We start from the raw sequence: 60,948 nt of genomic DNA, 5'->3' as shown, positions 1-60,948 counted from the left end.
AACGGGAAGCCTGCTTGATCAGACTCATGTTGGGGTTTCTAGTTTAATGATGATTATTTGAGACAAAGTCTTGCTGGGCCTCAAATTTACAATCCTCCTGCATCCACCTCCCTAGTACCAGGCTTGCAGGTGTGAGCCTCCACAACTGTCAATCATGATTATCTTAATAACAGGGATTGCATCATTTAGGCAACACTGAGAAATGCTTCCTTGAAGCTGCTACGTTCTGTGCTAGAGCTGAGGCTTTCAAGGGGGCCTAAAGGTGGCCCCAGCATGAATGCAGGAGTGCTCAACTCTGAGACCTAGTCCAGGAGACCAAAGGGAACCTCTAGAGGGGAAGGCTCAGGGGTTGCTCCCTGGAGGGGGAAATGTTACTCTGCTGAGGCTGGTGTACTGCATGCCACCACGGGAACTCAGTGGAGAAGTCTCCCAACAAAGACACCGGTATGCATGCATACAGACTCAGAGCTGTAGGCTGATCCTGAATCCCTCCAGGCTACTTTGGGGTAACCTGCTGGAGCAGTCAGGCTGCTTGTTCTCTTTGCTTTCTGCTGCTGTCCCTGGGTTTCCATGGGTCATCTGTTCCATCAGGTTGATTACGGTTAGCCAAGGAAGCCTGAGGCCACCGCTGCTCTGGCCTTCTCCTGACTTTCAGCACAGTCTTCCATGGCTCATGTCTCCATTTCCTCTGACCTCAACCTCCCAGAGTCCTCCATATCGGCCAAGAGATTTTCATTTTTCATTACTTGGTTGAAAAGAATTTTTAAAACTTGAAACAGGATGAACAGCTCACAAACACCTGTAATTCCAACTCCAGAGGCATCTGCTGCCTCTGAGGGCACCTGCATCATGTACACACACATACACTTCAAAATAAAATAAATCCCTAAAACAAACAAACAAACAAACGAACGAACGAACAAATAAATAAATAAATAAATAGAGACAGAGTCTCACTTTGTAGCCCAGGCTGGCCTTGAACTCTCAATCTTCCTGCCTTGGCCTTCCTAGTGCTGAGATTTGGAGGTAGGTGCTGCCACACCAGTGAGTGGCATTGGAGAGAATGGAATCCATGGGATTCTGGGGAACCCTCACTGGGAATGGAATCCATGGCCCTTGCTCGTGGTAAGCAAGTGTTCTGCCACTGAGTTCCAGCCCTGGTTCTTTGATAGCTTTTCCTTCAAAAGACCAACGTCAGGCTTCTAATAGCTACAGGTGGCCAGTGGGACTTTAGGTACTGGGGCAAGAGCTCAGGAGCTGAGAGTGCAGGCCCAGACCAGAAGGGTTAAGACCTTACTTAGTGTTAGAAGAGGAGCCACACTACAGGTCAGCGCACTGGCTTGGCATAAGTTCCTTGTTTCTCCGAGTCTCGGTTTACAGTCTGTGAAATAGGTATTATAATAATAGGCCTTCCACATAGGATTGCTGGGAGGCTAAGATAATGTATGCTTAAGAGCACTTAGTCTGATGCCTCAGCTACGGTAAACACTTCGCAGAAGTCGGTATCAGTACTATTAAGACTATTATTTTTATGATTAATTATTACTAAGCTGCATAGTGTCCATAGTGGAGTTTGAGTTCTAAAATCCTGAGTCACTGGAGGAAGGAAGGCGTCAGAAGCAATTTAAGCTTATTTATCACCCACTGGCACCTTCCCCTTCGCTTCCGGGAAGCTCTCTGGGGATGGAGGAGGAAGGACAGCTTGCTTGGATTGGTCCCCTCCAAACGCGCATGGTGATAGGGATGCACAGGGCTTGCCCATCTTTGGCTGTAGTGAAGGTCTTGTTAGTATCCAGACGAGCATCTATTCATTGCCTGAGCTCTTTCTGTTTTTATTTTTATTTTTATTTTATTTTATTTTTTGGTTTTTCGAGACAGGGTTTCCCTGTGTAGTTTTGGTGCCTGTCCTGGATCTCACTCTGTAGACCAGGTTGGCCTGGAACTCACAGAGATCCACCTGGCTCTGCCTCCCAAGTACTGGGATCAAAGGCGTGCACCACCACTGCCCAGCTTGAGCTCTTTCTTACCTTCCTGGGTCTGAGAACTACTCAGTGCTTCCAAACACCAGGGTTTGGTTCAGTGCTGTCTGTCTCCATCTTCAAATTCTTAAAACTTTTGAACAAGGTCTCCACATTTTTATTTGGCTTCACACTTGGCCTGGTAGGTCTACACTCTTTTTTTTTTTTTTTTTTAGAGATTTATTTATTTATTATGTATATAGTGTTCTGCCTGCCAGAAGAGGGCGCCAGATCTCATTACAAATGGTTGTGAGTCACCATGTGGTTGCTGGGAATTGAACTCAGGACCTCTGGAAGAACAGCCAGTGCTCTTAACCACTGAGCCATCTCTCCAGCCCAGAGCTACACTCTTTTTGTCTGTCTGTCTCTCTCTCTTTTTTTCTGGTGTTCCTGTGTGTAGTATATGTGTGTGTGCAGGCAAGAGTGTGTGCACATACAAGTGGAGGTTAGAGGTTCACATCAGGTATGAAGAGTTAATGACCTAAAAAGCCCAGGGGAACTGAAAAGCTCTAGACAGGCCAATTGACTTGACTGATGACACCTGTGGATGTTAGGGTCCCAGGAGGAGCCACAAACCACTTTCTGTCCTGTTTACCCCTTTTTTTGTTTGTTTGAGACAATGTTTCTCTGTCCTGTAATTCTCTATGTAGACTAGGCTGGCCTCAGACTCACAGAGATCCACCTGCCTCTGCCTCCCAAGTGCTGGGATTAAAGGCGTGCAGCTGTTTGGGGGTGTCTACCACTTTGAAAGTGCAGGGGGAACTGACCTGCACATGAAACCTTTCATCCACCCCTTGTCTGCCCTATAAAGCCCCCAAGCTCCCTGTGCCTTTGTGCGAACAGTCCCCACTCCAGAGAGAGTGTGGCCCTTTAGCTGTTCTGACTAGAGGAAGAATTCTGCTTCTGAGGATGCCTGTCTGTCTGCTCTCTTTTCTTTCCACATCACCTCCATCAAGCCCAGTTTAACTAAGGGTTTTCCTCAGTTGCTCTCCACCTTGTATTTTTGAGATACGACCTCTCACTGAACCTGAGCTCATCAGTATGGTCAGGCTGCCTTGTCAGTGGGCTCCTAGGGTCCATCTGTCTCCATCTACACTGGGACTACAGATGCTATGCCCAGCTTTGATGTGGGTGCTGAGGATCTGAACAGGTCTTCCTGTTTCTACAACAGACCCTTTACTGACTGAATCATCTCACCAGCCTCCCTAGTTAAACTCTCACAGAGAAGGCATCTTCTACAGAAAACAAAAAGAACTAAGGTAAACAGATGAGATGATGGGCACAGATTTACACAGTAAGGAGCCACTGGCTGGAGTGGACGGGAGGAAGAGCCCCACCACCAAGCTTCCTTTGGTACCAAACTGTCCAGTGCACCACCCTGTCCAAGGCTCTCCACCCTAGACTCAGGCTTTTCTTAGAGACTTGGCAAGGTCCTGCGTCCCAGAGTCTGCCTGGATGAACAGGGTCATGAATCAGCAGTCTCTAGCATGGCTTCAACAGGCTAAAAGACGTGGTAGAGTAGCCACGGAATTCGACACTCAGGAACCCGATGCCTGGTCTTTGGTCTGGTCTGTCTTCTGCTCTGAGAGTCATCTAAACTGGCATCCTGCTGCTTGAGCATGATGGTGGGCAGGGATGCTCAGACACTGGGGCTATCGGGTTGTAGCCTGTTTTTTTATTTGTTTGTTTTTGTTTAGTAGTACTAGGCTTTGAATCAGGGTTTTTTTTTTTTTTTTTTTTTTTTTTTTTGGTTTTTCGAGACAGGGTTTCTCTGTGTAGCTTTGCGCCTTTCCTGAATCTCGCGCTGTAGACCAGGCTGGCCTCGAACTCACAGAGATCCGCCTGCCTCTGCCTCCTGAATCAGGGTTTTATGCATAGACACTCTTCCACTGAGCTAAACTCCCAGCTCTTCCCTGCCTCTTCTAAAACAAGGTCTCTGTGAGCGGTCCAGACTGGCCTCAAACTGGTGATCTTAATTCAGTCTTCCTGAGTGCGGAGGTGCCAGGCATGCACTATTATGCCTAGCTTCTAGCCACTGTTTTGTTTTGTTCTGTTTTGTTCTTGAGGCAAGGTCTCACGTAGCTGGCGTCTAACTCCTGATCCTCCTGCCTCTACCTCCCAAGTGCTGGGATTATAGGTGTGTGCCAACAGGCTGGACTTAGCTGCTTTCTATTCCACATATATTGGACATTTTGGAGAAACTGATCCTGAAAAATGCAGTCTTTTGGTTATCTTCTGTCAAGTGGACAAGACAGACAATCTTAAGTAAACACATGCAGTTGGTTTCCCCAGTGCTCTGTTCTCTTCCTCTGCGGGAAAACTCAGCTTGAAGTAATGATGTTATTGGTAATATGGATGTGAACTGTGTGCCCATCCTGGCTGGTGCCACAACATTTGGAATGTGGCTGGGAGTAAGATTAATCTTAATCTTATGTTGCTCCTGATAAATCATGAATGCATACCTGAAATTCCATTGGGGATCTGTTCCTAGGAGTAAGCATTATTCTTTCCTTCCTTCCTTTTTTCCCCCTCTCTTTTTGATCTTGTTTAAAATTCCAGTCCTTGGTGATGGCAATGGGGATTGTCCACTGTACTCATAACCTGACCATACTGGGCCGGGAGACAGGGCTGCTCAAAGGCCCTGCCTGGACTTTAAGGGTTGCTCCCTGATGGGTACTACAAGACAATCCAGAAATAAAAGTCTTCATCACTCTGCCTCTGACTCATCCCAGCTCTGCCTGCAGAAGTGGGAGCCCAAAAGAGATAGGGGGAATGCAGAATCCAGACCAGCCTCACCGTGATAGCTTGGGGTTACTTGCAGGGCCCTGCAGGACCTGCTGCATCAGATCTGCTCCTCCTTTCTGGATTCTTCTGGGATGGTCATGCTTTACCTTAGTGTCAACTCTGGCTGCTCACAGATTGAGCTCAGGTGGTAATGTTTGGTAGGAGGTGCCCTTACTCGCAGGAACATCTCACGGGTGCTCGAGGTTCTTAAAACTCACTCAACCCTCCTTTGCTACTCTTCTGTAAGCTTATCTGCTCTCTTGCCCAGAATCAAACGTGGCATTCTATCTGGGGCCAGGAGACGGAAACAGAAATCAGTCACACCAGAGGGTCTGTGAGCAGGACAAGCATGTTCCCTGTGATAACTAGAGCACTGCCTCGGGCGTGACCAGGCTACCCAGCCAGTCCAGTGTACAAGAATCTGCAGGCTTCCTTCCTTGCTTGCTTCCTTCCTCTGAGATCCTCCCTCACCGTCTTACCTGGGGGCAGGTAATAAAGCAGGAGGAGGAGATGGATGGACAGGGAGGGCGGGGAGACACGTGGTGCCATAAAGCCTAGCTAGAGAGGGCCTGTCCAGAGAGTGTCCAGCCAGCAAGCGCCAACAGCCAGAGTGGACCAGCAGCTCTTTGGACCCGAAGCTGAAGCTGCAGGACCAGGGCTTAGGCCATGCTCCGAGGCACGCCAGGACTAGGCCTCAGGGGCCTGAAGCGGAGTGAGGGTTCTGTGGAGGACTTGGGGCGCCCTTGCCCCGAGGCTGGCAGGAATTTTGGAGTGCTGAGGCGCAGCCTGGACGAGGCAGAGGAGGCGGCAGGCAGAAGGCGCGAGCGGCCGGCACGGTCCAAGGCTCGGCGCATGGCGGCCAACGTGCGGGAGCGCAAGCGCATCCTGGATTACAACGAGGCGTTCAACGCGCTGCGCCGGGCGCTGCAGCACGACCTGGGCGGCAAGAGGCTCTCCAAGATCGCCACGCTGCGCAGAGCCATCCACCGCATCACTGCGCTCTCCCTGGTCCTGCGCGCCAGCCCGGCGCCCCGCTGGCCCTGCGGCCACCTGGAGTGTCACGGCCAGGCTGCTCACGGCTCAGGTGCCGGGGACTCCGGCTTCAGTGCTCCTCGGTCCGCGCCGCCGCCCGCAGCGCCTGGCCTCGCGCGCAGGGACGTCACCAGCTCCTTCGTGCCGCCTGCACCGCGCTGCGCTTCGTGCTCCCCGCACGCGCACTTGGGGCGGCCCAGGGTGATGGCCGAAGGGCCCACTTTGTCCCAGGCCTCCAGCGGAAGCTGGCGCCGATGTCCCGGGGCTCCCCCTGTTGGACCGATTTCGTGGCGGTGGGGCTCCGGGATGGGCTACCAGCACTCCTGACCCGGCGGCCACCGAGAGGGACACCAGGTTGGTGGAATGATGACTGAAAAAGAGAAGACTGCAAAAGTCATCCTGGACACAGCAAAACTGAATGGATTGCGACTTGAGTGGCAGAGGAAGCTGCCTTACCAGTGGGAAGGAACCCTGGGAACCGGGGCAGCCTCCCAGCCTTGGTTGCTGAAAAAGGAGTGAGATCTTAGGTTTGGACTTGGTCAACCTTTTCTTCCTGGAAAATGGCCTTTGCTTTCCTGTGCTTCTGAGCCCTTGTTTCTCTTGCCGCATTTGGACAGTGGGACTTGTGGGGTTTTGTGGGTAGACAGCTGCTGTGATCTGAGGGCACATGCTGTGGCCCTCTTACCATGTTTGGGGGGCTGCTGATCTGAGAGGTCCGGAAAATGACCAAATAAAAAGGGAAAGTGTCTTGTCCGTCTGCTACCAGGACTCCACTGAGTTCAGTGACTTGGTGTGACAGGAAAGCCTCGGAATCTGGGGATTACTTTGGAAGGGTGGGTAGGAACTACAGCCCCCCCCCCCCCCAGGCATCCGTGCACTGGTTTATAGCAAGACCCTGGGAATGGCTGGACCCGGGGAAAGAGAAATCTAGAGAAATTCCTCCCTGTAGCCTCCCATCAGAGGCTAAGGTCATTGTCAGCCTTACCTGTGAGCCTCATTCAGGCTGCCTTGAGAAGAGTCAAGGGCAAGGTCAGGGGTTTGGGGTCAGGGACCCAGAGTGACAGGCAGAGATCTCAGCCAATAGAGCGCCAGGACTTCTGTAGCGAGGTAGACTAGATATTCAGAAGGGTTTTGAGGAGCGGGTTGGGGGAAGAGTGGTCTTAGGCCATGGCCAAGGGCGGTGCAGGAGCACCTTTCCCTGAGAATGATGGAGAACTGGCCAGCTATAGGATGGGTTCCTGCTGGGGGTGCTAACGTGGCAGGCACTGTTTGCTGGGCCGTTGCCACCTCTGGATGGAGGCTGCACAGATGGCACAGGCACAGACAGACTCAGGAGAATGCGGGTTTCTCAGCACAGTCGAGGTGAAGTTCATGGCCACAACTGAAGCTATCTGCTTTCTGTGACATCCTGTCTCCAGTCAGAGCCTTAAGGCTCCTGTTTTCAGCCAAGGTTGTGAGCCAGTCCGCAGGCTTCTGCTCTGGGTCTAGACAGGAGCAAAGTATGAGACTAGAGCTTCGGTCCTGTCCCTAAGTGGGTGGACGCTGGAAAGAAAGAACCTGGGCCTGCCTGGGATCGACCTCCCTGCTCCTTCATCTCTGATGTGGATAGTTTCCAGCGGTTGTTTATAAACTGTTACTGTTCAGTACTACAATTCTATGTTTGGGAGGCCCAGACAATGCTTTACCCGTGTTTTACCTTCAGGGACTTTTTCAATGGAAATAAGATAAATAACTAGCAAATCCTATTTTCCTAAATTCTAAGATAACAAGATTTTTCTCACCCAATCGCATTCTTCACCTAAGGACAGTGTTGGCACCCCCTATGGGTAGAACTAGGGTATGCAGCACAGAGATGAGCCATCTTGAGTGAATCGCCTAAGCTCTTTGTATAATGGGCTACAGTCAGTTGTGACATCACGAGCTGCAGTACAGAGCTAACGAGTCACATGTTTTTAAAGCACCTGGCAGAGTGTCTAGCTCCTCCGTGAACACTCACTGGAAGCTATTTAATCAATCCGTTCCCGAGGCTGCTTTAAGAGACTGTAGGGAAAGGTGTTTAGAAGCCATGGAGTCTGCAGCGCGGTTCCTTTTATCGCTTTATCAGGACTCTGTGTTGGAGTGCTGGGATGCTGATACGGATTTGCCTATCATGAAATCTTTTGGCGCATACGTATTGTATATGGACTTATGTAGATGAATGGCTGAGCGAAGATGTGTGCGTTCATGTATGTACCAACCTAACAGGAGCTGCTTCCTCTTCCCCATGCTTTAGGGGGATCCCAAGCCAGAAGAGCCTCAATTATGTGTCTACATCATTCTTCTACAAAGTGTTTCTACAACGTTTGCATGAGTTTTGAAAAAAAAAAATTTGCTTCCCAAGATCGTGGCCACTCTCCTAGATGAGTGATCCTGTAAAAGAAAGATAAATTTGAGACTATTAAAGAGATGGTGCTTATCAACTGAGACCAGATGGGTTGGTCCAAACATAGCAAAAAAAAAAAAGAGAGAGAGAGAGAGAGAAAGAGAGAGAGAGAGAGAGAGAGAGAGAGAGAGAGAGAAAAGAGTACAATGGGTATGATTTAAAATGCTTATTAAAAGAAAAGTGGCCGGCGGGGGGCAAAAAAAAAAAAAAAAAAAAAAAAGAAAAGTGCCCAAAAGGGAAAGCCCACTACAATAGTGCTGATATATATATATATATATATATATATATATATATATATATATATATACCCTGATATGCATGAAGAAATTCTTTACGCAAGATTAGTAAAAACATCACTCAGTCTCCCAAGGGGATTTTTATATCATTTTTATATTATTATTATTATTATTATTATTATTATTATTATTAGCAGTAGAAGTATTGGTACTTTTAAAAGTTTGCCTGAATTTAAAAAAAAGTTTTATTTGTATTAGTTTTAATTGTGTGTGTATGTGTATGGGGGTGGTATGTGCACATGAGTGCAGGTGCCCTCAGAATCCAGAAAAGGGTACTAGATCCTCTGAAGCTGGGGTTGAGTGTAGTTGTGAGTCACCTAATACGGGTGCTGGGAACTGAACTCTGGTCCTCTGCAAGAGCCACACATGCTCGCCAACCCCCTTACTGGTTTTTAAAATTTTATTGTGGTTTATTCATTTTAATTTTTGTGTGTTTTGCCTGTTTAGATGTCTGCACACCATGTACATGCTTGGTGCCTACAGAGGTCAGGAGATCCCCTAGAATTAAAGTTACACATGGTTGTGGGCCACCATGTGCATGCTGGGAGTTGAGCCCAGATCCCCTGTAAGAGCAATAAGTGCTCTTAACAGCTGAGCCATCTCTCCAGCCGGTTAAATCCTTAGTACTGGGATTAAAAGTGTATACCACCATGCCCAGTTCTCTCTCTCTCTCTCTCTCTCTCTCTCTCTCTCTCTTTCTCTCTCTGTGTGTGTGTGTGTGTGTGTGTTTACTTGCTTTTGTTTTGTTTTTTGGGATAGTACCTGCTTGGAAAGCCCAGGGTGGCCAGGAACTCACCATTCTCCTGCCTCAGTCCCGGAAGTGCTGAGCTCACAGGCCCGTGCCGCTAAGCCTGTCAGAGGCTGACTTCTAATGGCAGAGAATACAAAAGCTGCATTACTTTAGCATCTTCACAGCTCAGGGCTCTGCAGTCTACTTGTCCAGCTGGGGCAGGGCTCAGCACTCTCATCCCCAGGCAGGTTGGGCCGTGTGAACAAGGAATTGGTCGAAGAGTTCAAAGCTCTTCAGGTCTCAATATCTTCATATTAAAATTCTGAAACCCCATTTTTTTCGTTTGTTTATTGTTTTTTTTGAGACAGGGTTTCCCTGTGTAGCTTTGGAGCTTGTCCTGGAACTCACTCTGTAGACCAGGCTGGCCTCAAACTCATAAAGATCCACCTGTCTCTGCCTCCCGAGTGCTGGGATTAAATGCATGCACCACCACCACCCGGCTGAAACCCCAATTTTTTTTTTTTTTTTTCGAGACAGGGTTTCTCTGTGTAGCTTTGCGCCTCTCCTGGGACTCACTTGGTAGTCCAGGCTGGCCTTGAACTCACAGAGATCCGCCTGGCTCTGCCTCCCGAGTGCTGGGATTAAAGGCGTGTGCCACCACCGCCCGGCTTTTTTTTTTTTGTTTTGTTTTGTTTTTTGTTTTTGTTGTTGTTGTTGTTTTTTTCCAATTTTTATATGGAGTAAGTTAAAACAAAAAAATTGTTAAGGGTTGGGGAGACGGCTCAGTAGGTAAAGTCACATGCTGCCAAACCTGACAACCTAAGTCTGACCTCAGGGACCTCCAGAGTGGAAGAAGAGACCCAGCTCCTTCTAGCTGTCCTCTGACTTCCATATGTTTGCCATGGCACACACATGCACCCACCCCCAACACAATAAATAAATGTAAGAAGAATATTTTTTAAGAAGAGAGGGCAAGCCGGGCGGTGGTGGCGCACGCCTTTAATCCCAGCACTCGGGAGGCAGAGCCAGGTGGATCTCTGTGAGTTTGAGGCCAGCCTGGACTACCAAGTGAGTTCCAGGAAAGGCGCAAAGCTACACAGAGAAACCCTGTCTCGAAAAACCAAAAAAAAAAAAAAAAAAAAAAAAAAGAAGAAGAGAGGGCAATGGAGGGATAGGGGAAAAAAAACTACCATGTGTTAGAACCCAGGAGATGCCTTAGTTAGTGACTACTGGGGGATCTGAGCTCAGCACCTAGCATCCATGTCAACCAGGTGTGCACATCCCTGTCATCCCGGCACTGGGGAGGCAGAAAGAGGAAAATCCCGGGGCTTGCTTGCTGTCCGGCCAGGCTAGCTAATCAGCAATCTCCAGGTTCAGTGAATGACTCTGTCTCAAAAGCTAAGGTTGAGAGTGATTGAGGTTGAGAGGACACTTGATACCAGTGTCTGGCCTCTACACACACATATCCATATATGTGTATGTATATTTATGCATATAAGTATATATATATGCATATAAGTACACACACACACACACACACACACACACACACACACACACACACACACAAACAGTACTGTGTAGGCCAAGTCCACCCTAGAATGGATAGAATCCATGAGCCTCCCTGGGTCCTGGATGGGACCCTATCTGGGACTACCGCATAATGGACCAGCACACTTGTGTCACTGGCCGGGTTGGATTCATCTAGAAACATGAAAACATCTACTACCCCTGCTCACTCCCACCCTCTGAGGTCCCCACCCCCAACTCTGGTCCTTCCCTATCACTGTCACCCACTAGGTGGCACTGCAGACCCAGTATTTTACACTGGTCAACCTGATTTGGTGGCCCCCCAATACCAGTCTATCCAGGCCCCTTTCCTGCTACTGCCCAACACCACTCTGGGGGCATCTTGACTTTTTTTCCTTGCATCTCTTGCTAAGCCAAAAAAGATCTCTTTATGTCTGCTTCCCTCCAGTATGTATTTACTGGAAATATTTTTTACTAGCACATGTTTATTTGGACTAGTCACATTTCAAGCGCTTGGAGCCACAGTTGGCCGGAAGCTCTGCTCAGATTGGGCTGGGCCTGGGTTCCTTCGTCCAAGGGACAGCTCCCACATTGTAACCTGACACCTGTGCACCTTGGAAAGCTTTTTCTCTCTGAAAGGCAGTAGCTTATTTTCTGAACCTCGCAGGCTGGGCCACCCACGCAGTACATTTCCCTGCCATTCTCCTGGCTTGAGATATAAAGAGCCCCCCTGAGGTCTGAGATGGAGAAAGTGTCTCCCTAGAGGGCTGCCTTTTACAAATAACAATGGTTTTCCCTTACTTTTAAAAGTTCCTTTTTTTATGGGGTAGAATAGTATGTGTAGGAGGTGGTCATATGTGCTGGTACACATGCAAGTTTGTGCTCATGTTGTGGAGGCCAGTGGTTGACAGTGGCTATCTTCTTCGACATTAAGTCAGCAGCTCACTAATTTCTGGACCAGCAGCTCACTAGTTCACAGGCTGGGGATCCCTGTTTCTGCCTCCTGAGGGCTGGCAGTGCAGAAAGGCAGTCATTCCTGCCCACTAAGCCATCTTCCTAGCCCTTGAATAAAAAATTATCTAATATAGCTTAATTTATCAAACATAAAAATTCACCTTAAATTCTCAAACATTGCCGGGCGGTGGTGGCGCACGCCTTTAATCCCAGCACTCGGGAGGCAGAGCCAGGCGGATCTCTGTGAGTTTGAGGCCAGCCTGGTCTACAGAGTGAGTTCCAGGAAAGGCGCAAAGCCACACAGAGAAACCCTGTCTCGAAAAACCAAAAAAAAAAAAAAAAAATTCTCAAACATTTTCTAAGCTTACTAGTTCCCGGGTGTGTCTTCAGCACCCAGGTCCCACTTCGGGCAGGTCCCACACGTGACTCCTCCTCAGGACTGGCGTCCCTTCCAATCTTCCCTCCAGCCAGCTCTCTGTGGCTCCCCTTCTACCTCTGCTAGAAGCAGTATTTCTGAAATAAACTTGAAACCAACCAGAGCCATCTCCCCCGACTAACATGGCTGGTTTTGCTCCTTGCCAGCCCCAGGACATAGGCCAGGGATTGCTAGCTGACTGAGATGACTGTTCCTTCCCATCTGGGCCTCTATTTCTAAATTATAAAAGCAATAGGTTTGAACTCCATGGTCTCAGCGGCCCTCCCAGCTCTGGTTTCACACATCAGGCATGACTCTGGAACTTCAAATGATTACATATGCCCCCTCCAAGCTATGCTCCTCTATACACCTTGGTGGCTTTGGGGTCTGGTGAAACCAAGGGCGGAGACAGGGAAGGGAAGGAGAATGAGATGAAGAGAACGGAGGAGGCAGAAACAGAGGAGGAAAGAGAGTCTGAGGAAAGACAGGCGGAGCCTCTGGCCCTTTCAGAGCTGGCATCTGTCAGAGAAATCCCAAGAGGGTCTCTGTCTACAGCTCAGCACCGTAAGCCATGGAAGGCATGAGACAGAGAGGCATTTACCCCACAGGCCCCTTCGTCAGCTCTTGGTGAGCTGTTTAGAAACTTAGGCTTGGGCCCCACTGGGTCCTTCAGGGACCACATGGCCCTCACATCTCTTTCCCCAGGTAAGTGTTGAGGGTGAAGGTCTAGGTGGGAGACGATGGGCCCAGAGCCCAGAATTTCCCAACAGACAATAGGAAGCGCCAGGCTGCTTAGTAGAGGAGCAGGAGGCACTTGCTTTGGTGATCACTGTCTTTCCCCCTATCTAAGCCATGGCCCAGAGGAGCAGGTCTGGGACTGCAGAGGAAACCAGGGGCTGGCCCAAGTCCCTGTGGACTCTGCTGGGCTGGGCCGGGCCAGGGGCAAGATGCTGCTGGGATGATTCTCTGGGGAGAAGGGAATTGAAAAAGAGAGACATCTCCAAGGAGGGTGGAGAGCGAGGGAGGCTGTGTCACACACACACACACACACACACACACACACACACACACACACACACACACACACAGCTTCCCTGCCTCAGCCTCAGCCTCACTCACTAGAGAGGCGAGGAGAAGAACCCTCTTCCTCTGCTCTCGCCACTTGCTCTCGCTTCCCCGCCCATCTGTGCAGACAGCAGCTCCAGCAAAGTTGCCCTCAAACTTGAACGGAGCTGAAGCCTCCAGCTTCCTGGGAGCTTCTCACAGCAGCAGCAGCAGCAGCAGCAGCAGCAGCAGCAGCAGCAGCAGCAGCCTCCAGCTGTGAACTCTGCTAGCCTTGAGAAGCTCTTCTGAGTCTTCCAGCAGCCAGCTGGCCCCCAGGCCCCTGCAAAAACACATCCACCCTTATCCCGGAGGTTTGAAATCTGAGCTGGGGAATGGTGTGCTGAGGACCCTCTGGAGCACACTCTGCCTACCTGGACCTGAAGAAACCCAAGGCCCACACCAACATGGCCAACCCAGGGCAGCCTCAGTTTCAAGACCCAGGCTCCATCTCACCCCTGGAGCTGCCTGAGATGGAGAAGCTTCTCACCAAAGTGGAAAACAAGGATGACAAGGCTCTGGGTCTGTCCAAGTCTCTGTCGGGGGCTCTGGACCTGGAGCAGAATGGCCACAGCCTGCCCTTCAAGGTCATCTCCGAGGTGCACCGCCAGCCCTCCCTCCCTGGCTCCCCTTCCCGGGCCAGCTCTCGGCGAGCATCCTCTGTTGTCACCACCTCCTATGCCCAGGACCAAGAAGCTCCCAAAGATTACCTGATCCTTGCCATCGCCTCTTGCTTCTGCCCCGTCTGGCCCCTCAACCTCATCCCCCTCATCTTTTCTATCATGGTAAGTCCCGTGCTTTGTGCGGGGGTAGAGGGAACAGGTTTGGGAACCCCAGGATGGCAGGCATGTCCTCTGGGAAGGGACTTAAGTGCAGAGAACGATGGGGTGGTGGAGCCTTGGTGAGAAACAGTTTCTTATCTCCTGACTTCCCTTCTAGAGGGACCGAAGGCTCCGTTCTGTTTCTTCTTTCTTCATGCCTGCCCCCCGGGTATCCCTGGGAAAGTTCTTCCTGACCCTTCTGGCAGAAGCATTCAGGGGTACATCTGGAGTGAAATTCTGCAGTAGAGAGTGACAGCCGATGGGGTGGGGGGGGTCTTGATTGCTTTTTGAGGTGTAGGGGGGCTGTCTGAGTGGAGTTCTGTATCAGCAGAGAGTGTAGCCAGAAGAGGGCTAAGGGGTTCTGAATGCCCCAAGGAGAGGCAAGCCTCTTGGGCCACCAGGGCATTATACCAGCTGCCTCTGTTTCCAAGAGCCACAGTGGCCTTGCTGCACTGGGATCCTGGGGCCTGACTTCCCTTGGGGCCCATGGGGAGGGAGGGAGTTGTCAGGGTGCTGGGGGTTGGGGCACAATGGAGATCTCGAGGCTCTGAGTCTCCTGATTTTCCAGATTCCACCAGCTGGTTTTTTTGTTTTGTTTTGTTTTTCAAGACAAGGTTCCTCTATGTAGCTGTGGAGCCAGTCCTGGAAGTTGCTCTGTAGACCAGGCTGACCTCGAACTCACGGAGATCCGCCTGCTTCTGCCTCCCAAGTGCTGGGGTTAAAGGCGTGTACCACCACTACCCAGCCCAGCTGGCTTTTGCTGGAGGTCTGGGCACAAGTCAGAGGGCATGGCCAGCCTTGCCAAGGAGGGGGCATGTGAGCTAGTCTTGGCTTCTGCAGGACTCTGAATTCTGTCTTGGGTTGTCCTCAAGCGAAGTCACTGGGTAGGGCAGCTACTTCCAGAAGATCTCACAGAGAATGTGTGCCGACAGACAGGGCTAGAAAGTACAGAGACTTTGTACTTTGAGGTTGGGGACAGCGGGAGAAAACAGGCTAGTTAGAGCCAGAGAGCTGGGTGGGTGACACCGTCTCCTTTGGAGTGACAGTACTGCTGAGTCATTGATTATCAAGCCACCAGGAACTGTGGTCACTCCTTCCGTACTTCTTCAGACATCTCTGTCCACTCCATTAGGTTCCCATATGATCCAGAGCCACCTGACAGGCCATGGGGACAGTGGCGGCATCTCGAGTATAGAGGCTTAATTCAGGAGACAGGGCGAGGCAGGGTCCCGGGCAGGGCCCATCTAAACCTCCCGGGCTGCCTGCTGCACTTGGGGACCACGCCAGGCTCCAGGGTGTAGCTAATGGCTCTGGGCAGAGCCAACTTCTTGGTTACAGAGAAAGATCCCAGGAAGGGGGACAGGAGGGAAACCACACAAGAACTCAGGAGAAAACAGATTCTAGAATTATCTTCTGGGAACTGGGGGCAGGGTGCGTTGTCCTTGCCCGAAAGAAGCTGGGTTGAAGACCGTGAGACCACTGGACCTATCTCTGTCACTTCTTTCTCTTTTTCTGTATTTGAATCGGGTCTGATGGGCTAGGAGGAAGGGACAGGGCTCTAAACCAGACACTGGGACAGAGTCCCTGGGGCTGCTCTCCAGGCAGAGAAGCTTCTAAACAGGTCCTTAGGACATACTGCAAGAAGTGCCCAGGCCAGACACAAACACAAGGGAATTAAGTCATCTTGGGCAAGGTACTCAACCTGCCATCAGTTTACCCATCTGCAAAGTGGGCAGAAAGCCTAATGTTTGCATTAAAGAGCTGAGAGAGGCTGAGATGAATCCCCACAAAGTGCTTAAGAACAGAGCCCAGCCCAATGTAAGTGTGTTCTGTGGTCACAGCGACTAAGTGTTGTAGGGAGTCTCCCTTCTGGGGGATGAGAAGTCACTGTGGGCCTTATTTATTTGTTTTTTGGATTTTTGAAACATGGTCTTGCAATATAGCCCAGGCTGGCCTCAAACCCATGTCAGTTCTCCTGCTTCAGCCTCCCAATGCTAAGGTGACAAGAGCAGGCCACTACACCCTTCATTTTCTAACGGGGTTTAAAAATAGCTTTATTAATGTAGTGGTTTATTAATGTAATTCATAATGTAATGCTTTATTAGTGCAATTCATATATAACTCACCCACCTAAAGTGCATGGTTTAATGGATTCCCTCTCCTTGCCCCCCTCCTCTATCTCATATGTAGCCCTGGATAGCCTAGAACTTGCTGGATGGACCAGGTTGGCCTTGAACTCAGAGATATGCCTGACTCTGCCTCCCAACTAAAAATAAAAAAAAAACTAGCCAGGTGTGGTGGTGCACACTTCTAAAACCAGCACTCAGGAAGCAGAGGCAGGAGAGTCTCTGTGAGTTCAAGGCCAGCCTTGTCTATACAGTGAGTTCTAGCACAGCCAGAATTACATAGTGAAACCCCATCTCAACAAACAAACAAAATAAAGCAAAACAACACCTAAAGATTACATACGACAATGGAATGCCATGTACTGTTTCATATAGTATACACGGTGTCATATTCAAATTAGGTTAAACATTGATATCTCCTCACCATTTCCTTATTGTAGAAACTTTCAGAACACTTTCTTATAGTTTTAAAAATGTATAAGCTGGACGGTGGCGGTGCACACCTTTAATCCCAGCACTCTGAAGGCAAAGGCAGGCAGGTCTTTGAGTTTGAGGCCAGCCCAGTCTACAGAGAGAGTTCCAGATCAGCCAGAGCTACACCGAGAAACCCTGTCTTGAAAAAAAAAAAAAAAAACCAAACAAACAAACAAAAAATGGATAGTGCATTGGGTTGGGGAGAAAGCTCAATTCGTAAAGTGCTTTTCTTGCAAGATGAGGGCCTGATTTCAAACCCACAATTCACATAAAAAAGCTGGGCACTACACATCTGTAATCCTGGTGCTGGGGAAGTGGGAATAGGCAGATCCCTGGGACTTGCAGCCAGCTTAGGCAACTTGCTGTACTCCGAGCAGATGGCTGGGGATGTAGCTCAGTGGTAGAGCACTTGCTTAATTTGCCCAAGGCCTTGTGTTCAATTCCCAGCACACACACACACACACACACACACACACACACACACACACACACACACACACTCACACACACACACACACACACACACACACACACACACACACACACACATGCACTACCCATCATGGTTGCCCTAGTTGGGGCTATATGCACACATCCCTGCCCCTATTTGTCTTGAGACACTGTGGCTTAGGTCTTGAGGGTGTGGACATCCTCCTGCCTCAGCCTCCCTAGTCCTGTGCCTGGCTTGTGGTTCCACCCAAGCTGTTGCAAATGATAGCACCCCTCCTCCTTTATCCTCTTTATGGCTGAATGGTCATTGCATGGTTTTCGGTGCACTCAACAAGTTACATCTTAACCCCAGCTGATTGTAGAATACTTTCCTTGTCTTCAAAAGAAACCCTGTGTGTGTGTGTGTGTGTGTGTGTGTGTGTGTGTATGTGATAGATATTTCTTGTGTCCTGGATTCCTCCCAGCCCAGGGTGGCACCAATTTTCCTGTCTTCAGAGTTGCCTATTCCAGGCACTTTAGAAATGGAATTATGTATAGCTGGGTGGTAGCAGCCCAGGCCTTTAATCCCAGCACTCAGGAGGCAGAGATAGCCAGATTCTGAGTTCGAGGCCAGCCTGGTCTACAGAGCAAGTTCCAGGACAGCCAGGGCTGCACAGAGAGACCCCGTCTTTGGTCTTTTGTGACTGACTGCTTTCACATACACAGCCTTCATATGTCACCTGCGGTTAAATTTCCATCAAGGTCTGGGGGAGGGGATAAGAGAGACTGAAGGGTCTGGCTGAGCATGGCATTCAATGCACCTGGTGGTACAGGTCTATAATTAAACTACTGAGAAGGCTGAGGCAGGAGGATTGTAAGTTCAAGGTCTGCTTGGGTCACAGAGTAAGCTCAAGGCTAGCTTGAATGATTTAGGAATACCCTACCTCAAAATTTTCATTTTTTTTAAAGGGCTGGGTTACAGGTCGGTGATAGAGCACTTGCCCGGCATGTGCCAGGTGCTGGGTCTCGTCCCCAGTAATAACAGCAACAACAACAACCACAACCACAGCAACACCAACAAGAGTGGTAGAGGTTTGAGACCTGGACCAGGCTTACTGGCAGCGGGAAGGGGTGGCTTCTGGGAACCCCCTAAGATGTGGATCCACCCACCTTCCACTCATTTGGTTCTTTACTGACTTACTCATTCATCTTGAACGGCCAGTTGCTTGTTTGGAGGGAACAGAGTAGTACGGGATACCGCCTTCACATGGGTGAGCGAGCCTGTCTTAGGAAACAAGCAGGTGCTAGACGAAGAGGTAGATGGCTAAGATAAGTGGCTGCTGTTTGGCATTGCAGGAGGGGACTAGAGTGTGCTGGGGGCTGTTGAAAGGCAGGGACTCGCTCTTGGAATTCAAGCCTCTGAAGAGCCCCTGGGGAATTTTAGGCTGAGGCACAATGTGGTCAGTTCATATTGCAAAACCAACCTTCAGTTGCATGGTGGGAAATGGGTTACTGGAAGGAGATCCCATGTATAGGAAGGGATGGGGATGTCTGAGCTCTAGATGGACTGGGAAGGAAGAACACGAAGGCCTCTGTGTGTGTGTGTGTGTGTGTGTGTGTGTGTGTGTGTGTGTGTGTGTGTGTGTGTGTGTAGCATGTGGTCAGGCCCCACCTCAGGGATATTGGAGCCTGTTCTCAAAGCTAGCTCTGGGACTGTCCACATTTATAGAGTGGAGCTGCATGTGGCCCACAGGCCTGTCATCCTAGCACATGGGATGTAAAGGCCAGAGGATTGCTGTGAGCTCAAGGTCAGAGGATTGCCATGAGGTCAAGGTCAGTCTTGGCTACCGAGTGAGTCCTATTAACTAGCCTGGGCTACAAAACAAGATCCTGTCTCAAAAACCAAACCCAACCCAAATCAACCAACCAAAGAACAACAAAAAGCATGTACTGAGAGAAGCTTCTAGAAGGTGCAAGCAAAGCTGGAAAGGAGGGAGGGAATGAAGCGCAGTCTGCAGAGGCCAGGAGTGGCCCAAGGCCCTGGAGAGGTTAGGTTCAAGGAGGTAGAGACAGAAGGAGGGACGTGCGGGGTCCCTGGAGAGGAGAGGCCTTGAAGCAGAAATACTCAGAGGAAAGGGAACTGCCAGGGAGTGGAAGGCAGTGTCTCCATTTGCTGAGCAAAAAGGGCCTCATGGCACAGGAGATGGGATGTGACCAGGGACAGAGAGATAATGGCTGTGCGGAGGCTGGAGACTCCGGGTGGGGACTGCCATCAGCTTCCGGGGTGGAGTCACTTGCTCCAACATTAGGTGTGGATTTGTAGACCCTGGGCTCTGAGTGGCAGAGATGGCATTAGACCAGGGCCAGGTGGTGCAGCCGATGTGGGCAAGAGTGGCTGAGGTGACATGCCGAAGAGTAGGGCTGGTCGGTGAGCAGGTGATGGCCTTGGATGTGAACAGAGATCACAGGCGGGGACTCAGAGAAGGGCAGGTCCCACCAGTATAACAGGCTGAAGGAAATGTTGGGGGTTCAGATCTCAGAGGGGCGATGGCAAAGGGTGGAATGTAGTTATGAGAATGAATGTCCAAGGGAAGCATCAGGACCAGGGATGAGGAAATCGAAGGATGATGTTACTCAAATTCACGGATGCTTACTAAGGGTTAGGCACAGCTCCAAATGGTTTAGATGTATTCTCTCATTTAGCTCTGACTGCAGCCCTGCGAGGTCTGGGTGCTATTATTATTCTCATGGTACAGACAGAAAGAAGGAAAGAAAGAAAGAAAGAAAGAAAGAAAGAAAGAAAGAAAGAAAGAAAGAAAGAAAGAGAAAGAGAGAGAGAGAGAGAGAGAGAGAGAGAGAGAGAGAGAGAGAAAAGGAAGGAAGGAAGGAAGGAAGGAAGGAAGGAAGGAAAGAAGGAAGGAAGGAAGGAAGGAAGGGGGAGAGAGAGAAAGAAAGAAAAGAAAAGAAAGAAAAAAAGAAAGAAGGAGAAAAGAAAACCTGAAGTGCAGAGACAAGAAGGTAATAAGTGGGAAGCCTAGGGTTGGAACCCAGCCTGGCTGCCTTGATCACAGCGCATGTTCCTATCAACCATACCTCTTGCCTTCTTGGGTATTCCTGCAGCTACTTGTCTTCAAAGCCAGTCTATCTTCTAGGCCATTTCCATGCCTCAGGGATGAAAGGGTCAACTATCCATCCAGGGTTCCACACTATGTCCTTCCTGAAGGCAGCAGGGTAACAGTCCCCGGAGGGGGTGGTCAGTTTCCTACACTGGGGCTCCCAGTCTTGAAGATACTAGAAGTCCCTGCAGACGCAGGTTCAAGCTCTTGACCTCAGAGAATGCTGCTGTCCGCAGACACACATCCTATGCAGGATGGGCCATGGCCACATGACTGGTAGGAGGTCCATCAGCTGGATGCTGAATCCATCATTCTCTCATGGTCCCACCCCGTATCTGGATCTGAGGACACTTCCAGGAAAGTCAACCCCTCTGTGTGTGTGTGTGTGTGTGTGTGTGTGTGTGTGTGTGTGTGTGTGTGTGTAGGGACGCACCATGCCCTCGCCCGTCTTCCTCCCCCCACTCATCTGTCCTCCCCATTAAGCCCATCAGAGGAAGACGAAAGGTTCTGACAGGGCCTACGGTGGCCAGGGAGGTGGGGTCAGTGGCTCTGTCTGAAGAGCAGTGGTTACAGATGTCCAGCTCAAGTATGCACTGGAATCTTCGTCATCCCCTGGGGGAGGGGCAGATTGGCACACAGGACAGACTGAGAAATGGCAGTGTTCTCGTAGCAAGGTTTCCTGTCAGCAGAGTAAGACCCCGGGCAATGGGCCCTCTGTGAGTAACAGTGATAAAACAGGCCAATAGCTGGGCATGTGGCACACGCTGGCTAATCCCAGCATTCGGGAAGTAGAGACAGGAGGATAGGAGTTCAAGGTTAACACCAGTTATGTAGCAAGGTATTGGCCAGTCTGGGCTACAGGAGACCTTGTCTCAGAGAATCAACAAATATCATTTTTAAAGTCATCATAATAGAAATACCCACCTCGCAGAGCTGTTGGGAGGATTGAGTGAGCTAATGTGTACCTCCAGCACCTGCACAAAACCTGCACATAGTAGATGCTTAATACATGGGGCTGGTCCCTGTTTTTACTGACAATAAATGAAACTTTGCAAGGCCAGAGGAAAGGACAAAACTCCTGTGAATGGGAAAGTCTGGCTTTCACCACTTTGAAAATTATCAGGTCCCACAAGGCATTACTGGCTCCCGGGAGGTATCTCCATCTGCAGTGGTGACTACAGGACCGTCACTTCTTTGTGGGTTATTCCTATAACACAGGACAGTGCCTCATAGATCCACAAGGACAGCTTCCTCAGGCTTCCCCTGCTCCCAGACAGGATCTCAAGTATCCTAGCCTGGCTTTGTATACTTGATGTAGCCCAAGGATGACCTTGAAGGTGTGTGTGTGTGTGTGTGTGTGTGTGTGTGTGTGTGTGTGTGTGTGTGTGTGTGATTTTGTTTTGTCTTGTGGGACAGGAGCTTGCTATGTAGTCTTGGATGGCCTAGAACTTGCTACTAGACCAAACTGCCTTTGGACTCACAGACATCCACCTCCTTGACTCCCAAGTGCTTAGATTTAAAGGCTTGAACCAACATGCCCAGCTTGACCTTGGACTCTTGAATCTCCTGCTTCCTCCTCCTAAGTGCTGGGATTAGAGGCATGTATCACCATGCCTGTCTTATGTGGTGCTGGGGGCAGAGCCCAGGGCTGTGTACATGCTAGGTAAACACTCCTGCACCTCTTGCCCTCCTTAGGCACGTTCTGTAGCCAATTGACTAGTGTGCTGTAGGAGCAGCACATTTTTTTCATGCTTAGGTCTGTTTATTTGTCCATTCATCAACTTAGAGGACAGATGTGCTTAGTCCCATTCAGGGGTATGTGCTGGTGTCTCCCAGGCCCAAAGACACACGCATAGCTGGGATTTGGGGACTTGTGCCTCTGTGCATAAGGGAGAGACAAAGAAGGGGGCGGAAATCTTTCCTCTTCCCCACCTCTCTCCTTCCAGCAGCAACACTAGTCTCTCTCCATGGTCCTGAATCCTTATTGCACGTGCTGCTGTTTCTCTGTGAAGTTGGAGCTTCACTCATTGCAAACCCTGCTCCTGTGTCCTGCACATAAAGTTTACTTCTTAGAGCCCTCAGAAATTACCCAAGGTAACTTCAGAGTTTCTCCATCCCATCTTTTCTTTTGCAGTGCTGGGGACTGAACCCACCGCCCTGCGCACGCTAGGCTAGTGAACACATTTCCTTAAACCTTTCAAATGTTTATTTTGAGACAGGGCTAGTTTCTCTAAGTTGTCCAGACTGGCCTTGAATATTTGATCCTTCTTCCTTTGACTCCCAAGCAACTGGGATTACAGGTGTGTGCCACTGTGCTCGACAGTCCTAAAATTGCTAATTTTGAACTTCTTGGAAATCCCCAAGATCTTTATCTACATCAGCCCCTCTTTCTTCTAATGTTGCCTAATCATTGATGTCATGGATTCAGTGACCTGGGCTAACCATCCAGGTGGCTGGGGGTGACATGGATTCATGAGTGTGTCCCAAACTTAGACAAATTGATAGTGCCCAGGCATCTCAACTCCACTTTTCCATCAATCCAGCCAGAGACCTCCACATCATCTCAGACAGTCTCTTTTCCCTCTGTGTATTACCTCCAGTTCCATCACTTCTTCAGGCTGGGCTCTTGTCCAGATCATTATTCATTTCATGTCTTTGAATCTGCCTCCATCTGTCTAGCTTAGCCGCCACGCTGTAGTCAGACTTACATTCCCCGATGCAAGTCTCGTTTGGTCCACCATTAAAATCCTTCATTAGGACAAGGCCGGCTGTGGTAGCGCACACCTTTAATCCCAACACTCAGGAGGCAGAGGCAGGTGGATCTCTGAGGTCCAGGACAGCCAAGGCTACACACAGAAACCCTGTCTCGAATAAACAACAACAAAAATAAACCCATTTATTGCCCTCCGGGATCAAATCTAGCCTCTGCTACATACACAGCAGCCAAGGTGCCTCCTGCTCCTCCTCCCCCTCCTCCCTTCTTTGCCCTCTTCTTCCACAAGATCTCACTATTTAGCCCAGGCTACCCTCAAATTGGCTATGTAACCCAGGCTAGCCTCAAGCTCACAGTCTTCCTGACTCAGTCTCCCAGAGTGATGGGATTACAGGCACGTGTCACAGGCAGGTGTCAGTCATACTGTATATGGTGGCTCTTCCTGATGTGGCCTTTCTCTGGTAACTGCATCTCCCACTATGCACACACAGTGCTCTACGCTCTGGCTCCTTCCCCCCTCATAAATGTATTCAGAGAATGAAATACCCTCAGTATAAATCTTTTGTTGTTGTTGTTGTTGTTGTTTCGAGACAGGGTTTCTCTGTGTAGCTTTGCGTCTTTCCTGGAACTCACTCTGTAGCCCAGGCTGGCCTCGAACTCACAGAGATCCGCCTGGCTCTGCCTCCCGAGTGCTGGGATTAAAGATGTGTGCCACCAGTATAGATCTTGACACAAGGTTAACACCCAAATATTAGGAGGGTTTGTTTTTTACACCCCAGAGGTGGAAGAATCTTGGCATGCTTCACAGAAGAGGTGTTACTGGAGTAAGCCCTTGATTGTTGGGAGGATTTGGTCACATAGGATTCGGGGAAGCAGAAGACTGGAAAGGAGCAAAGGTCAGGACTCATCATGCCTTGGGCAGCACAGAGTGGCCTCCTGGAGCTCATGGAAGAGAGCAGTAAGGGTTTAAAGTTGACCGGAGTTGGGGCTCTTTCTATGGACAGCCTATGAGATGCTGAGTAGATAGGACTACCTCAGCCTCCATTGTGTACAGGTGTATGTGTACATGTGCATTCGCATTTGTGCACAGGTGTATGTGTGTGTGTGCATTCATGTGCGGTGTATGTGTGTGTGGCAGCCAGTTGTGTGTGGTGTATGTGTGCATTCGCATTTGTGCACAGGTATATGTGTATATGTGCATTCATGTGTGGTGTATGTGTGCATTCGCATTTGTGCACAGGTGTATGTGTGTATGTGCATTCATGTGTGGTGTATGTGTGTGTGGGAGCCAGTTGTGTGTGGTGTATGTGTGTGTGGCAGCCAGAGGAGGACTTGGGGTGTCTTCCTCTGTCCCTCTCTTTTTGCCTTGTGATGGAGTCTCTCACAGAACCAGAAGCTCTGTTCTATCTACACTGGCTGGCATGTGAGCTTGGGATCTGTCTCTTCACCTCCTCTCCCAATGCTGGGCTAACAGGCATGCAACTAATAATTTTAAAAATTATTATTTTACATGTATAGTGTTTTGCCTGTGTGTATATCTGTTCACGACATTCATGCATCACCCTCAGAGGCCAGAAGAAGGTGTCAGATCCCCTGGAACTGTTACAGAAGGTTATGAGCTGCCATGTGGGCATTGGGAATCAAACCTGGGTCCTCTGGAGGAGGGACCAGTGCTCTTACCCACTGAGACATCTCTTCAGCCTCTAAACTGTGTGTGTGTGTGTGTGTGTGTGTGTGTGTGTGTGTGTGTGTGTGTGTGTGTATGTAGCAGGGTGCATGTACATGTGGAGACCAGAGGTCAATTTCTGATGTCTTTCTTAGTTACTCTCCACCTTACTATTCTTTTTTTTTTTGAAGTTAGCAATTTAAATTTTAAACTAAGTTTTACCAATCTTTCATAGTCTCAACAGAGCTGAATGAACACATTTTTTTTTTCAAGACAGGGTTTCTTTGTGTAACAGTCCTGGCTGTCCTGGAACTCACTCTGTAGACCAGACTGGCCCTGAACTCCCTGAGATCCGCCTGCCTCTGCCTCCTGAGTGCTGGGGTTAAAGGTGTGTGCCACCACTGCCTGGCTAAATGAACACATTTTACTAGGAGTTTGAATCACTCTTTTTATTCTTTAACTGTCATGTTTTCTACATTTTGGTGTACACACACACACACACACACACACACACACACACACACACACACCCCTTGTGCAGAGGCTGGAGAGATGGTTCAGTGGTTAAGAGCACTTGCTGCTCTTCGGGAGGACTCAGCACCCACACCCGGCAGCTCACAACTGCCTGTAACTCCAGCTACAGGGGATCTGATGCCCTCTTCTGGCCTCCACAGGCATTCACACATGTGACATGCTCTCACACAGATACACACGTACAGATTGAAAAATCTGAACCTTGTGCTCAGGCATACCAACATGGCCTGATTCTGTGCATGGGCGCTGTGGACCTGGCAGAGCAAGCGCTGTGTGAACTGAGTCATCATCTCTCCGGCTTTTTTGTTTTTGTTTTTGTTTTGTTTGGTTTGGTTTGGTTTTCGAGACAGGGTTTCTCCGTGTAATTTTGGAGCCTGTCCTGGATCTCGCTCTGTAGACCAGGCTGACCTCGAACTCACAGAGATCCACCTGCCTCTGCCTCCCGAGTGCTGGGGTTAAAGGCATGGCCACCACCGCCTGGCTTCCAGAAGGATCTTTAGGACGCTATTGCCACAGCTTGGGTAAAAGGGGGAAAACTAGGTACAAGGATGTTAGAGAGCAGCATAGCAACGGAATTGACTGGGAGAGGAAACACATCATCACGGTGGGCTCTGAGAATGTGGCTCAGTGGGAGGGCCGTTGCTTAGCATGCACAGGCCCTAGGTTCAATCCCCAGTGCTCAAAATGAACAAAGAGACAAGAAACCAGTCGTGACTTAGGTGGTGGATGCAGCTGTTGCCAGTAAGTGGGGTGTAGGCAAGTGAGAGGCGTCTCAGAGAGCAAGGGGCAGCTGGATGCCACTATGTCCTGGCAGTCGCTTGGGGTGGAATGCAGTTAGGGGATGGGTTAGAATCTGAGAAAAGAGGTCAGGGCACTGACACAGGGGTGGGGATACATTCGTGAGGAGAGAAGAGAGGTTATGTCTCATGTCTCTGTCCCTTAGTTTTTTGTTTTTGTTTTCGTTTTTTTTAAGTCAGGGAAGTGGGGCAGCACCTGCCACCCTGATAGGATGATTCTGAGGCAGGGTGAGATCTCTAGGTGCCACCCTGAGCAAGCTGCCTGGTACAAGTCAGGGCTCAGTTAGTCACTGTCATCATTACCACCACACCACCACCACCTCCACCACCACCACCACACCACCACCACCACCACCACCCCCTCACCCCCACCACACCACTACCACCACCACCACACTACCACCACCACCACACTACCACCACCACCATCACCACCACCACCACCACCACACCACCACCCCACCACCACCACCACTACCACCACCACCACCACCACCACTCCACAGTCAAGGTTCTTGACTACATGTCTCTGCTGCACAGGTCCAAGTCTCTTTGAGTCAGAAGATAAATATCTATGTAGGCCTGGTCATGCAGGCCTGGAACTCCAACTACTTGGCAGGCTGAGGCAGGAGGATTGAGGGTTCAACAATTGCTTGGACTACAGAATGAATTTAAGATCAGACCAGATAATTTAGCAAGACCCGTACATACATACATACATATATACATACATACATACATACATACATACATACATACACACACACACACACACACACACACACACACACACACACATTTTAAAGGGCTGAAGATAAAGCTCAGTAGTAAAGTGCTTGCCAAGCACAGGCAAAACCCCGGGTTTTATCCTTAACACTACAAAACTCCAAAACAAATTCATCTTATGCCCGGACTTGCTGGATCAATAGAAAGAAAAATACAAAGGGGCTGAGAGTCAGAGGCCACATGTCCAGTCTCAGCTCTGATGACCTGGGACCTGGGCCAGTGTCCTGCCTGGCTGAACACTGTGTTTTCAAGTATAAAGTACTGAGAAGAAGCCTCCAGTGTGTCTGTGGCCCCCAAAGCAGTCACACCCCAGTTAACCCATGAAGCCCAAGAGGGACAGAGAGACTCTAGGGTAAGGACTTTGAAGACATGGAGCCAGCCCTGGCTTCCCTTATGGGATCACAAAGGTGGGCTGTGTTGAACAAGGTCATGGCCATGGAAGGAACTAGGAGAGAGGCCAGTGCCTTTGCTTTTGTGGCAAGGAGGTCATGGGAGAAGGAGATCAGGCATGCTGTGAGTAGAGAAAACCACAGGACTGTCTTCCCGTCCCCACGTGCCTGTGGAATTGACTTGGGGGGGGGGGGTCTGCAGGGTTTCTAGTCTGACTCTTCCTGCAAGTTGTCCTAGACCTGTCCCCCTCTCAATTCCTTGATCTCCACTATATCACCTGCCCCTGCCACTCTGTCCCTGCCCTGTCACTACCCTGAGAAGAAGCACCTGATATTGTTTGGTTCCTTTGCCCAGCAGTCCCCTGGGAGAGGGGTCTGCCCAAGAAGCCCAGGTCATGTGTCCTGGAGGAGCCTGCTGGACTGTAGGTGGTCGGGAGGGTGAGGCGTATCTGGAAGTTCACAAGACCACTGTGTGGCTTCCATGCCACACGGTTGAGGTGAAGCTTCCTGAGGTTTCTCTGCCCTCTCTCTGCAGTCTCGAAGTAGTGTGCAGCAGGGGGACATGGACGGGGCACGGAGGCTGGGCCGCCTGGCGCGACTGCTCAGTATCACCTTCATCATCCTGGGCATCGTTATCATCATTGTGGCTGTCACTGTCAACTTCACAGGTGAGTCACAGGGGCACGGAGCAGAGAGAGAGCCCTGGGGACAGGGCAGTGGTGAGGGTGTAGCCATACCTTTCACTTCAGTCAAGACTGTTTAGGTGAAGACGGGTTTTCTGACTCATCTTATGCCTGGACTTATGGATCAATAGAAAAGCGTCTAGAAGGGGCACTGCCCTAGGAACCAGAGACAAATTCCAGTCTCAACTTTGATGGCCTGGGACCCGGGCCAGTGTCCCATTTGGCCGAACCTTGCATTTTCAAGTATAAAGTGCAGAGAGGAAGCCTCTACCACAGAGGGCTTTTGTAAGCCTTACTCGGGATAACGGATGCTATGGCTTTGGAGACTGATGACCAAGCCTCTTTGCTGCACAGTCAGGGTAGACCGGAAACACGCAGCGTGTTCGGAAGAAGGCAGCAAGCAGCGCTGTTAGTACCTGAAGGTGGCCCAGGGCACTGGTCCGAGGTGTAAACCTTTTTCAGAGGACACTGTCAGCCCTAGCTTTGAGGGTGTGGAGGCTATTTATCTCAGAGCTGTCCCAAGCGTGGGACGCTCTGGGACATTTCTGTTTATTTCAGAGATCAATATAAGCCTCTCCCATAAAGACCTTGCTGTTCAAAATGTGCTCTGCACCTGGGGCTGTTTTAGACTCTCAGACCCCACTGAATGGAAATCTGCATCTTAGACTCTTTCTTCCTTTCTTTGGTGGTGTTGAGGATGGAACTGAGGGCCTCACTCATGCTAAGGAAGCAACCTCCCATAGAACTAGCCACCAGCCCAGAATGTGCATTCTAGTAAGATTTCCAATTCAGGTACCAGTGCAGGTGGTGCTGGCCTAGAGTAGGAAGTGCTCAGAGCCTGGGGCCCAGTGTAGGGTCATGGGCAGTCTTGTCTACTCAGGAGAAGCAAGTATACAGGTTTTCGGTCAGACTTCAGATCCTCCATCCACTTCCTGTGTAAATGAAGTTTCATGTTTCATAAGCTCTGAGCCTCGACTTCCTCCGTCAGCGTGGAGTTTGATGGGCGTTCAGGCATGTGAGTGGCAGGGACCAGCAGCTGGAGGCATTGGGATCCCTATCACTTACTGTGTCCCAGGCTACTTGTTCTGCTGCTTGTCATTGTTGCTGGGACAACTTTGGAACTCAGTTTGGCAAAAGAAGTTTGTAGCTTTCCTAAAAGGTATTTCCGGATGGGCGGCTCTAGTCCTGTGCAAAGCTGTATCTAGACTCGTGGAGGGAAGTGACAGGAATGTATCTCATGATCTTGTCCGGCTTTCAGTGTGTTGACTTAATTTCTAGGCAGGGTCTCTCCTTAGGATGGCAGGTGACAATCACCAGGGTAACAGTGTTCTAATAGAGGCAAACATGCAAACCAGTCCAGTAATTAAGCGGTAATTTTAAAAAGGTGACGAACGGGGCACTGTGGCTTGTGTCTGTGATCCTAGCACTTAGGAGGTGGCTGCTGGAGGATCAGAAGTTTAAGGCCAGTGAGTTTAGGGACAACCCTAGGTCACATGAGACTCTGCCTAAAAGAAAATCAATCATCTTTAGGTTGGGTGTGGTAGCTTGTGTTTTTCATTTCAGTACTCCGGAGGCAGAGGCAGGTGGCCTGATCTACATGGCAAGCTCTAGGCTAGCCAAGGCTACTTAGTGAGACCCTGCCTTAAAAATAAAAAATAAAATAAATAAATAAATAAATAAATAAATAAATAAAATTGCTTCTAACAACAGACTAAAGGTCCCAGGATTGATTTTGGTTGGTTCAGTTAGTGTCACATGACCTTTCTCTAACCAATCACCAAAGCCACAGTCTTCTCATTGGTGGGAGTTCCTGCATCAAGAACCCCAAACCAAAGATGTTCCTGACCCTGTACCTCATCCTGGTCACCATTTCCCACCAAGAGACAATTTAACACGGGCTCACAGCTCCTTAAATCGGGGCTCTGAAGACCCAGTGTCCTCTGCACAGTTTCACTCTAACCCTTCTTTTCTTCACAGTTCCGAAGTAACCGCAGAGCCGTTTCTAGCGGAGACAGATGCCAGCCAGCTGGAGAGCTTCGAACCCACACATCCCCACACATTACAGAGGACAGGACGGTGGCTGCCAAGTCCCCACCTGTTCCCAAGCTCCAAAAGCACAAACGTGGAGGGAAACCTCTACAGCACTCCACTGTCAGCCCATGGCAGGCGACGGGAAGGAAAATCTGGAATGAAGTTGGCCGTGAACCCAATGAATAATCTCATAGACACATCACTTGCCTTTTGACCTCAGTTCTCAGGCTTGTTTCTTTTCCCCACGATTCCTGGGACTTACACACAGCATAAACTGCCAGAGCGGGAAGAAAACCAACTCCACGGTCAAGAAAGAAGCACCGCACACCCTGGTGTCCGTGAACATGAGCACAGTCTGGGCCGCTGTCTTTTCTACTTTTCTTGATAGGGAGCAAGCAGACTCCTTGCATGCTTTGCGTGGAGCATCCACGGTGATCCTAGCCTGAGTCCAAAGGTGAAGGTTTCACTCAGCATGGGCCCTGAATACCCACCGGCAAAGAGGCCAGAGCCATGTGGAAATCTTCCACTGAAGATTGGATAGGGATAGCATGACACACCGGGCCCTCTTACTGAACTTCAGCCTCGAGGCTTCTCTACCAAGGACTCTGGTTCCAGAGCACCTTCCAGAACCATGGGGTCTGCCTCTTGCTCCCCACCTGTGCTGTAGCCAGAGGCACCAACCTGGAAGTCCTAGAACTTGACCTGACCCAGGTCAGCCGTGGGGGAGGGGCAGAGCCTGGGCTCTCCTGCCACTGACTCCTTAGGGGTCTGGGATCCCATCTTGGTAACCCGTGCAAGTGACTCAGGGGCCCTCTATAGGGCGTTCAGGGATCCTACAGAGAAGAGCTGAGGTGGACCCTGGCTTCAGGCTGTTAGCCCAGCTTTAATGGATGCTCTGTGCCTGGTCCCGTGTCCCTGGCCATCCACAGCAACCAAGGCTCTCCCTAGGGGTAACTTTGAAACTCTTACTGGACTCTCTGATTCATAGGCTCTCAGGAGTCTTTGCTGCATTTTGTAAGGGAGGGGGCTAGAGAATTCTTAAGAAGGCTTGTTATTTCTTAATCTGGAGCCCCCGGAGTCTAGAAGGAAAGGCCCAGCTGAAAGGTCAGTCTAGAGAGTGGGGACTGGGGCAGGGAGTAAGGGCCCAGTAGCTACAGCCTCTGTCTTAGGACCTAGCAGAACATGGGAAAGGAGCCGAACAGAACCTTCTGCCGACTAGCCACCTGCTTTTTGCCTCTGCTTCTCCAGTTTTCTGCCTGGCACAGACTGTGCCCACAGGGGCTTCACCTGCTGGCCTTGCTTGCTCTGAGCTACCACTACCCAATGTCATACCCCCCCCCCACCACCACCTTCAGCTCAGATCTGGGAGAGGAGGAACGATCCAGGCTTTCCTTGCCCAGCGGCTAGGGCTACTGGCTTCAATGGGGGGGGGGGGGGGGGGCTAAAACCACAGCCACACTGGGTGGGGATTGGAAGTTCATCTCCTCTGAGCAAAATTAGGACCTGATACTTCCTCCCCAGAAATCCCTGCCTGGTTCCCTACAATCTCAGGGACCCTGGGCAGGGCAGGATAGCACAGAGCACTGGCCGCTAGGAGAGGCTCTGGGGCTCCCAGACAAGGTCAGAGCACCTGCTGGGAGGGCCGAGGGGTTGGGAGTGTCTCTCTGGTGTTGATGCTCCTAAATCAGGCTCTCATTGGGGGAATAAACTTGGGCTTATGTTCCCAAAGCAGGGACTGGCTGTGCACCCTTTACAGGATCTTTGAAGCCAAACTAGAGATGTCCCCATTTGCTGTGGGAAGTAGGTGTGTGAGTCCAGAACGTGTGTGTGAGGTGAGAGGTTGGGTCAGAGGAGATGTACTGTCTATGGAAACAGCCTATCACAGGCTCCTGATCTTGAGTGGACAGTTTCCTAAAGCACCCCCCCCCCAACACACACACACACACACACACACACACACACACACACACACACACACACACACACACACACACACTGGGGGTCCAGCTTCAGGACCCTACAGAAGAGGGAATTGTTATGAGGGATTGTCATGAGGGGAGAAGAGGCAGAGGTGGCTTTATCTTCAGCTGCTGCATCCCTGGAGTCCAGCCCACACCCAGCCATTCCTCCCCAATCCCTAGTCACAAGTGTACGGTAGGTCTGTCATTCACACCCTCACACACACTCACACTTATTCACTCTTCAGTCCGGAACTTGGAATCTCTGCATCAGGGAATGACTTAGCTGAGAGCCTTCCCATGGTTCCAGAGGCACAGCCTAGGGGTTCCCGGGGTATCCCTTGGGCAGAGGGGAGTACAGGGCAGGAGGAAAAAGCCATTGGGATGGGAGGAGATTGAGGAAGAGTTCTCTCGGCACCCAGTCCCCACGAAGCTGGGAGGGACAAGGGCCCTGCTGTCCTAACATTGTCTTGGTTCGGGGCCAGCTGCATGAACACAGTGGCTGGGGGAACTGACCTTGCCTCTCTTTGGGCCTCCTGGTGAACAGCAAGAACTGCCCCCTCCCCACCACACACACTAGTGACTCTGTATTTCTTGGCATGGAAAGAAATAAAGCTGAACATATGTGTTCCCTGTGTGTGTGTACTGCTTGGTCACCAGGCTAGGCAGTTGGAGGTTGGGGCTTCCAAACAGCCAAACAGTAGCAGTCCACTCAGGCTGTCAATCCCTGGATTTGATTTGGGCCAGGGGATCCTGTGGTCATTGGGGCTCCATAGACGATTCATGGTATTCCTATGGGCGAGTCACCATTCTTTCCAGGCCTCAGTTTACATACTACAAAGCAGATGGGCAATGGCTATTCCCACCTTCCCTGTCTTGTGTGTGGATGCAGATGTGTGTACATGCTTGTGGAGGCCAGAGTCAACCTCAAGTGTTGTTCCTCGGGAGCCATCTAGCTTGTGTCTTGAGACAGTCTCCCACTGGGACCGGGGCTTGCTGATTAGGCTAGGCTACTGGCCAGCCAGCCTCAGGGATCCATCTGTTTCTACCTCTCAGCGGTGAGATTGCATGTGTCACCACATCTGGATTTTTTGTTTTGTTTTCTTTTGAGACAGGGTTTCTCTGTGTAGCCCTGGCTATCCTGGAACTCCTTCTGTAGACCAGGCTGGCCTTGAACTCTCAGAGATTCACCTACCTCTGCCTCCCAAGTGCTGGGATTAAAGGCATGTACCACCACCACCTGGCATCACATCTGGATTTTTACATTGAGCATTAGGAATAGAACTCAGGCCCTTGTGCTTGTAGGGCAGACACTTTACCAACTGAACCATCTCCCAAGACCCCTTCCGTCCTTTCTGCTCATGGCCCAAGATCTTGAGCTGGAGAAAAGAAGGCAGGGAACGAGCTCTTGTCCCAGGCAAATCCACATGGCAGCCCTGTGGGGTAGCTAGCATCACTATCCCTGTACTCACATGGGTAAACTGAGGCCCAGAAAGATTCTGGGTCTTATCTAAAGCCACACCACGTTTGACACACAGAAAACAGTAAAGACATTTTGGTGACAGGATTCCATCCTCAGCTTTTGCCACATACTTTGCTGGCCCGGAAGGAAAAGCCCAGTGGAAGGAAGGCAGACATGGATGGTTTGAGGGGGAAAGGAAGCGGCTCTCTAGCTGCTGTGGGCCACAAGCAGGGGCTGTTTTCCCAGCGGGGGGGGGGGGTTGCTGAGGGAGCATTGGCAGGGTCACCAGGCTAGGCAGCCAATGGGCATGGAAGGAAATGCTGATAGCCCAGAAACGGGAGGGGAGGTGGGGGAGGAAGGGTCTTAGGACTCAAGAGGCTGCAGAACAAAGTGGGGCTGGGTTCAAATCTCAGTTGGCTATTTACTAGTTGAGGCCCCCTGGGGAAGCTCCTAACCTCTCTGAGCCTTGTCAGATCTGAAGTGTGAGCATCCAATGAAATAATCCATGTCAAGATGAGAACATCACATTCACAATCACCTCAGACCTACCTATCACCCAAGAACTGAAGCTGGAGTGCACATGGCCCATGAGGCTGGCTGGAGGCTTAGTCCTTTTCTCCCCGTGCCTTAGGAGGAGTGCCCACGCCCGTGCTTGGAGCCTCTGCTTCCTTCTGCTGCAGAAAAAAAAATCAGTGCCTAGTCTACCTGCTCTATACACATGTGTGGGGGAGTTCTATCATCCCTAAGATAGATCTGGTAGCACAAACCTGTAATCCGAGTTACCTGGGAAGCTGAGGCAGGTGTATTGAAAGTTCAAGACTAACTTGGTTGTTGAATAATTTCAAGCACATCATCCCAGGCAATTCAGGGAAGTCCCATCTCAATATAAAAAGCCTCGGGATACAGCTCAGTGGTAGAGCACTTACCTAGCACATGCGATGCCTTGGGCTCAATCCCCAGTAACACACACACGGGTATACACACACACGGGTATACACACACACATGCACACCTCCCCCCTGCTTTTATAGTACCCTAGTCACACCCCATTCCTTGGTACCTGCTTCCTGTGGGGTCAATGGGGGTACCACATGGTTAGCAGCTAGCCCCCCTTCCATCTGGTCTCACGCTCAGTCCTCATCTGTGTAACAAGCACCCTCCCTCCTTTATGTGACATGGATGAGTGAAGTGAGGCACTGGGTGAGGAAGACACACAGCGCATACTCATGGGGACCTGTGTGGGGCTTCCCAGAGCGGGAGGAAGTCCCAGGGTCTGCCTGGAAGGGGAACCTTGTACTAAAGACCTCCTATGTATCAGGCCCGGCACTGGACCCCGAAGACACAAAGATGAAAAGGACAGGCAGGCTTCCTGGATCATGTGATCTTTGATCTCAAGAAAAGCTCTAGGTGGGAAGGGGTGGGTTTGTTGTGGCTTGGGGAGCTGCCTGGAGAGGTGATGTCAGCAGTTTAGCAGACTGTTCCAGGAGGTCAGGGGAAGCCATCAGGAGAGTGGCCCCCTCAGGAGCTTCCCTTGGAATCTGGGGGGGGGGGCAGGCAGCTCTCTTCACCGTAGTGTTGCTGGTGACATCACCCTGGTGGCATTTCTCCTTACTGTAGACCCTCAGTCAAGTAGGGCTGAGGCTAGCACTTCCTTATCCTGGGTACCAGCATCATCTTAACCCTCCCAACACCTCTGAGAGGGCTCATTCATCTTCCTGAGATGAAACCGGACTCAGAGAGGCACAGAGTTAGACAGGGAGAAACAATGGAGAAGCAGAATGGTCCTTGGAAAAGTAGTGTGGGGGCTGGAGAGAAGGCTCTGGGCTTAAGAGCACTGGCTGGACCTGGGTTTGATATCCACTGCCCAAGGCAGCTCACAACGGTACGTAATTCCAGTTCCAGGGGATCCAACACCCTCTTCTGACTTTCATGGGCACCAACCATGCACGTGTTTTCCATACATACTGTTAGGGTCCACAAGAAGTCCCACAAAAGACCACTGGACACGTATGCAATCAGCAGGTGTTTATTATCTCAAGAGTAAGAGTTCCAGCATGCTGAGACCGTACATCTGACACAAAGGCAAAATGGCAACCCTGAGAGAAGCTGCCAGGCTCCCTTTATACACAGCTAAAGGAATTCTAGAAGCAGTTAGGTCATCCTATCTATGATTGGCTTACGTAAGTGGCAACTATGTTAATACATTTCTAATTGGCTAGGGCTAGCAGGGGCTGGCTAGGGCTAGCAGGGGCTGGCTAGGGCTACAGATTTACCATCTTTGGGCAAGTTTGGTCAAGTTCCAAGGCAGGATAGAAGATTTGTCTCTGGTCATTGCCTTGAGACACTGTAAGGGATGGCCCAGGCTTGGTACATGCTATCTCCCTCGTCCCTGCTGTTAGGTATGGTGATATTTTATTTGTACTGAAATGTGATTTGTATGTTAATAAATAAAGTTGCCCAGGGGTCAGAGCTATTAGCAAGCCATAGCGAAAGCTGGGCGGTGGTGGTGCATGCCTTTAATCCCAGCACTTGGTAGGCAGAGCTAGGTAGATCTCTGTGTGTTCAAGGATCCAGCCAGCATTGGAGACACACGCCTTTAATCTCAATACCAACCATAGAAGACCTGGAGGTCTGTACAGACAGGCAGTGACTAGGAGGTCATGTGGTTGGGTTTACAACCAATGAGAAGGCAGAACAGAAACTCTATAAAAAAAGACAGACACAGGAAGTAGGTCTCTTTCGGAGAGGCACAGCAACAGTGAAGGGTAAGGTTTTTAGCTCTTAGCTATTGCTCTGACCTCTTGGCTTTCATCTCTGTATTGGCTCTGTGTTTCTTATTTAATAAGACAGTTGGTTACATCTACAGTCAGGGGTGTTGAAGATTGATTGTCCACGGTTTGTGGTTCTTACAGAAACTGCTTGCTCAGTCTCAGGAAACTGAAACTGAGGTTTGATCTCTGACAGAAGACTGAGTGAGCAGCCTGTTATGGCATCTGCTTGCCTCTCTCATATACATGCATGGAAAACACTCATATACATAAAATAAAATTTAAAAAATTTTCTCCTAAGACAGGGTTTCTCTGTATAGCCCTGATTGTCTTGGAACTCATTTTATAGACCAGGCTGGCCTTGAACTCACGGAGATCTACTTGACTCTGCCTCCCGAGTACTGGGATTAAAGATGTGTGCCACCACTTCAGGCTGCTGCTGCTACTTTCTTCTTCTTCTTCTTCTTCTTCTTCTTCTTCTTCTTCTTCTTCTTCTTCTTCTTCTTCTTCTTCTTCATCTTCTCCTCCTCCTTCTCTTGATTCTTCCCTTTCTCTTCCTTTCTTTCTTCCTTCCTTTCTTTCTTTCTTTCTTTCTTTCTTCCTTCCTTTCTTTCTTCCTTTCTTCCTTTCTTTCTTTCTTTCTTCCTTCCTTCCTTCCTTCCTTCCTTCCTTCCTTCCTTCCTTCCTTTCTTTCTTTCTTTCTTTCTTTCTTTCTTTCTTTCTTTCTTTCTTTCTTTCTTTCTTAAGGAAATAAAAGCAGTATGGGTTACAGGGGCCTCTCTAGGCCTTAAAAAGCCTCCATAAAGATCAACAGCCTGGCGGTGGTGGCGCACACCTTTAATCTCAGCACTTGGGAGGCAGAGGCAGGTGAATCTCTGTGAGTTTGAGGCCAGCCTGGTCTACAGAGCAAGTTTCAGGATAGTCAGAGCTACACAGGGAAACCCTGTTGTAAAAAACCAAAAACCGCCGGGCGGTGGTGGCGCACGCCTTTAATCCCAGCACTCGGGAGGCAGAGCCAGGCGGATCTCTGTGAGTTCGAGGCCAGCCTGGTCTCCAAAGCGAGTACCAGGAAAGGCGCAAAGCTACACAGAGAAACCCTGTCTCGAAAAACCAAAAAAAAAAAAAAAAGGAAAGATGGACAACTTCTAAGATGGCGGGCTTCTTCCTCACCCTCCTGCACTGTGACTAAAGCAGCTTGAAACAAAGGCCTTGTGGGCATTTCCTCCCAGGAATATGGCCCCCTTCTGATGGACTAATAAGTTCAAAGCCTGGTCAGGACACATTTACATAACAGCTGTGGCTCAATCAGCCACCATCTAGACTTTCTTCAAACTGATCAGCCCTCAATTAGGGGAGGAAGATCCTTCGAAGACATAAAAAACCAAACCAAACTGAAACACCAGCCTTGGGGGAGAGGCCGGGCTTCCTGCATGCCCCCTCTGCTTTGGGAAGGGTCTTTCTCTCTGTGTACGTGTGCATTTCCTTTCTCCTAATAAGAGACATGTACTGGCTGGGGAGCCGGGGAGCCTGTAAGCCCGCACTGTCTTCCCGGAGAACTGGTCATTTAATGTACTTCACTACACGGCTGGGTATGTGACCTTTGCACTGCTCCACAGCCTCTGCCTTAGGGCTGCATGACAGCCATCTTTTAAAGAGCATTAACGCAATCCCTGAAGGTCCCCAGTAAGAAGAAATGCCACCAGGGTGATGTCACCAGCAACACTACGGTGAACAGACACGGGGGCATTATTATTAGGGCTACAGAGACAAAGGCAAGCATAAAGCAAGAGCCCATACTGTACCGCTCAGGCTAGGGCCCTCTGGAATCTGAGTGGGGATGTCTTACGCAGACATCTGGAGCCTGACCCCAGGGACCCAGGGCACCTTACACAAATGGCCAGTCTCAAGAAGAGCAACTCTTACTGTGAAATTACCACTCAACAAGACAGTGAGTGGGCTGCCTGTCCCCCAGATACCGGGGTGCACAGTAGTCCTTGGATGATAAGAATGGGGAGTCTCCCCCTCAGCTGCTATGGAGGTACTTACACCCCCTCTCTGTGGTGCTGTCCCCTCTCAGTGAAGTGATCCCCTCTTGGAACTTAACCATTGCCTTCATGTAATGTATTTCAATAAATTCTCTCCCATCCATTTGTGTCTTAGTAAATTCTTTTACTGCCCAAGTCATGAGTCTTTTCTAAGCTGTTTCGTATGACCGTGACCATACTACTTGGCTTGATGGTCTGAAAGTGACTCTGGTACCTTTTGGCTCATTTGCCTGAGACAATCAAATTTTGGAAATGTAAGAGTGGACCGGAAGGAACTTTGGAACCAGAAAGGGGGAAGCTGGAGCCCTCAACACAGAAAGTTTCAAATGACCCAGGTGGTGCCTCATGAGGACAGAGGGCCTCCTTTGTCTCCCATGAGCTCTGGCATTTGAACACCCCGGTTGGTGGTGCTATTTGGAGGTGCTTAGGAGATGTGGCCTTGATGAGAAAGTGTGTCCCTGAAAGTGGCCTTTGAGAGTTTAAAGACTCTCTCCACTGCTAGTTCTCTCTGTTTCTTGTTGCAGTTCAAGATGTGAGCAAGCCCTCAGCTTCCAGTGCCTGCCACTATGTCTGCCCCCTACTGTCACGATTCCCTGCCATGACGGACTCTTAACCCTCTGGAACTGTAAGCCTTCCTTCGATAAGCTAACTTGGTCACGGTGTTTTACCACAGCAACAGAGGTAACTAACACACCATCTGTGCACAAGGCGATGGCTCCCCACCACCCCAAGGAAGCTGGGAGAACGGACAAGAGCTGTATACATACGAGGGTCATGGATAGCGTTGTCTTAAGACAGCCTGAAGGCCTGTGCATCCTAGAACCTGGTCCCTGCCTCCTGCTCCCAAGTCCTGGCTGTCTTTCACCCTCCTCCTCTGACCCACAGCCCTGTTTGCCCAGGAGTGAAGCTCAGGAACCTCGTGCTGGTCACGTGTCCCCAGCTCTCAGTCCTGTCGTCCTCTGAGACTTTCAGGCCATGGAGAGGCACCTCAGGCTTCATCTGTCCAAAAGTACTCCTCTCAAGTGACTTTCCCTGTTCAGTCTTTTCCTGATGGTGCTGGGGATTGAACCCAGGGTCCTGTAGATGCTCGGCAAGAACTCTACTCCCGAACCATACCCCCGCTTCCACTGGTCCCTCTTACTCTCCTTCCTTTTAAGGGTTTATTGTAACAACCTGAGAACACCCAGGCAGTCTTGCTTCTCAGACATCTTTCTTGTTTGAGATGCACAGGGAAGGACAAGATAAACTCCAGCTCAGCTTAGTGGGTGTTTCTTAGCAGTGGAGAACTTCACCCCACTTTCTAAAGTGTTTGCCAGTGAGGTTGCAGCCCAGGTGTGAGGGTGGGAGGCTCAAGGAGGGTATATCCCCAGATTGCAATACCTGAGGGATGGTAGGCCTTCTGGAAGCTTCCTCAGGGCAGGAGAAGGAATGCCAAGCAGTTGTCTGGACAGAAATTTCTACTTATAACCAAAAGAAGGCTCTAGGCTCCAGAGGGCCTTTTTTTCTCAGCCTCCGGGACTAGATGGGGCAGGTGGAGGAAGGCACCTTGGGAGACTCACTTCCTCCTGCATTCCTGGCTGAATAGGCATTCCCGTCCCAGAAGGGGTCCAGGTGCCATTACCAAGTGGCTCCTGGTAGGCAGAGGAAGTAGGGAAGTTGCAAGAGACCTTCCTTCCTGTCTGCAGTCCCTGACACTGACCCTGAGCCACCGAGGGCAGCTGGGTTTCAGGGGCCTCAAGTTACACCCCATAACCGGAGCAGAGCACAAGCCTTTCCCCAGAGCCTTTAGCAGCTGAGTGGGTCAACTGGAATCTGGGCCCTGCCCAGGCTGCTGCCTGCTGCATTATTGATGTGCCGCCTGGCCACGAGGATGAATAATTCACCAGGACAAGGAAATAGGAGGTTCACCAACTGGAGGCATCCCGGCTCCTCCCCACCCTCCCCTGGCTTTGGGTTACTTTTCTTGTCTTAATGGGTCTATCTAAACCTCAGCTTTTTCTTCCCACCTATGGGGGAGGCATGGGCATGGCCTCCTACGCTTGAAATTGGTCTAACCCAGGATGGAGCTGCCAGCAACCTGGACACACGGAGCCTCGCCACCCGGAGCCTCTGAGCCTCAGGGCCATATTGGAGACTATGCTATTATGTGGATGAGTGGGGCATCCCCTGCCCTGTAGCCTATGGTTGTGAAATGTGCTGCCCATGTTGTTTATAATTAATGCTGGTTCCCGTCAGTGTCACCAAGGGCTTAGGAAGGGGGACACGCTGGATAGCTCAGTGCTTCAGGGGAGTGGTTGCCTCTGAGAGTGGGGAGCCCAAGCCAGGGAGTCTTTGGGTGGGGTGGGCAGGAAGGATCAAAGGGCAGACATTGGAAAGTTATAGAATCACCCAGAATCCTGCAGTGATTTCTCCTGCCTGATCAGAGTTTCTGAAGTCTAGTCTCGGGGGCTTCCCTGTAGGCTGGAAAGACATTGCCATGGAGCTACTGCTGGAGGATAACAGTGGATCTGGCCAGCTCAGTCCTCATACATTGAAGACCCTAAGCTCAGTTCGGGTCAGTAGAACATATTACTGAAGGCAATAGAATGCCTGACTCTAAGGCCAAACTCACCTGTACAAGAAATGGTGGTGTTTCCTTATAATTGAACTTAATTGTCCCCATTCTGCCAGGTGGATGCTTTAGTTAGATCCCTGAGGGTCACAGCAGGGTCACAGCAGGCTAAGGCGGAAATGATTTGGCCCTTTCATTTGTCACCGAGATCTCTCCATTCCATTGTCCTTAATATCTACGTTATCTGTCCCTGGTGTGGAATATTATTTTAACTATGTGAAGGTGTGATACATTTGTTTCTGCTGTGGAATATTACTTTAATGACCTGAAGATGTGCTACATTTGTTTCTGCTGTGGAATATTACTTTAACACCTGAAGGTGTGCTACATTTGTTTCTGCTGCTTTTGTTAAGGATGTAAAGATGTGTTACATTCATTTCACTTTGCCTGCCTAAGGTTGATTGGTCTAATAAAAAAACTGAAGGACCAATAGCTAGGCAGGAGAAAGGACAGGCAGGGCTGGCAGGCAGAGAGAATAAGGAGGAGAAATCTGGGTTCAAGAACGAGAGAAAAGAGGAGAGAACAAGGGAGAAAAAGAGGGACACCCCCAGGGCCGGAAGGCAGGCCGCCTCCAGCCAGCCCTGGAGAAGCAGTGAGAATGAGGTACACAGAAGGGAAGAAAGGGGAAAAGGTCCAAGACAAGCCACAGGTGAAGAGAAACGGGTGAAGTCATAAGAGCTAGCAAGAAACGAGCATAAGCTAAGGCCAAGAATTCATAACTAATAAGAAGTCTCTGTGTCATGATTTGGAAGCTGGTTAGTGGCCTAAAAGGAAGCCGGGTACAAGTCTCCAAACTGCTGTTCTGCTCTCTCCTGCTCAGGGACAATTTAGTTAAATCCATTAGGAAACACGTTTGGCTGAGCACACACAGGCCTTCCAAACACTGGTGTAGACAGGATAGGATTGTTTTGTGCTCACTTAACAAGAAGGCCATGGTCAGGTGCATGGCTCGGTGGTAGGGAACGTCAGACCCAGCCTTAGGTTTGATCCCTGGTACTGAAAAGGGAAAGAAAAAGAAAGGTCCAGACACGGGCAGTTCAGGCAGGTTCAAGGCCACCATGATGTCATCATTCATGTCCTGGGCACCTTCATGGCATTTGTCTAGCTACAGACTACCTCATGGTCACAGGATGGCTGCTACAGTTCCAGCCATTGCATGCATCAAGGAGGAAGGCATACGGGCACGTGGCAGTGGAGTGGGTGGCTTTAGAAGAGCTTTCCTAGAGGTTCCAACTTCTGCCTTATGTTCTCTGACCATGATATGCCACGGCACCAACCCTAGCTGTGAGTCAGTCACCGAGAGAAGAGTTGCTAAGTGTCTCCTGTGTGACAGCCTGTGCTGAGCTTCCAAACTTACATTCCAGTGTTTAGAGGGACAGACAGATGGGCACATACTGTTAGGAGGTATCTGTGAACATGTGTTCTGGGGGACCACCTGATGATCAGTGACCTGAGGAAGACGCTTATATCATCTTGGTGTGTGGAAGGGCAGGTGTCCAGTCAGGGCCAGGCCAAAGGTCAAGGTCCAGTCAGAGGCAGGCCAAAGGTCAAGGTCCAGTCAGGGCCAGGCCAAAGGTCAAGGTCCAGTCAGAGGCAGGCCAGAGGTCAAGGTCCAGTCAGGGCCAGGCCAAAGGTCAAGGTCTGGTCAGAGCCAGGCCAAAGGTCAGGGTCCGGTTGGGCCAGTGTGGGGGTGCTCCTGTAGCCATGTAGGGCCCTGGCTCATGCCCGTTCAGTGATGCAGCCTGGTGTAGGTGGAGGGATGACAGGGCGGGTTGAGGGACTGCTGACATGCTGTGATAAACGCCATTGGAAGGAGAAGGGACCATGAGGTCCCCAACAACCCTGTCCTATAGAAAAGGGCTTTGTCACCCGATAGAACACTCTAGATTAAACAAGTTGAGCAAGTGGCCAGAATGGTGAAGACTTCTCTGAGCCTTTAGTGGGCTGATGGGCCTGAGACTTTCCAAGGTCGAGAGAATAGTCAGTATTCCCCAGTTCGTGGGAAGCTGAGCTTTGAGAGGCATTTTCCCCCAAAACCTATTTTAGATTTGCTATCCCAAGTATTTCTCTATTTTATTTAAAAACTCTTTGTAAATATCCTTTATTTATATATTTGAGACTCCCTTATATGGATTAGGTTGAATTCAATGGCCCCCTGCTTCCGCTAACTGCTGGGATCACATCCTTTTTTTTTTTTTTTTTTTAAAGATTTTATTTATTTATTATGTATACAATGTTCTGCCTGCATGTATGTCTGCAGGCCAGAAGAGGACACCAGATCTCATTACAGATGGTTGTGAGCCACCATGTGGTTGCCGGGAATTGAACTCAGAACCTCTGGAAGAGCAGCCAGTGCTCTTAACCTCTGAGCCATCTCTCCAGCCCCCCCACATCCTTTTAAAATGGCTGAATGCACTGTGTTAACCATACCTGTTTACCGACCTGCCTTTTCCCACATTGCTGGGCATCCCCGTGTCTAGCCTTGTTCTCCCCACTTGTTTTCCTGTCTACAGGTTAAACACCAGGCTGTAAACTCTGAAGGCACTTCAGGGCATCTCCTGCTGCTCACACCTGGGTTCCGTGCTGGGCCGGTGATGACATCCAGAGCCCAGCTTCCCACAGGGGCAGCTGATCTAGTCACTGTGGCAACCTAGGAGTCAGGAACGGGGAAGCTGCTCTTGGATGGGGCTGGAAGCCCACACCAAGCAGCCAGGAGGCTGGCACTGAGGTTGTCTAGACCAGACTGCTGGGGATCCCCTGGGAACGATAGCTGTCATTTTCCTCATGACTCTGGAGAGTGCCAGGCAACCAGAGTCTCAGCTAGAAACCTTATTCTTCCCTGAGTATGCCTGCTGGGGCGAAGGTCAGGCTGGGATGTTGAGTGGTTGGGGCTGAGTAGCCTTCACTCCCACTCAGGGCATGGGTACCCTTGGTCCCTAAAGGTCTGCCCTACCCCCTACATTTTCCACTGCATGGAGATTTTCTTCTAGAAATAGTTCAATCTGGTTTAAATTCTAGATTTCTTCAGGAATTTGTAACAAGTATCCCCTTTTGTATAGTTGACTGTTAGAAGTTTCTGGGTAAGAGGAGACCTTGGTGTTCTTGAGACATTTCTGGGAATGTAGCCAGCAGGGGACCAGTGTCCCAGAGGTCCGTGTCTGGTGGTTCAACCCTCACCCTGACTCTCAGACAGCTGTCCAATTCTGTACAAAGGTGGGAATGGGGAGGGGGCAGCTCAGACACTTGCCTATTGTGTGTGAGTTTCAGGGTTCCATCCCGGCACCTCACAATGAAAACCAAACAAAACCAATGCAAGTTCCATACATCAGGCTACCGGCTGCAGTCACGTGGGGTGGGCTTGGACCGGGAGAGGTGAGGAAGCCAGCCTTTGGGTTTTTTGTTTTCCAAGACAGGGTTTCTCTGTGTAGCCCTGGCTGTCCTGGAACTCGCTCTGTAGACCAGGTTTGTAGCTCAGAGATCTGCCTGCCTCTGTCTCTGCTGAGATTAAAGGTGTGTACCACCATGCCCAGCTTTTTATTTTTATTTTTTTATTATATCTTGTTGAAGCCTTTGGGTTTTTATTCCAAATACATCACATCATCAGAAACTTACAGCAAGCCTTTATTCCTACATTACTTTTATAATTCATAATTTAATTTAAGAAATAAGAATGTATGAGGGAGGAAGAATTATTCCCCGTGATCCATTAGCTGAGGCAATCAATGTGAGTATCTGAGCATTTGTCTGCAGGCTTTTAAAAGGGGGTTTGTTTTGAATATATAGTGAGAGCCACTTTGCAACAGGGCTTGGCTAAGTGCTCTCTGGCCGCTGGACTTCACGGAGCTTTTAAGCCACAGGCCTCTTCTGTCCCTGCAGCCGGCCTCCTTCAGATGTTAACCTCACACACTGAAATGCAGGAGGAGTCCTGGGAAGTGAAACAGCCTGGGAGGAGTGAGAGGGGCTGAGTGCCCAGAGCCTGCTCTACCCACTCGGGGGACACTGCAGGGAAGTGCCCTTGCAGCTCACCACCGGGGCCCACAGGACCCACCCTCCTGTCCCACGCTGTGAATTTCATGGTCCTGGAACTGTCAGCACCCCGGCTCCTGTCAACAGTTTCCCCTCAGCCCCACTATGTCTTTCTTTGTCTGAACACTGTCCCCTTGCCACCCCAGATGTAGAGGCCCAAGTCTGAACACCACCCCCCGGCTGAGAAGCCAGTCCCCAGGACAGGGCTGGGGCAGCAGAGGAGGCTTTCTTTCCCCCAAGTCAGATTCTAGAGAGCTGTCAATGTTCACATCACCTTCCTTGACTGGATTCGAATTCACCATGGAAACGCCTCTGGGCCTCTGTGTGTGTGTTTCCAGAGACTGAGGAAGAAGACCCAACTTGAATGTGGGCAGCATCATTACTTGGGCTAAGGTCCCTGACTGAATAAAGGGTAGCAAGCAAGCTGAGCACCAGCATGCATCTGCTTCCAGTCCAGCTGCTTCCCCCTCCCCCTGCCACGCCTTCCTCCTGCCACAATCATGATGAACAGTACTATCAAACTGAGCCCAAAGCCTTTAGTCCTGAAGTTGCTTTTCTCGGGTATTTTGTAACAACAAGAGGAAAGCAACTCATGTACCCACCATCTGTAGGGGGTTGGGTAGACTGGAAGGCCCCAGGCCTGGCTGGGAGGTGGAGATACTCCCCAGAGAGGGGAACGCACAGTTCCAGGCAGGCCAGGCTGTCCTCTAGAGGACCCAGGCTGGATGAACTCATGTTTTGATGGTGGCCCGTGGGAGCTGCTCTTGGGATGGTTAAACAGGCAAGAGGTAAACACATGCCAGGGTGACAGAGGAGGGTTTCATCATAAGCCCAATACAAAGACAGCGGGACAGACTTGGGGACATGGAGTGGGGGGATACTCTCTCTGTACTTGTGGCCTCCGTGATCTGCCTCTCTGGGGCCTGGTTGGGGGGAGGGGAGCTTTGTTTCTTCCCTGGTTTCACATCTTCCTCGCATCATCAATACAGTCTCACTGCAGCAAACTGGGAGAATTCCAACGTGCAGGACAGAGAACGACGCTTGCCCCACTTGCTCGGCCAGACTTCCTCACACTCAGAGCCTGAAGTCCTCCCCACAGCGGCTCCTCCTGCCCACTTGTTGACTGCCGGCTTCTTCCTGCTGCTCCTAAGTCCCGTGAGAGCTGGGGGCCTGTCTGCTGTTTGCCGGAAACACATAGTAGGGGCTCGGTTTGCTATATGGTGGTTGATCGGTGAGCGTTTGTGCTCAGGTGTGATCACACAGTTCCTGCCATTTTGCACACTGATTCCTTTCCTTCCTACCCCTTTCCCCTTCCCTCTCCTCTCTTCCCCTCGCTCCCTTCTTGTGCTGGCTAGTTTTAGGTCAGCTTGACACAAGCTAGAGTCACCTAACAGGAAACAGCCTCCTCTGAGAAAATGGTACCATAAGATTGGGCTGTAGGCAGGCCTGTAGGGCATTTTCTTTGTTAGTGATTGATGTGGGAGGGACCAGCCCATTGTGGGCGGAGCCACCACTGGGCTGGTGGTCCTGGGTTCTATAAAACAGGCTGTGCAAACCATGGGAGGCAGGGCAGTAGGTAGCACTCCCCCATGGCCTCTGCATCAGCTCCTGCCTCCTCATTCCTACCCTGCTGGAGTTGCTGTCCTTATTGCTTCTGACGATGAACTGTTATGTGGGAATGTGAGTGAAGTAAGCCCGCCCTTCCTGTCTCAGTCACTGTTCTATTGCTGTGAAGAGACATGACCAACACAACTTTTATAAAAGAAAGAATTTAACTGGGGGGCCTTGCTTACGGTTTCAGAGGGTTAGTCCATTATCATCATGGGAGGGGCATGGCTGGACCATGGCAGTACTCACAATGCTGGAGCAGTAGCTGAGAGCTACATCTTGATCTGCAGGAGAAGGAGACTGGGCCTATCATGGGCGTTTAAAACCTCAAAGCCCACCTCCACTGACACACTTCCTCCAACAAAGCCACACTTCCTCCAAAAAGGCCACACCTCCTAATCCTTCTAATCCTTTAAAACATTTCCACTCCCTGGTCACTAAGTATTCAAATATATGAGTCTATGAGGGCCATTTTTATTCAAACCACTATGCCTCCCCAAGTTGCCTTTGGTCATGGTGCTTCATCGTAGCCATAGTAACCCTCCCTCAGACACTTCTTTCTGCCTTGTCTCACTGGGCAGTCATGCAGGCCTCAGACCTGCAGTTCTCTTGTCTTAGGCTCCCATTTGCTGGTGTTGCAGGTATATACTGTTAACACCCAGCTTTCTATACTAATTTCTTTTGTTATATTTACTCCCCACATGATTGTCACTTTGTTGTTTTTTTAATTTAAATATTGTTATTATGTGTGTGTGTATGTGCAACAGGATATACGTGTGGCCATGTGTGTCACATTGCACATGTGGAGGTCAAAGGACAACTTGGTGGAGTTGTTCTCGCCTCTCTCTTCACCTTTTTTTTTGTTTTTTGTTTTTTTAAGGTTTATTTATTATATACAGGGTTCTGCCTGCATGCCAGAAGAGGGCACCAGATCTCATTACAGATGGTTGTGAGCCACCATGTGGTTGCTGGGAATTGAACTCAGGACCTCCGGAAGAGCAGTCAATGCTCTTAACTCCTGAGCCATCTCTCCAGCCCTCCACCTTTTTGTAGGTCTCGGTTGGACAGGCTAATGGGGCCAGTGCTGAGCTATACTGTCAGTCCCTATACTAATTTTACTACCCGAAATGTCACTGGGTTCTTCGCCCCAAGTGGGATGGGGCTGAGGTCATGCCCAGGATGGCAGCTTAGGTTCAGGTTAGACAGGGAGGGCACAGAGAAGGTTGGTCCCCAAAAGGTGATATTACAGTGAGATGTTACCAAGAACTCTGCTGAGAGGAGCCAAATGGGAGCAGGCTCCTGTCAAATCCCTACCTTGTGTGTGTGTGTGGGGGGGCTCCATCCTTGGGCCCCCAGTAGTTCTGTACATACATCACAGAGGATCACTGGACTTGAGATTCCACAGCTGGTCAGCAGTGGAGTTGAATGGGAGCTGCAGATGCAATAATGAAAGGGACTGCTTAGGGAAAACATCAAACCAGAAGTCTAGGATGTGTTGTAAAGAGGCTTTCAATTACAAAGGAACTGTGAGGATGTTTCAGAGAGCTAAGTGCCTGTGCAACTGGGACTCTGTGGAGAGCCTTAGTCTGGGCTGGTGAGGAAATGCAGTTCATCAGACTGACTTCAGGGGCCAGGGCTGGCCAGCTGATTCATTAACTGAGGCAAAGTTCCCAGGGACTTTAAGATGGAGTGACCCTTGTTCTTGTATGACACGTGAAGACGAGGAGGCTGGCTGACTGGTGTAGTGTGTGGGCTTTGCCCATCTGAACTGCAAAGCTCTATAAAACACAGGCAATTGTGGAAACATGCAATCGAGGCTGAGTGGACCAAACTCCCTCAATTATATACATTCATCACCTCATTCAAACAAGTATTAATTATGCTTGCTAATTCAGAAAGAACTTTCCATAGCTCTTGGTCTCATTCTTTCAAGACTACAAATTTCTCAGTGGCTTCAGAGATGGTTACTGAAATGGGCAGGTGCCACCAAGAGGTGACCATGCTCCAGCAGAGAACCCCTGACTTCTAATTTAAGATCCTTAGGTCAGGGGCTGGCGGTGGCTTAGCAATGTCACTGACCTTGCAGTGACGCAGGTACAAGTCGTTGTGTATAAGTGTTTTGCCTACATGTATGCACATGCACTATATGGATGTTTAATGTCTGTAGAGGTCAGAAGAAGGCATTGGATCCCCTGGAACTGGAGCTACGGATGGTTGTGAGCCCATGCGGATGCTTGAAACGGAACATAGATCCTCTCCAAGAGTTGCAAGTGCCCTTAACTGCTGAATCACCTCTTCATCCCCCAAATAAATAAATCTTTAAAAGAAATGCAGAGATAGGTCTTTCAGCCTCCCCCACCCACCCGTGCCACACACACATCACACTACACCACACCCAGTCAGGCTTCTTCCCCTGTCAACCCCATTGCTGTCTGCCTCCTTTCTGGTCACCTACAGCTATTTGTTACCCAGTCAGAGCTCTATCTGGGCTGGATTTACTTCCACACTATATCTTTGGTTCTTCTTTTGGTTGTGGTTGCTGAACCCAGGGCTTTATGCATGCTAGGCACAGGCTTTTGCATTAAGCTATACCCCAGCCCAATAATGGTTTTATTTTGATTTGTTAGGTAAGGTTTTCATCCTCCTGCCTCAGCCTCCTGAGGGCTGGGTTTCCAGGCTTGTACCACCAAACCCAGTTCCCGACTTTAATGAGAAGCCCTAGTGTTCTCATCCCTGGATTCCTGCTCATGTTCCTAGCAGCTTGGAGCTCAGTCCTGGCCTAATTAGTGGTCCCAAATGGTCCATTCGAATCAGGGGCAGAGTCCTGCCTGCCCAAGGGAGTCCCTGAGGAACTCGTGACGCAGCAGGTGGTACCCCAGAGTCCTCTGCCCTGCCTCCCTTACCCAGAGGCTTCTCCCCAAGCAGACGATGGGGAAGCCGGCCCTGGAGGCTCGTCCTCTGATAGACGCGTGGTCCTTCAAGGGAAGGAGTCTCCTTGGAGTCTTCTTTCTGATGGAAGGAGGGATTCAGTGACACAGTGACATCAAGAAGCTCCCAGGATGAAGGCATGGCAGGGTATGTGGGTGGAGAGCAGAGATGAACCAGTCCTCCCTCTTACACAGTGGAGGAGAGGGAGGTAATGGGCATCGGGAGTCACACCCATCGTGAGCCGCAGATCATTTTCACCAACTACCCTATGGTCGATGCCATTCCACTCAAAAGTTCTGATTTTCTTTAACTTTTCTTTATTTTTTTTTTTTACATTTATTTGTGTGATGGTGGTGGTGGTGGTGGTGGTGGTGGTGGTGGTGGTGTGTGTGTGTGTGTGTGTGTGTGTATGCGCATTTGGGTGAGTGTGGCATGTACTTGCCATGGTGTGGATGTAGAGGTCAGAGGACAACTTGTGAGAGTCAGTTCTCTCCTTCCACCATGTGGGTCCTGGGGGTCAAACTCAGGCCATCAGCCTTGGCAGCAAGCTCCATTATCCACAGAGCTAGCTCACTGGCCCCAGACTTTCTTTAAGAGAGTCACCTACATCAGGTGTGGTGGCACACACCTTTAATCCCAGAACTTAGGAGGCAGAGACAAGTGGATCTCTACGAGTTTGAAGCCAGTTGGACTTACATAGTGAGTTTCAGGTCAGTCAAGGCTAGACAGGGAGACTTTGTCTCAAAAAACTAAAGAAAGAGAGTCATACAAGAAATGCTTTATGAGAATCTACTGCTCACATTCATATACCTTTCATTTGAGCCTCATGACTATGTGTTTTATTTCTAATATTTTTAAATATTTAATTTTTTATTTGTTATTTGTATGTGTTTACATGCACACACACACACACATCATGACCTGAGTGTGGAGGTGAGAGAACCTCAGGGCAGGAGTTATTTCCCTTGCCCTTGTTGGTCTGGTCTCTTGTTTCTGTCACTTTTCACACTCCAGGTAACACTTCTGTGCTTAACTGTGTAAAGATGTGTTGCATTTGTTTGTGTTACAGAATAACTGTTTAACTGTGTAAAGATGTGTTGCATTTGTTTATGCTGCATTTATTTAACTATGTAAAGATGTGTTGCTGTTTCATCGTGCCTGCCTAAGGCACCTGATTGGTCTAATAAAAAGCTGACCAGCCAATAGCTAGGCAAAGGAGGGATAGGTGGGGCTGGTAGGCAGAGAGAAAAGGGGAGCTGGCCAGCAAGTGGGGGGGCAGCCAGCCGGGGGCCAGACAGACAGACAGGGAGGAAGCAAGAAAGGAGGTTGGACAGTACATAGATGAGGTAAATAAACCTTGGGGCAGCATGTAGATGAAGAGAAATGGGTTAATTGAAGCTAAAAAAAAAAAAAGATAGCTAAAAATAAGCCTAAGCTAAGGCTGAACATTCATAGTAAGTCTCTGTGTCATGATTTGGGAGCTGCTGGTCCAAGAAAACCTGCTACACTTCTGTCTTCACCTCCCATCCTCCTGTAGAAGTGATGGGGGTAACAGGTACGTGCCACCAAATAGGACTGTTCTGGTCCCAGGCTTCGGATTCAGATCATCTGGCTTGTGGGGCAAGTACTTTTCTCTACTAAGCTGTCTCAAGTTAATTTAACTAATTTATTTATTCTTATCACTTTTTGCAGCATTGGGATTGAATCCAGCACCTTGTCCATGCTAGGCAAGCACTCTACCACCCCCAACAATGCATTCTATTTTATTTTATCTATTTTGAGACAGGGTGTTTCACCTTGTGGGCCTGGCTGTCCTGGATCTTGCTCTGTAGACCAAGTTGGCCTTGAACTCACAGAGATCTGCCTGCCTCTGCCTCCCCAGTACTGGAATCACCCCTGGCCCCAGTGTCCAAGGGCTTCTAGTTTGTCCACATCATCACCAGACCTTATCATTTATTTCCTTTGGTAGTGGCCATCCTAGTGAGTATGAGTTGTAAGCCCATGGTTTTATGTCCTGTCTCTTATCCCCATTGACAGGCAGGCTATTAAGGGACTGTGCATGGACCCTGTCACAAGTTCCACCAATGAAAGGCACCGGAGTATTAACAAGATCTAAGGCAATGGGAGAAATACCATGTGTGTGGCTAGTCAGTGGCCAAACTGCAGAGCTGGTGCTCCAGTTGATTTGTAGAAGCAGGCAGACCCAAACCAGAATCCAGCAGGTTTTCTAGGGACCTATGATGTTCTGAAATGTAGATAAAATTGCAAAGGATCAAGAAGTAGCCCAGACAGTCCTGGGCAAGATGAACATATCTGTAAGATTTATGCACCTACATGTCAAGGTACATCATACCATTTTAGTAATTATGATAATGTGGTAGTGGCTCAGGAGTAGAAAAATAGACCAGTGAGAAGGATGGGAACATCTAGGAGGAGACGGATATACAGTTACTGGATTCCCAGCACAGTGGTTGGTCCAGTGCAGTGAGGGCAGGAAGGCTCTCCATAGGAAAGGGAGTCTTGTCTCCTGCCTCACATCATCGACAGGAATCAACTGCAGAAAAATAAGAGCCTTAAACATGAAAAACACAACAGTATGGCTCCTGGAAGAAACCACTGGAGCATGTCAGAACTGGAATGTTCACTCATTGGTGGTTGAAATGGAGACTGGGACGGCCATTTAAAAAGACCTGTCAAAGCCGGGCGGTGGTGGCTCACGCCTTTAATCCTAGCACTGGCAGAGCCAGGCGGATCTCTGTGAGTTCGAGGCCAGCCTGGGCTACCAAGTGAGTTCCAGGAAAGGCGCAAAGCTACACAGAGAAACCCTGTCTCGAAAAAAACCAAAAAAAAAAAAAAAAAGACCTGTCAATAGTATAGCCTGAGACTGAATATTCACATAACCCCTTCTCTAGAATGTTCAGAGCAGCATGGCTTACAGCAGTTCCGATTTGAGAGTAAAAGGCAGCCTAAGCGCCACATGGTGGCTTACACCTTAAAGTCAGCACTTGGGAGGAAGAGGCGGGAGGACTGCTACAAATTAGAGGCCAGCCTTGGCTACATAGTAATACCCTGTCATACATGCACACACACACACACACACACACACACACACACACACACACACACACACACACACACACCCAACAAACAAACTAAAAAACCCAAACCAACAATCAACTAACTAACCAAAGAAACAACTGACCAACCTAGCAATAATGTCCCCAAACTCCTGATCCTCCTGCCTCTATTTCCCGAGTGCTCAGATTACAGGCAAATGTGGTACTGGGGCTTGAACACAGAGCTTCAGGTATGCGAGACACTTCATCAACTATCTGTATGTCTTTTATTTTTATTTAATTATTTTTGTGACAAGCTTTACTATGTAGCCCAGGCTAGCCTTTAACTTCAACTTCCCAAATGCTGGAGGCTTTGAGTTTAAAAGGAGCCTATTCCTTTAAATAGTTACTGTAACAATGACCACTTGTCTGACTGATTAACCAATTAATTAATCAACACAGTCTTGTATTCAATGGTAGCCCAGGTTAGCCTTGAACTCAAGACAAGCCTCCTGCCTCTGCACCCCCAGGTGCTGGAATTACAAGTCTGCATCATTACACCTGGCTTTCTGGCCTGCTTTAAAAGGGGCCTTGCTCATCTTCTCATTTGGAGGTCCTCCTCCTTGGCCTTTGTCAGTATATCCTCAAGTTCAAAAAATAGCTAAGCGTTCATTAGGAAACTGCAGAGTGCCCCTCAGTCCAATTCATGAAACAGACAGAGTGAAAGGAAGAGGCTGTGCACTTAGCAGCGGAGGAGTGCACAGAATGATTTGTTTTCGGGATTTTTAAATGGAAAAGTCAGTGCGGCTCATTTATTTATAATGGGCTAAAACTTGGCAGCCATAGTTTAAAAGAGTGCGTGGGGTGGGGGTGGGGGTGTAGACTTGAAAAATTCATCAGGCTCGGCCATCTGCAGAAGGAAACAGAGCAGCTTTTGCAAAACACGATGCAGATGAAGACTTAATGGCTCGGAAAGTTGTGGGCATCAAGTTCTGTGAAGACACAGGCCACAGGCCACAGTGTGGGGCCGGGCTCCTCAGTGGCAGGGAGCTCCCTGCTGTGTGAGCATGTCCTGCTGTGATGCTGGGCACTGAGGAGAGGGAGGGAAGGGGGAGAGAGAAGCCGGGGGGGGGGGGGGGGGGGGTATTTTTTATGATACGATTCAATTTTGTAAAAGGGCTGGAGAGATGGCTTCGTGGTTAAGGGCACTGGATGCTCTTCCGGAGGAATCAGTTCAATTCCCAGCACTCCCATGGCAGCTCACATGCATCTGTAACCCCAGTTCCAGGGAATCCAGCACCCCTCTTCTGGCTTCTTTGGGTGCTATGATGTACAGACATACTTGCAGGCAATCCACCCACCCATACAACAAAATAAAATTTAAAAATATTGGGAAATACATCTTTTTTTCCCCCCTTTTCTACTCAGTCCATGTATTCTGTCATGAATAAACACTACTTTTTTGTTGGAAAAATGTAATCTGGTCCACAAGAGCTTGCCATTTTCAACAGATTACAGGGAGCTTTGGGCTCCATGAGGGCCTGTCTCAAGGAAAATAAAAAGGACTCAGTCTAGGAGATGAATTTTAATTTATGTGAAAATTTTATGAACTAGTTAATTAATGGATTGGATCAAAGAGCAGGGCCAGAAAAGAGTCCCTGTGAATTCTCCTTTGCTTTCTTGGATGAGGTCCTTGCCTATTCAAGGTCTCCTACACCTTCCCAGATCTGTCACCTCTGTAAACCTGTATCATGCCCCAGGCAGGAAGCAGAGGGGCAACAACCCAACATGTTTTATTTTATTATTATTTTTTTAAGTCGAAGCAAACTGGGTCTCTGAGATTTCGGAGGTCATCTTCAGCAGGGACAGGTCAGGACATCACAGGAACATCATTCCTTCAGTACAAATACTAGGTCCTGCTTAGAGGAATCCTAGCTCAGACATCTGCCAACTGGGCAGCACCATAAATGATTGAAAACAATCGGATGCAAGATGTTCACGGTTCCATTAATGGCTCAGCGCTCCAATTTCCTACCAGTGAGGAGTTTCTGAAGCGCTCTTGGCTAAGCAGGCAACCTCTATACATCCATTAGGAGACATGCCTTCAATACTGATGTTTTCAAAGCAGCCTATTTCTTTTTATAAAAATGTAATTTAGGAGGCTGGGGGGGAGAGGGAGAGAGGGAGGGAGGGAGGGAGGGAGGGGAGAGAGAGAGAGAGAGAGAGAGAGAGAGAGAGAGAGAGAGAGAGCTCAGTGGTTAAGAGCACTTATTACTTTTGCACTGGACCAGAATTTGGTTCCCGTTACCCAGATGGTTGTCCACAGCCCTCTGTAACTCCAGTTCCAGGGATATGATGCCCTCTTCCTGCATTTTCAGGCACTGCACAAACATGGTGCACAGACATACATGCAGGCAAGATACTCGTACATACAAAATTTAAAAAAAATTAAAGTTAAAATGTATCTAATTTAGATTATTAAAAAAATACTATCTGTGTTGTATATAGAATCAAATCCTTCCTGTCTGTCTGTGACTTCCAGCCTGTCATTCTTTCCCCCAGGTCACTTTGAAAACCATTTTCTCGAATATCTTTCTCAATAGTCTACATATAAAACAATCGGTGAAAACGAGTAAAATATTTGAACAGTCAAGCAGGCTGTGATGGTGCACACCTTTAATCCCAACACTCAGGAGGAAGAGGCAGGCTGATCTCTGTGAGTTCAAGGCCAGACTGATATAATGTACTTGTGCTGTGGGATGGTCTGTGTATGTCAAATTGCTCTGATTGGTCAATAAATAAAACACTGATTGGCCAGTGGCCAGCCAGGAAGTATAGGCGGGACTAACAGAGAGGAGAACTGAGATAACAGGAAGGCAGAGGGAGACACTGCCAGCTGCCGCCATGACAAGCAGCATGTGAAGATGCCGGTAAGCCACGAGCCATGTGGCAAGGTATAGATTTATAGAAATGGATTAATTTAAGATATAAGAACAGTTAGCAAGAAGCCTGCCACAGCCATACAGTTTGTAAGCAATATAAGTCTCTGTGTTTACTTGGTTGGGTCTGAGCAGCTGTGGGACTGGCCGGTGACAGAGATTTGTCCTGACTGTGAGCCAGGAAGGAAAACTCTAGCTACATACTTGAACAGTTATTTTTATCAAAAACAGATATGTAGGTGATAAGTAAACTCATAAAAACAAAAACCCAACATCCACAGCAAACAGAAATTCAAACAAAGGCACAATGGGCTGTCATCACACATCTTACATAAGGTCTCAAACTTGAGATTAGACTAAACACTGGTGAGGATGGGGGTGAACTGGGGCTCCCCGTGTGACATGGCACAAGCTGAAGAACAGCTTAGCATTTCTTAAATACTCAGGCATACATTTGCCACTGTTGTATTTAAAAACGGTGGGCAGTGGCCTTGGCAGGCGGGCGGGAGCCAAAGGGCAAGGCAGAAAGTCACTCACACCATGCAGACAGCACTCACAGAGGATTTTATTAAGGGAAGGGAAGGGAAGGGATGCAGAGTGCACCTCTGGAGATAAAGGCTGAGGAGAGAGGAGGAATGAGAGAGGAAGAGGGAAGAGAAGAGATGGAAAGGGGGAAGAGAGAAGGTGCAGGAGCAGCCTCATGGGAAGAGAAAGGAAGAGAGAGAGAGAAAGGTGGGCAGAGCCCACCTCTTAAAGCAGGCTTAGAATATGTACAAATGGGCTATGCAAATGGGGCTATGTAGGAGGACATTGTCAGGACCCTGAGCGGGCCAAGGTACTGCCTGCCTACTGGCTAGGTTCCCAAAGGGTTGGCCAGGTAACATCTAAATGCTAATATTTCCCCTTTTGTTTATTATTAAAAGGTGAGGAGTTAGAATCGGGTAGCACGTGAGGTGGGAATGGGGAGCTGAGTTCTTGAGACTGCTTCCTGCTGACTTGGGACGAAGTGGGAAGAGGGAAGTTGGGAGTTAGGGTCATGCACAGAGGGAGGTGTGAGTGAAGAAGCACTCAGTTAGCTGTCATCATGGAGAACTCAGGCATCTGTTCCTTGAGGGAACTGAGAAGGCAGGCTGCTAGGAGAAAAAATAGATTGTTATCATGGGCCCATGAGCTGGGCTAGCCATGGGAAGAGTGATAACTGTCGGAGAGAATGAAATGGAGATGTGCCCTGGTTGTACAGAAGAGGCAAGGGTGAATGAGCCAGACGAAAGAGTTGATATGCTCTTGAGTCTGGAGTGGTGGTACCAGCAGTGAAGTCCCAGGAGCTTGGAGGGATGGCACACCAAATCGAGGGGTGATGTGTTCCGGGGGTACAGGAGCCGTCACATTTGCTGTTTTTCTGGAGATGGGAAGTGCTTCTTTCCATCCTGTAAAAGTGTTAGTAAGTTAGGAGATAACAGAGTTTTTATAAGTGGGCATGTAGGTGAAGTTAGGTTCCTGCCAGTACTCACCTGGTTAGTGTCTTCAGAGCTGGTACAGGGGCTGGCATATCTGCAGGACCCCTTGTGGGTTGGCCTTGGCATGAGTATGGCAGGAGGGGCGGACCTGTGCCGGAACCTGCAGGTGTCTAAAACAACTGCAACAGATTTATATCTTGGTGTCATAGCAAAGGGCTAGAAACTTAAGGACTCCTGAAAATAGTTTGTAGTCAGTACTCTATCAGTTTATCAGAACTGCATTTATCAATGCTAAAACTTTGAACCTCTGAAGTTACATTGGAAACCAGTTTATCCTGTACCATGAAGTCTGTGAATGAGGCACATCTGTCTGTACTTTTAACAGGAAACTTACTAATGAGCTACCAAGGTGCTTGTAGCCTTGGGGTTGGAGGGGCGGGGGGAGAGCTCTAAAACTGGCAAATCTATTAATACCCTGGTCATCAAACACCATCAGATCTGAGAAGGACAAGTAAATGAGCAGGAGTGAGACAGCTTTCCAGCTACCTAGGCACTCCCAAGTCTCTACATGGTTGTTGGGGGGTAGGGGCCATAAGTCCCAGTTTAGCTGCTAAGCACAGAAGATCTGACAGATTTTTTTTTTGGAGTAGGCATTTGGGGAGACTGACCCACCTTGACTTTGCCGCATGTTATCCAGTCCTGGCAGGATCTAGGTAGCGGCTGGGGTGAAAGGTAGTGTTTTGCTCGGTGGCTGGCGTTGCCACATCCAAAGCAAGCCTCCAGGTGACAGCTCTTCCGTGGCCATCCATCTTCTTGGAGGAGATACAGGATTCTGCCAGGAGCTGGCATGTCTCTCTATCATAAAAAGCTTTCATATTAAATGCCATATTCTCAGATCTCTAAAGGTATTTGAGGATCAGGGGAACAAAATCTTTTAGGTATATCTAAATTAGACAAATGTTTGTGCTTAACTTTGAGAGCATATATAAGGTAAATCTGAACATACAATTTTCCCAATTAGTTACAGCTTACTAATGTTAGTAAAAGAAGGAGAGAGACTAGGTATCATCAAATAGGAATATCTCAGTCTCTGGCGTTTAGCTGTGGTCCTAAGATATATAAGGCAAAACCAAGTTTCAACAATGCAAACAATTTAGTTTCAATATCAACGGGCTTATTCTTAGGTTACACAATCTGGCTGCCAGCAAGAGTCATCCCTGTACATGAACACAGAGGTGCAGCTTTAATATCTCAGTAAACCAGCATTCTTTTAAATTCTATCTTTTACAAACCTTGTTTTTAGGACAGGACAGGAATTATCACATAGAAATCTATTTAATCCAAAATAATTCGAAGACCTGATGTCTCCTGGTGGACCCATCACCCTTACTAAAGATGGTGGTGAGGTGATGACTCTCCTTTTAACCTTAGTCAAGATGGTGACTGCCCACCTGGTCACCTCACCATGGCAGAGCAGACCATGTGGTGTTTTCCAGAGCAGTTTAAATCTGGAATTACAAGGTTTTTTTTTTTTAGGTCTTAAACCATACCAAATTTCTTAGCTTTTTTTTTTCTCTCCATAATGAGGTAGAACAGCATAAATAACTTTCTCTGTCATCATAAAATCTGAACCCAAGCGGCTAGAGAGCATAGCCAAGCTGTTAGCAAGACACACGGAACACGTAATTAAAAAACAAGCCAAGCATACTGTAGCCCCACTGACGCATTCCAACAGAAAAACAAACAAAAAGTTTTCAAAGGAAACAGTGTTAGCTGACCAACTTAAAATCCTAAAATACGAGTTTCCAGTATAAAGCAGCATGTAAGAGTCCATAAGAATGAAAGACGTTTCCTGGCCAAGGTGACGGAGGCAGTGGCGCTGGACACCGCTCTTACCGGGCCAGCCCACTGCTGGGCATTGTCAGTTCAGGGGCAAGCGGAGGCGCCTCGTGCACCAGAGTGCAGAGAAGGTGCTGTAGAGAAAACTGGGAAACAGAGCAGTAGCACAGCCGGGCGGGAAAGAGGGGACCCCATCCCTCCCGGGCTGTGGCATGGCAGTGGCAGCGGCGGCGGCGGCAGGAGGGAGCAAACAGAGACAGTACAAACAGAACGAGACATGTTGAGCGGAAGCATGAGAAGCCAGCAGGTGCAGAAGCAGGGAGCAGGACATAAGAGCAGCATCTAGCAGGCCAGAGCCCAAGACCCATGGCTTGGGAGAGGAGAGCGAACAGGACAGACAAGCAGACCTTTGGAGGAATCGTTCCTCAGTCTGTTGTTGAGATCACAGGAGGGAGGAGTAGGCATTGTTGTCTTGTCCAGGGAAGGAATTTTATCATTTCTTTACACACTGTGCTAGACACTAGGGGGTTAGGGATGCTCTTCAATAGCCTTGACAGGTCATTCAGTGTTCAGAAAGCCAAGACAGGCTGCTACATGCAGGGTGCCAAAGACGACAGACAGAGGCAGGGCATGCCCACAGCAGGTGCCAGTCAGGCAGTGAGAACCAGCTCCAGTTTGTGACCATGAGGGGGAGAGGGAAATGGAGAGGATGGTTGACTTATTTAATCTAGGGTGAAAAAATACAGAATGCTATCTTCACCTTGAGGTCTCTCATTTTTAGGAGACAACTAGTTAAACCTTAACCTATTGTCACTGGGTTAAAACCAGGTACCAACCACATTGGTGTGCTCCTCAAGAGATAAGAGATTTCTGCAAAAGGTTGGGTGTTTGAAGATGTACAGAATAAATGGGTTGAGATAAACGATCATGGCTAGAAGCCACATCTCTGAAGGAGGCAAATGGAAAACCACAGGGTGTCAGAGTGACAGTTATCAAAGGACCAGGCGGGAGGGAACAAAGTCTTCCAGCCATCATGGGAATTCTTCTAAGCAGGAAGTTCAAACTACATCACCTGGACTTTTTAGGTTCTAGTGTCTTCTGAGAGTTAGTATAGAACAGAGATTTGCACACTGAGCAACTCTGCTGAGCCAGGAACTGTAGCCAAGGTGAAGAATCCTGTTGGTCACAGCTCAGCCACACAATCTGTCCTCAGGACACTTGCTTTTCTCCCAGCTTTCACACTAAGGAAAATGTCCTGATGGCAAACATCTTCAGTGAGCTTCCAGACATCTCTGGCTATGAGACCAGGGTGCCCTGGGCCAAGCTCAGGGCCTTTTGTGAGGAAAGAGTTGAGCAAGCGGCACCAGCATCCTTCAGAGGACTCACCCTCAGAAGGGTACCTCTGCCTTCTCTCTTGGATGGCCTTGGTGCTGGCCAGGGCTATGAGTGAGGGTGGGAGAGGGTGGAGAGGAGGTGCACTCTGTCAGTGGCCTAAGCATTTCCTTTGACTTCACTGCAGTCCACCAGCACTCATAAAGAACGTAACTTACAGATGGGGCCCTCTCACAGCACTTGGATAATGGCATGCCTTTGAAATCATAAGGCTATGAAACTCTGAATGATTACTTTTAAGCAAAATCAGTGATTTTTATTTCCCTTATTTCTTAATCAGGCAGCTAGAGTTAAAAGATCTGTAAAACTAGTGTTAATATTTGACATCAAAAGCCCTCAAGAGCTGGGGACATAGCTGGGTGGTTGAAAACTTGCCTAGCATGCACAAAACCCTGGGTTCCACCCCCAGTGCAGGGAAAAACAAGCCCTCAAGACTCAGTGACTGAGCAAAACCCCAGTTGTGCTTCCTATCTATGGAATGGAAAGGCTACCTGCACGAAGGTGCTGGTCGTTATCTGTGTCTACATGGGAGTGTGCACACACATGGCAGCACACAGTGGTTGTAAGAAGATTAGGTCCCCAAGGAAGAGGCAGGTGGCACTTTAGAAGCTATGCTGGTCAGGAGGGAATGGCTGCAGTGCTGAGAAAGGAGAACAATGTGGTCAGATACAAAGGACTGTGGAGCGTGGGCTGCTGTGGAGGGTGGGGCTTCTCTCTGCCGTGAGGCAATGCTCTGGTCAGTCTTGCAGTTGGAGAACTGGCACACTAAAACGCCATCAGTACACTTTACAAGGCTGAACTTTACCTCCACGGACTGCATACCTTATACTGTAGTTAGTTGATTTCTGTGGCCCTGGGACTCAAAGCCAGGGCCTCCTGCATGCTCAGTGAGTACTGTACTATTGAGCTGTAGGCAGCCCTGACAGTGTTATCTTAAAAAGAGACAGAAAACATGAATAAGAACATTTGGTTCAAGACTGGGAAATGAGCTATTTCCATTTTCTGGAGAATC

The 60,948-nt window shown here is 49.3% G+C and overlaps 2 protein-coding genes and 1 long non-coding RNA gene across 3 annotated transcripts; 2 read left to right on the top strand and 1 right to left on the bottom strand.

The window, feature by feature from the left end:
* Positions 1–4,737: 4,737 nt before the first annotated feature.
* Positions 4,738–6,596, top strand: Bhlha9 (basic helix-loop-helix family member a9). Its single transcript, XM_052756878.1, has one exon. It carries the CDS (start codon positions 5,469–5,471, stop codon positions 6,159–6,161), a length of 693 nt encoding a protein of 230 aa, XP_052612838.1. The 5' UTR covers positions 4,738–5,468; the 3' UTR covers positions 6,162–6,596.
* A 3,845-nt stretch (positions 6,597–10,441) lies between these two features.
* Trarg1 (trafficking regulator of GLUT4 (SLC2A4) 1) lies at positions 10,442–31,255 on the top strand. The gene is made up of 3 exons (XM_052756901.1): positions 10,442–14,067; positions 27,669–27,801; positions 29,794–31,255. The coding sequence occupies exons 1-3, from the start codon at positions 13,690–13,692 to the stop codon at positions 29,802–29,804; spliced, it is 522 nt and encodes a 173-aa protein (XP_052612861.1). The 5' UTR covers positions 10,442–13,689; the 3' UTR covers positions 29,805–31,255.
* A 24,538-nt stretch (positions 31,256–55,793) lies between these two features.
* On the bottom strand, positions 55,794–58,208 carry LOC128122108 (uncharacterized). The gene is made up of 2 exons (XR_008222336.1): positions 56,760–58,208; positions 55,794–56,675 (listed from the first exon to the last, which is right to left on the bottom strand). It is a non-coding gene; the product is annotated as an uncharacterized LOC128122108 (long non-coding RNA).
* Between the last annotated feature and the right edge of the window lie 2,740 nt (positions 58,209–60,948).

This window comes from Peromyscus californicus, unplaced genomic scaffold (genome assembly GCF_007827085.1).
Source record: "Peromyscus californicus insignis strain IS unplaced genomic scaffold, ASM782708v3 Scaffold_3__1_contigs__length_106647218, whole genome shotgun sequence".
NCBI lineage: Eukaryota > Metazoa > Chordata > Mammalia > Rodentia > Cricetidae > Peromyscus > Peromyscus californicus.
This window is presented reverse-complemented; position numbering and strand designations above follow the sequence as displayed.

Bases quoted from the DNA above. Each gene is read 5' to 3' on its own strand.
- Bhlha9 (XM_052756878.1), top strand. From the start codon at position 5,469: ATGCTCCGAGGCACGCCAGGACTAGGCCTCAGGGGCCTGAAGCGGAGT.
- Trarg1 (XM_052756901.1), top strand. From the start codon at position 13,690: ATGGCCAACCCAGGGCAGCCTCAGTTTCAAGACCCAGGCTCCATCTCA. The intron at 14,068-27,668 runs GTAAGTCCCGTG...CTCTCTCTGCAG, and splicing joins CCCTCATCTTTTCTATCATG to TCTCGAAGTAGTGTGCAGCA.